Source organism: Halichoeres trimaculatus, unplaced genomic scaffold (genome assembly GCF_033239565.1).
Source record: "Halichoeres trimaculatus isolate MK-OKI-2021-1 unplaced genomic scaffold, fHalTri1.1 fHalTri1_scaffold_34, whole genome shotgun sequence".
Lineage (NCBI taxonomy): Eukaryota > Metazoa > Chordata > Actinopteri > Labriformes > Labridae > Halichoeres > Halichoeres trimaculatus.
This window is the reverse complement of record NW_027437212.1, coordinates 447,734-519,822: the sequence shown is the minus strand read 5'-3', so window position 1 is coordinate 519,822 and position 72,089 is coordinate 447,734. Positions and strand designations below refer to the sequence as shown.

Genomic DNA, 72,089 nt, shown 5'->3' with positions numbered 1-72,089 from the left:
GTGAAATGCCGTTGTGATCATTCTGCTGTTCCCGTGCATTTTAAGGCAGGTGAGAAAGTTTTGTTCCTGTTACCTGTTCCTGGTTCTGCCTTCTTGGCCAAATTAGTCAGATGTATGATATTTGTGAGCATCTCAGCGACACTGGTTATGTGACTCGCACATAAAAGAGGAGACACAAGACCTGTGTGTGTCATGTGATAACGATCAAAAAGTATCACTCGCGAGCTTGCTGATGGGACCGAAGCTGAGTCTGCCTTAGTACCCAGCGCGTGTGTCCTGATCATGACAGACTCTCGGTGTCCTCTCCAGGACTTAGTTATGCTCCATTTGGTTTATCAGAGCGCTCATTTGCCCAGCTCCCTTCAGTATTGAGTTACCTTTCTCCTGATCAGCAGCGTGACGTCAGCGGACTGGTAAGTAGTTACCTCTGCCTGTTTTATGATTTGCCCACTCAAGCAGACGTGCTTGAGCATGACGTCAGTGTTAAAGATCCACGTCCCATTAAACAGCATTCTTAGTACGTAAATCAGGTAAAGCGTGAAATGATGAAAAAAGAGACTGAGTATCTCCTCAAGACTGGCTTAGCCACGTCCAGTTCCAGTTCCTTGTGCTCCCCCTGCCTGTTGAAAGAGAAATCAGATGGCTCTCTACAGTTCATCATAGATTTCAAAGAGGTTAATGCTGTTAACATGCAGTCAATATTGGGTTAAGGTCAGTATTCATATTTCTGGAACATTCAGAACAACCTGTTTGCATATGTGAGCAAACAGAGTTCTTCCTGTTTACATGGTATCCCGATCAAAACAGCAACGCACAGGCAGCATCTTGATGCATGGACGTCATGATGCAATGCGTGTCATCTCTGCTTCAACTTGCTGTACCCATAGCAACAACAACAACAGCAGCACGTCGGACTTCCCACACCCAGAAGACCAAGATTCCTTGCAGACAGAACATACTCAAAACACAAATGAATGTTCCTTTCAATGGTGATATCCCAATAGGTGTATACATGACCAAATGTTCGGGTTAGAAAAGGAGTACCCTAGGGGTGATTTTGGGGTTTTTAAAAACCGGAATATGAGCACATTGTTTTTTTTCAAAAGGGTTATTGGTGTTAACATTGCCTTTACCTGGTCATTGCTAGTATTCCAAATATAAAAGAGTTACTGACTGCATGTAAACATACTGACTGTTCCTGACTCTTACCTTGTATGGAAGACTGTGAAGATAACTAAAGAACAGCAAAGTTTGTAATCAAGTTAGATTTGGTCAAAGGTTACTGGCATGTGCCTTTAACCAAGCCTGCACCTGAAATCTCTTTGTGACTCCTGATCAGTTTTTGCAGTACACTGTTACGGTGTTTGGCATTTTTCAATTGTAATGCCTATTTAGATGACCTCATTGTTTACATCACCACCAGGGAGGAACATATGCAGAAAAGTGTTCTGAACTGCTGACGCATCACTTACTCTGAATCAGGCCAAATGTGACCAAATCAGGCCACTGTAACATATTTAGGCTGACAGGTGGGCCAGGGCCAGGTTCGTCCCCTAAAGGTTGAGATTACTCTTGTAGAGTTTCCTGTTCCCTCCACTTGGAGATCACTAAGACGTTTCCTAAGTATGGCTGGTTATTACAGAAATTTCAGTAGAAAAGTTTTGTCTGTTGTGAAGCCTCTGACAAACCTGAAACCAAACCAAAAAACAGGGAAATAGAAAAAAGCCAGAAGTTTTCCCTCATGATTGTGCAGGAAGTGCAACCACTTAACTAGTTCAAGTCAGCCAAAAAGACATCATGTAGTGCATGAAGCATTCACTGAAGGTTGGGTGCTTTAAAGAGGGTGCAGCAGGGAAGATAGCATCATATGTGTGCCTGTGTGTGCATACATTGAAAAGAGCCATTATCCATCCATTTCCTATAAAAGACCTCTTCCTGTGCTAATGAGAATCAGAGCAAAAAGACTCTCATTCACAAACACTTAAACACACACACACACACACACACACACACACACACACACACACACACACACACACAAACAAACACTTAAACACACACACACACACACACACACACACACACACACACACAAACACACACACACACACACACACACACAAACACACACACACACACTAACACACACACACACACACACACATACAAAGGTACTTTTACATGCACTTATACACTGATAGCATTATTTCTACTGCACTGATTGAACCATATACTCTTACTTAAGCTTACTTTGCTTGCTCTACTATTCTTAAAATTTGGTATAAAAAACTAATAGGGGAGACTGGGGACAATTGCAACACTTTTGACATTACTCTTAGTTACTCGGAGAATATTTGGACTAGTCTTACCAAATCTTTACATATTAAACCTACATCTGTCTGCTAAATGCCTATGTCATTTAAAGATGGCTACTTATAACATATTAATCACAATATTCATTTGAATAGAGGAATTCAGACGTTGCAACTGACCCCAAACCTGGGGACAGTTGCAACACAGATCAGGGACGGTTGCAACATGTATATATAAAAAAAAACATTAATTTTTCACTAATTATCCTCAGTGTTTTGTCGAAATAGGACAAATACTAATGGTATGACCCAGAGTGGGCTCAAATTCAATTTTCTTTTCTGTACAACTTTAAGGTATTTAATTTGTTTTGTTTTGTTTAAAACATGGGCCTACCTTGAGTCAATGTGCAGATGTTGCTGAAGCTATAAAAACCCAATGTTGCATTTTGGGACAAAAAGAATGGAATCATTTCTTTTTTTACAATTTCTTAGATGATTCATTCACTATATGACAAGTGTATATGACACATACAACATACAATAATAACTTATTGCTAATTTTTGCTTAACAAGTTATTTGGGAAATTATTCTGTTTATCATTAGCGTTAGTTTCTCCATATGATTGCCTGTTCTGGTCATCATGAGCAATAAAATATATTATTTTTTCCTATTCTGAACTGAAAACCTTAAAAAATATAGTTGTGTGGTCTCTTCTAATGTGACTAACCTAATAGCATGGGGACAGTTGCAACAGTTGTAACTGTCCCCATGGTACCAGTCATGACAAAACGCTGTGTGCTAGCTAGCCACATTGACATTGACACATGGGGCTCTAATTTCGTGGCGCAGCGCAGGGGGCGCAAGCCTGGCGCAGCCTGCGCAGTGCTAATTTCGTGTGGCGCACCACCGTGCGCTGCTAATTTGACAATTTGGTAGACCGTCTGCGCAGAGATGGGTGTGACGGCGCGACTGGGGGAGTTGACGGCGCACCAGGGGGAGGTGTCAGCAGATTCATGTTGGGGCAGTGACAATTTCGTGCCAAAAAAGTGCGCTGAAAGCTCGCCAGCTCCAACCTGGTCTATCCTCGGCGCAAGGCGGAGCGCACCCCACGCAGCTGTGATTTGGTGACAGGCGCACATGTGCCCACATGTCATCAAAGCCTCAGAGGCAGGTTTCCAGAGTGTCACACACATTTTGATGCAGTAAACAATCACAGCAATCACTGTTTAATGTAACTGTCTGAACCAGCATATACAGTTATATCTATATTAACTTTCCCGTCACATCTGATGTCAGATTAAAGCCGTTTGTCATAATGGAAAGTCAACCTGACGGCAGCTGGAAGTTTGATGCACATCTTACAGTTAAACAATAAACAGCCTTAACATCTGATACTGAGTATATAGCTGGTTCTCTCATTTCATTTCATTCAAAGAAAATAGGGAGAGAAAAGACGAAGAAAAAAACAGACAAAATAAATGTATGTCACTCAGGATTTACCCGTGATTTCCCATATTTCTCTGTTTTAGTCTTTATTTTTAACGTGATCTAAAAAGATGGAGTACATTATTGTAAGGAGGATGAGGTGGAGACACTGGGAGAGTATACAGTGTATCACCAAAGGCACTGCTTGGCGATGACAAACCAGGAGTGCAGGTGGATTAAAAGTATTCTGAATGGATAAGCCAGCTGTGTAACTGCTTCTTAATTTTTTACTCCGAATAAAGACAAAGGAACAGATTAAATCTGTCCCGGGAGCTGGCCCACAAGGTGACGCGTTGTGTCCTCCGATGCGCCCCGCTGTCCATTCTCCTGCTGCAGGCACAGCGGCTCTGACCGTCTCCGCTACAAACACTCTCTCCGTGGTGCTGGAGATCGATTAGACCAATCAGACGCTGCGCCTCAGTCGCAGGGCATTTAAAGGCAAGGAGAGGCGCTCATTTGATTGGTGAAAACAGCGCTCGGCTGTGTTAAACCCACTCACGGCTTTTCTCCTCCCTCTCTGCCATTTGCGCGGAGGGAGGCGTGGACGCGCAGCTCCGCGCTCATGTGCGCCTGTACTGCGCCTCTCTTGGCAATGCAGGAAACTTGCAAAGTGCGCCCGTCACACCCTGTGCGCACGGCGAAGGCCGGCGCAGGGCAGGTGCGCCTGCGCCTGCGCCTGGTCTACGAAATTAGAGCCCATGCTCACCATGTCATTTAATAGACAACAAAAAGTGATTCAAACTAGATAGGTTTGGATTCATTCATACATAAAGTTCAGGACAGTATGACTAAAAAACAGCTCATGAAAAAAGCTACTTTCATACCTTCTAAACAACTTTACTTGATAGAAGCAGGACCAGATGCTCAATATGGCCTCTCTCTTCTTGGTGGGTAGTGGGTCTAACTGAACATGTGCAGTGTGAGTGTCATCACTCAAGCATGTTTCTGATTGGAGAAATAAGGCTTGTTGCAACCGTCCCTTGATGCAACTGTCCCCAGTCTCCCCTACTATTGAAACTACTTTTTCTTCTTTCTTTGCTACTTTAATCATTATTTCTACCACAGTTATAATTTCTTCTGCTTTTTCTTTTTTCCATTTCACATTTTCAGCTTTGTTCAGTACTAATAGCAATTTCATTTCACATTTTCTTTCCTCAGCTTCAGCATTTCAACGCATTAGCTGCAAGGGACATGCAATTTCTCTAATTCAGGCTGTTGTCTCCTTGTTTAGGCTCTAAGCTGTCCCATGATTCTTTGCAGACATGGACAAATCCATTCCTTGTGTGCATGTCTTTGACCAGTCCCCTGCTGAGACGCTTCCTGAGCTGCTGCCAGAGGTGAAAGAGGTCAGCATGAAGTTGTATTTCCGTCAAACTGCTGTGATCCTTCTCTGCTCCATGTTTTCTTTATCCCATAGATCCAGAGCCCCTAGAACAAACTCTGACTGAGCTTTAGACAACAGCAAGAGAGCAGATGTAGAGGCCTTTGAAAGCAGTTCTTGATTTGTTGTTGCTAACTGATGGAAGTCTGTACATTTTGCTCATTACCCTCAATTCCAATCAGGGTTGAATCATTGTTGTAAATGCAGCAATGCATTTGCAGCATATGTTCTTCTGTAATGGAGGAAGGTTTAAAGGACTGTATTTGCGGTTCGTGGGATGGGCATTCACTGTGGTACATCGGTCAGAATGTAGGAGGCAGGACCCTTGATGCATTTACTTGTCTTTATTTTCCTTTCTGAAGGTGCAACATCTCAAAGGACTCTTGTATCTGAGTTATTTGTAGTTATGTGGTTCTGTAAACAAATACAAAACATAAATAAGTATGGATACATCCTCAAACAAATAGGTTATTAACTGAATAAATCCTAAAATGCAATTAACAGCCACAGTATACAATAAAGGGTCTTATTCACTGATAGATGAAAGTCCTATAATCCTTTCTCACACTGATCTCTATTAATAAGCCAAGACTGCCATCTAGTGGCGGAAAATTAACGAGCAGCGGCGCCAGCAATCCTAGCATGCGGCACACATCAAAGGCAGCTTCAACGACACACAGTTACGGCAAACTCTTCACCGGACTTACAAATAACCATGTAATTCACACTGTACAACTCTAACCAAAGAACAACTGAATGATAAATGAGTTCTAACACTTATAGCTCACTATTATAGGTAAGGAAGGATTTTAACACTGAAAGTAAATCTCCATATCACACGAGGCTCGGTAAGCAGAGGGAACGATATACAAGCACATGCATGATAAATCTTGACAAACTTCAACCAAGGTAGTCTTCAGCATAAAGGCAGCTTTGTACTCACAGTTGCATGGACGCACATAAACCCAAAAGAGTCCACACTGACTTATACACAGGAACAGGCACAAGTCCACACAGCGATGCTCACTGCAGCTACGAAGCAACTCCAACACTGCTCGTCGGCCGTGACATCACAGTCTGTCATGGGGTGTGGCTTATGATCCAGGGCCTTTTCTACATCTTCCGTTCCCAAAAAATGTACACTGCTCAAAAAAAAAATAAAGGGAACACTTAAACAACACAGTGTAACTCCAAGTCAATCACACTTCTGTGAAATCAAACTGTACACTTAGGAAGCAACACTACACGGAGTCTACAACCCACACAAGTGGCTCAGGTAGTGCAGCTCATCCAGGATGTCACATCAATGTGAGCTGTGGCAAGAAGGTTTGCTGTGTCTGTCAGCGTAGTGTCCAGAGCATGGAGGCACTACCAGGACACAGGCCAGTACATCAGGGGACATGGAGGAGGCCGCTGGAGGGCAACAACCCAGCAGCAGGACCAAGGAACAGAAGGTGCACTGCCAGATCCCTACAAAATGACCTCCAGTAGGCCACAAATGTGCATGTGTCTGCTCAAAGGGTCAGAAACAGACCCCGTGAGGGTGGTATGAGGGCCCGACGTCCACATTTGGAGGTTGTGCTTACAGCCCAGCACCGTGCAGAATGTATGGCATTTGCCAAAGAACACCAAGATTGGCAAATTCGCCACTGGGGTCCTGTGCTCTTCACAGATTAAAGCAGGTTCATACTGAGCACATGTGACAGACGTGACAGAGTCTGGAGACGCCATGGAGAACATTCTGCTGCCTGCAACATCCCCCAGCATGAATGGTTTGGCACTTTGTTTCTGCTGTTTTTTTTGGTTTGGTTTGGTTTGGTGTGTGTGTGTGAATTCCTGTGCTTCCACAGCCAGCCTCAAGCAGACACTCGAGAAACAGCAGATATAAGCACCTCAGTGTTGTCGTGTGCTTTCAGACCGGATGTTGCCACTTGGATCAGAGTCCTATTTAAACTTCTTGAACCCATGATTTTCACAGATTTTACTTTTATTTCATCCATCCATTCATTCATTCAATCATTTATTCATGTTTTAAACATTCAGCCATTTAAACTTCTAAATTAATTTATTAATCCCATTGATTCATCCATTCATTGTCTTTTCATCCAGTAGCTCACGACAGGTTTCTGCAGCATTCCGCATTCAGCAGTTTAGCACAAGCTTTTCAAAAGTTCATTCAACCATTTTCAGTCTTCAGTCATTCATCTTCAACATTCTGCATTAGCATTTCAGCGTAAGCTGCTTCAGCTTTCCGCATTTACAGCACAATTTCTTCAGAAATGGTTTTTCTAGTGTGTAGTGTAACTGTCTGTGTCATCTTAAAGCCTTCCTCTAACTGCTCTAATATGCCGTGGTATGTTTTTTCAGGGCAGCAGCAGCCAGCTGACCCAGGAGATCCAGGACTTTCAGAGTCTGAACAACGAGCTGAGGGAGGTTTTGAAGACAGTGGCTCTGCTTCTCAGCAGCAGGAAAGAAGAAAAAGAGCACGGCTACTGGACCACAAAGACCAAAAAACTGAACCAGACAGTTGAAAGTTGAAGACTATCATCATCATATTACTGTAAACAGCTGATTGCAGAGGTTAACCCTGAAGTTACCTGGCTAAAAGAAAATCCAGCTTGGTAGTACAGGACTCTGGTGACTTGCTGGGTACTGGCTCTGTGACACCCTCACAAACAAACTTCAACATGGACCCTGTTAGGACAAGAAATCCATCAAACAAGCAGATTATTAAGGTTTGATTTGGTCTGACTGTTAAATAACACAATGAGATTAATGTAAATACTAACCTCACAAAGATTAAAATGCAATTAATGAAAACACGACTACAACTAATACTAATCTTCATTATGATTTGATTTGATGATTTCTATTTTAAGTATTTTCATGTGATTATTTTGTTCTTGTTTCTCCATTGTGGCTCAATTAAAGGATTATCTTGATTTATCTTGTCTAATCTGATATGAGTGTTATGAATAAAATTCACCAAAAGATGGCACGTTTCATCTCCATAAAAAAGCCTAAAACTTCTGTACATCAACAGTGTTTAAAAACAGAAAACTAACTAGGAAGTTATTTATTTATTTATTTATTTATTTATTTATTTATTTATTTATTTATTTATTTATTTATTTATTTATTTATTTATTTATTTGTTAGTTTGTTTGTTTGTTTATTGTTTTATATAATTTGTCAATAATCTGGCCTCTGAACCTCTTTCCAAATGTATTAAAAGGCAGAGAAGCAGCAGCAGCAGAATAACCAGAAGTACAGTGAATGGAAACTTTATCAATAAAAAACGTACATCAACTTTTAGACAGTCAGCTTTCTCTGTTAAAGGGGGAAACTTTGAAATTCATTACCAACTGAAATCAAACTGAACACAGATTTAAAATCTTTCACTGTTAAGGTCAAGTGCTGGCTGACCTCTTGTGCTAGAGAAAGCAACTGCCAGAGTCAAATTCCTTGTATGTGTTGCATACTTGGCAATAAAACCCGATTCTGATTCTGATTCTGGCTGAAAGCAAAACAGAGCTGTAACCATTTTTAGGCTGCCATGTTTTTAATTTTCTGTTTGAGCAGGGACATTGTTGTTTTGTTAGGTTGATGTGTGGTTTTTTTTTGTTTTGTTTTTTTTACCGTTATCCTGTAATTTTTTCTTGCCCTTTGCTGGTAAATGCACATTTTATGATCTAGTTTTTTTTTTTAAAGCTCTACTAGGGAGTCGGGACAAGAGTTGGAAATTAGCACTCGCTATAAACTCTCTGTGCAGCACATCAGATTAATGCTTCGTTGTTAAACTGCTTTGTTCCTATGAAATAAATGAATTATTGATTTTGCTGGTCCACACAGTTAAAGCATCTAAAAAATATAGAAAGACAAATTCCTGAGAGATTTGAATTTATCCTGAAAATAGGGCAAAAGAATTCACACAAAATACATTTTTGACACATTTATTTATTAAAAAGAGAAGAAGGACCAGGCTGACTGTTTGTATTATTGTGGTTAAGGGTTGAGGTGTCCTTAAAAATGTTGTTATGATCTATTGTTCACACAACAGGCCTCTCTCCGCCTTCTGCTCTTTACTCCTGAGTGTTTACTGCCATCTAGTGGTCATTTTGTAGAAGTGTGTCTCAGAGAGGTAAAGCAGGGGTTATGACAGAAAATGAGACTCAGAGTGAGGAGGTGATTTTGCTGATTCATATCACAATTAACTAAATAAATAAATAAATAAATAAATAAATAAATAAATAAATAAATAAATAGAAAAATAAATACATTCTTAACCTTGTCTATGATTAGTAATTTCCAAGTGTCCTCTCTTCATGAAACAGAAGCCTGTCTGTCTGTGTGGTGTAGTAGTATTGAGAATAGACTTGTGTTTGGGAGGTTGTTGGTTTGATTAAGGCCTTGTACACATGTCGCCGGGTTTTTCTCAAGAAGGAACACCCCCCACCCCCAATTGGTTTTTAAAAATACTTTGGTCCACACCAGCACGCTCAGATGGAAACTTTGAAACTCTTTTATCAGGACAGGCAAAACTGTGCATTTCTCTCAGCAGGAAGAAAGAGGTGGAGAAGAGGACAGGAAAGGAATTGAGTGAGCTCTTCCTTCTCTTAGTGAGAGCCAGAGTCTGGGTGGACTTTCATTTCTTTAAAGGAACGGCAGATCTTAGAGGTTTTATGGAAACGTGGTCCATTGTGTGATCATCAGGCTCTTTAGGCTGTGGAAAATGAGCTTCTTCATTGTTCCACATTACTGTAAACAAAGTTGTTGAGTAAAATCAAAAACATCCCTCTCTCTAAGCCAACACTGTCTCTGCAGATGTCTCTCTAACATGAGTCTGGTTCTGCTCCAGGTCTCTGCAGAGTACAGTCTAGAGCTGTTTTTGCAAAGCATCTTGGGATGATGTGGATCACTGCTAGGTGGTTTCAGATGTGATGTCCTTCACTTCGTGTAAAGTCATCCTGCATGGAGTGATGAGGCTCAGAGCCAAGATGCCAAAGACAAAGTTGTGCTGCTCAAAATAAGTTGGACTAGGTTCAGACGGAGTGGACTGACTGAACTGGACTTTCACTACACACGCTCTCCTGACAGGACACCTTTCTGAAAGTCTGCCAGAGTCCCAGTACAAAATGATGACAAATGTCAGAGTTTCATGGGAGTTTGTCCTGATGTCATGGAGACCAACAACAGCTGAACAAAGTCCACGCTCTTCTATCCACTGTAATGCCAGGGGTGTTGCTAGCAGCTCTGTGCTGTATGCTGATAGATGGTCTGAGCCTGTTCTTCAAACCCGGGTCACTCACAGAGATATGTGATCTGGATCTTTAGATCCATCTGGAAAAACAAACACTGGATCTGACAAATGTTGGTCACAAGAACTCTGAACTCTGCCCCCTACAGGAAGTGGTTCTGACTTTTCCTTTAAGTCTTCATGTGTACAAAGGTCTACATTTGGCAAAGGGTGTAAGCAGGGAGAACTGAAAGACTCTCGGACGGTGGGGCTGTGCTGTAATTCCCTGGTGTTCTGCTTCAGAAAGTAGTTTCATCGTGAAGTTTTGATTTATTGTTGAAACATGCTGTAAAAGCTTTATTCAAAATATCAAGTTGGTTTTGTCAAGAAACCAGAGCTGGTTTGTGAGAGAGACGTCCTTGAATGAGGCAGGCTACAGTGGAGTGGGGCTATTTTTTCACCAGCTGTGATTATTTATCTTGACAGAATATTTTTTCCCTTGACCCTAAAATTTGTGAAGATTAGGTTGCCCCTTGCACTGTAGTAAAACATCCCACTCTCTCAGAGCAACCACCCAATAATGAGAAAACTCTTGAAGGAAAATGTCATCGAGGAGGAGGAGGAGGAGGAGGAGGAGGAGGAGGAGGAGGGGGAGCCATTCCTGGTTTCCACCAGTTTCAGGAGAAATACCTAGGATCAGTCTACCTCAAAGAAAAAGAAGCTCTCAGGAGACTCCAGATGTTGAGGGAGGATGTGAACATCTTCATTGCCTCCTGGAGAAGGATGAATCTGGGAGGATCCTGGCCCACCTTGCTGACACTGTTTTCCTACAGGAGAACAAACGTTCTACTGTGTCTATGGCTGTGGTCCAGTGTCTTCAAGAATACGGCACAGCCAATGATGAAGTCATGGTGCTCCACACAGACAAAGGGTTCCTGACTGAATTAACATGAACAGATCTTTTTTCTTTTCTTTCTTTTTTTGGGTCACTCTTATAGGAAGGTCCTGTAGACATCATAAATGGACATCCAGTAGATGTCAGACTAAGACCATGTCTGGAGGAACAGTCTGGAGACCAAAGTTAGACGTTTAAAAATGACTCTGAAAGGACGTCCTTTGACTGCCTCTTTACTCAGTGGGTTCCTGTTATTTTACAAGGCATGCACTGTAATTTATTTTTTCGAGTATTATACTGTATATGGGAACATAGTGTAAGAATGTAAAAAAAAAAAAGTAAAACACTGGTAACACTGCAGACAGTATGTTACTGTTATTTTACAGCAAAGTCACTTTTGTTGTGACAGTGTTTTATAACCATGAGTGAGTGAGGAGGGGACACAGTGGATGTGAGACCCTGCTGTACACTGAGATGTTACATTACGGCTTGAAGGTTGAATTGTCCATGAGACCTGGCCCCAAAGCCAAGCACACATCCATCGTTTCAACCACAGAGTGCACTGTAGTACTGCTTTTGACCAGTAGGTATGACTGAAACTTTAATATAGTTGTCATCAGCAGGAAAGTTGACGGATCATTAAAGAATAAAGATTTCTTCAGAATTTCAGGTTTTGTATGGGAGTACACACCACAGGAAGACACTAACTATCCAGGGTCAGCTGTCAGTCCTCTACATGAGCTTCTGTCGTCTTGTTTTTCAGGCAGCTCCCAGCGTTTAACTATTCATCTGGATGACTAATGTCTGTTGGATCCTGCATAAATTTTACTGTCTCCTGTGTTTGAAAGGAGAGTCAATCCCGTGTTTATCTGATGATTTTTTTGTTGTTGTTTGTTTGTTTGTTTTTTCGGTGCAGAAGTTAAGTAATGAAAAAAAACTCCATAATGTTTTGTACATCATACACATGAAGTTGAATTAAAGACTCTGCGTGCTCCTGCAACAGGGAAAAGTTATCGTATTTCAACATGTGGTGTTCATTTTGGAACAGACTGAGAATCGAGCAAAGGCTGGACACATACCAGACAACTTTTAACCAGATTTCACCCCCATAGAAACAGATAACAGAAACAGTAATTCACTGTATAAATGATCTAAAAACCTTTTAATCTGAACTCAAATTATAATTAACATAACTGTTTTATAAGTCTCTTTTAGATCCTGTGTTGGTGTAATCAACACAGCCGTCACAATAAAAGGCAAACTAAGCCACAGAGCCAGCTGCTTCTTTGAGGATATTTGAGTGGACTACCCTTTATTTCTTGTTCAATAGGGCTGGGTTTGTTTTCGCTCTGGGATCATCGCAGGTTTTTCCTCCTGATTCATGATGTGAAGGCCAACATTCAGAAAAATACAACATCCTGACATCCAAGTTAGACTGTGCCACTGCCTGAGCTGTCATCACGCTGTAAACACCATCTGGATACGGTTCAGACTCTAAAAAGATGGGCCACATGTTTTACCTTGGTGAGCCTTCTTTAACATTTCTAGGACTCATCAGAGGAACTAGAGCACAGAGAGGATTAAGGAGACTGAGGATGGGTCATGAAGACAAGGGAAATGAGGAGCTGGTGAATTTACATGTTTTTACCTAAAGTGGGATCTTCATAACCCCTGGGTTTCTTTGTGGTCCTGCACAGTCCACAGAGCAGCGCCATGATGGAGAGGATCTTTCTGTGTCTGTTGTGTCTTTCAGGTCAGAAAACTTTCCTTTGTTGATATTTAAAGTGTGTATTGTGATTTAATTTGATGAATAACAGAGGAATTTAACAGGTAGTATCTATAAATGTATTTGCTGATTTGAAAAAAGGAGCCCATGACCAAAGTCAGGCTCCACTGTGTGAATTCCCACCAAGATATGAGTAAGATATGATATTATCAAGATCTGAGTGTTAAGAAGAAACCTGACACACTGTGTGTTAAACTGAAAATAGATAAAATACGCTCTCACATATTAGTTCACGTATAGGGGTTAGCGATGGGATGGTTGATTAGGGCCTGAGCCTAAAAACAGGGCGAAGGCCCTCTTGAAACCATAAGGATTATTATTTCTTCAGACTCTTTAATCCCAGATTATGTGCCTTCATTGTGCTCTAAACTCTCAAAACTTTGCACAAAATTCATCCCTGTGTGAAATTTTATAACTGCATTGTACTTGTGCTTTTTTTGTCTCCTCTCTCTCACCCAGGTTTTGTTGTTTTAGTTTGGGCTGGAGATCTCAGGTAGTCCAGTTATCGGGTTTTCTTTGAAGTAGGATTTTTTCTGTTGTTTTTAGGTTAGGGGAAGGTGTTAGGTACGACGGTCCAATGCATGATTGGCCCGGCAGCTTCCCATCTTTTGATTATTTCGGCCGGGGTCTCCAGTCCTTTTTGGTTTATTGTTTCATTTTGGTTGAACATTGATTTGTCTGAAATAAAATTAAATTCTTGTTTTTCTTCAAAACTTGCTTGTGGTGTCCCTTTTATGTTGTGGTCTGGAGCCAGTTTATATTATGTTTGGGAGACGGTAACAGGAATGTGGGATCTATCTCCGGTAGTATGGACGAGCTAGCTGTGCTAGCCCAGCGGCAGAGGGGCTGCTGGAGGGCAGAGTGGCATCATGCTGTTCACAGACGTGGCTGACGGAGCAAACATCGGACGTCGATGCCACATTGAAGGAGCTTCACCTGCTGTGAGCAGACAGGATCCAGGAGACAGAGACTGAACAGACTGCTGGGGAGGCTCAGTCCTGGACCCTGTGGAGGTGGAGACTGGTTGGGCTGGAGAGTGGTGGACGGGCTGTCATTGTCTATTTTTTTGTGGACCTTTTTGCACTTTCTATACACTTTCTAACTTTTGTTTTCTTAAATGCTGCTGTGACTCCTGAATTTCCCCTCGGAGATAAATAAAGTATTTTCTATACTATTCTATTCTGACAGCCATACACAGAGAGGGTCTTTCTGTTGCCATGGCGACCAGTATTCTGTGTCCCAGTGAAGTGAAGAGGGCCACCCATTCCTGCCAGTCATATTTGTTCCCTCCCCCTTCAATAAGAGCGCCCTCCACAGCCAGGAGTGTGACTTCATTTGGAGTTACACTCAGAAGTGAAGGGGTAGTGTGTAGGGGGTGGTTTGGGATTGAGCTCTTATCAAAGAGGCTCACCTGGTTTCAGCCTTTGAGATCTTTATACAGCTGGCAGTGCAGAGATGCATTTTGGTTTGGGGACTGCTGCTTTGCTGCTTCCCCTTGGATTTTGTTGCATTGGTCAGTCTGACCCCTGAAGTGGTCTACAAAGTCTTTATTAAGGGAGTCTGAGGGAGTGATTTGATCTCTGTTCAAAACAGACTGGATTCAAAGATCAACAGCACTGAAGAGGAATGACACATGGCTGTGTGGAAGCTGCTGGGTGAAGCTCTTCCATTAAAAAGCTTTTTCTTGGTAAACTTTGGAGCCACCACAGAGGATGTGCTGAGGAGTAAACTGCTTTGTTTGGAGGAGAAAATGGATTTACCCACAGTGTGCTAATGGTTGAGCTTGATGCCATTTAGAGGAAGGAAGCAAGCTTTTGTTGTAGGTGTGGCCTGCCCTCTTCCACAACAAGGCAGTGATGTGTACAGTCAGAATCTTGCAGAGAGTCTGAGGGACAGGGATCCTTAGTGACAGGAGACGTTCCACGGTCAGGATGTTTGCAGGGTTCCTCTTTCTGCTCCTCCTCACGGGTAAGCTGGCTCTCTTCTCTTTGAAGCATGCTGCTGTGGAGCTCTACATTTTGATTCCAACTATTCACAAACATTCATGCAGAGTTGATTTCATTGAAGCAAAGTGTTGATGGTGTGTCAGTGAGCTGTGAGCTCTGTGAGCAGGAAAAGCATTGATTGTTGAAAAGAGGGGATGCATATGCAAAGATAGAATGCTTCAATCAGAAGCTGATCATGCTTTCTGTGTCAGGTGGAAGCAGCTCCAACCACACACAGCCTCCTGATGCTGAAGGCCTCTACAACCAGAGCCACTTGGACGGTATGTAGAAAGGGATTTTGTTTCTCAGTGGGATAAAGAATAATGACAGAAAAAAACCTGTGAACTCTTTCTGTGTCAGGTGAAAGCAGCTCCAATCACACTCAGTCTCCTGATGATGAGTACGACTCTGAGGAAGGTACGGACCTTTGTGTGTTTGTTTGTCTGTTAAAGTGAATGATAAATGGAGGTTATTGTTGACAGATTGGTGCAGACTATATTATAGGTTTATGTCATCTTGTTTGTTTCATAGCTGCTTAGTTTGCTCTTATATCAAACTGCCTGTTTGACCAAATGTGGTTTCTGATTGGCTGGTAGCAGCTGGATAGTGTCACTGACACCACACACATAATGCAACAATAAATCACTCATTCATCTGAACCAGATCAAAAGAAAAGAGCCACAGGAGTGGAAATAACTTTCAATGGCAAAAGGATGGAAATACAACCTGAGGCATAGCATGTTTCCCTGTAGACAGACGGACGGACGGACAGACAGATTTTTTTTTTTTTGAACCACTTTATTTGCTGCTCTTACTCAATTTACCCAAGTAATTCAGTTCAACTCAAAATTATTATTTCAACAAACTTTCTGTTGAAATATTGAATAAATAAATAAATAAATAAATAAATAAAAACATCATAGTTTTAGCACATTCCCAAACTTCAGGTCACCGTCTGCCACATCACTCAAAATGCCCTTAAAGCACCACATGGTCCTGGAAGAGTCCAGGTCTCCTGGCTGTCTATAAAAGCTGAGGTCAAGGTTGATCCTGGACCTGATGAGACCCTCACACAGTGACTGCAGAGATGTTCTCCACCCCCTCCTGCTGAACCTGTCACAGACTGAGGAGGGAGAGGAGCTCTCACCGGCTCTGCGTTAGTTTCAGGCAGAAGTGGTGGAGGGACAGACTAACCTGCACTGTGTGTCAGATACAGATAAAACATTTTCAATTCTGCAAACTAGTGCACCTAAAAACTGATCCCATTAACTTTATTCGTGGTTGATTTGGTGCCTGGACAAGAAGTGTGTCAATGAGTTTTATGATTACTTGTACCACAAGACGAGCGGGTTGTTTGTGATCCCATGTAAATGAACACAATTTAATATGAAACGGTCACTTTTTCACACACAATTCACGTTTACATGATAAGATTATGAGGAGTGAAATAATCATCTTCACAGTATATTTTGTAATCAATACGGCTTCCTTAAAAAATCCTGGCTCAAAGTTTGATTTAGCATCCTCTGAATGTTCTCTGCGGAGACTTTATCATGGACATGGGGGTGTATTAAAAACTGATAACAGCCTTGTTACGACCCTGGCTCAGGGGAGGCAACATAGGAGACATTAAGTGAAGTTTCAACAATCATTTATTACAAAAAACTGAAAGAAAAGACCAGAAAGGATTCAGAGGAGCTGCTGCCTTGCTGCTGATCCTGGCTGCAGTGTGGGAGAGAGTGTGGGAGGAGCCAAGCAGTGGCTTTTGAAGCCAGCTCAGAGGTGCCAGGGATCAGGAGCGAAGCAGGTATGGAGGTCCAAGGTGGCCTCAAGATAAAACAGAAACAAAACATTAGTGGCACATAACAGCCTCTCTATTTTTTATTTTTAAAACCCATAGAGTAATCTTTTTTTATTTATTTTATGGAGAAATCAGCTGACAGCTCTCTGCTCTTTTATAAGTGATGTATGTGAAAGCTTGACAGAAGAGGAGTGAAATGTTAGAACCACTATTGTTTCATATCTAATTTAACTATTAATATTTAAATATTTCTCTGTAAACCTCTGTTTTTCTGTCTGAAAATGATTTACGCTCATATGATCTAATAATGACATGAAACTTGCAAACACAAACTCAGACCTGGTGTGGGATTTGAGCGTACCCTACACCCACGTTCAGATTGATAAATGAGGGCCGCTGTGTGTCATGGACTAGAGAAACCAGTTGTCCTCTGCCTGCTGAAGGGACAGCTCTCACTGAAAGATGGATGAGGTTTTTTTTTTTCTTAGTTTATTTATTTTAACTTTTTTTTTTTTAATTTATGTTGCAACAAAATAAAAGTACAATATAAAAACAACACAAATCTCAAACAAATGAAAAGGAGCAAAAAAGAGAAAAAAGTCTTATTGTATCTGCCCCTTCATTCATTCAATGTTAAACACATGATTAGATAAAAACAAAAATACTGTCTGCCAGCATGCCTTTCAGCTTTGCCTTCATTCTTTTTTGCAGAAAGAAGACAGGCAAAGCAATTTACAACCTAAATGCAAATTTACATCAAACAAAAAGAAAACCCAACAAAAAAAATTAAAAAAAATCGTATCATGGTTGTCAGTAATATTTTGGTGGTTTTATTCTTATTTATTGACTTATTTATTTATTTATTTTAAGTTGAAAGTTTAAGAATATCTTTCATCCCTGTATTTGTTTATGCATGTATTGTGAAGATACTGAATGATTTGGTTTCCTTAGAGTCCCTGTCCTGGTTGTTCCATAAAGAGAAACCTTTAACTGTAATACTGTGCTCCTTTAGCGTGGTTCTGGATCTTGATTTTTTAAATATTTCTAATCCTTTTAACTTGTAATGCTTTCTCCCTTTTTAAATTTGTACTGAATGTTTGATGGTCAGAGCTTTTTATTAGCTTTTTACATAAATTGTAGCATGTTGAAATCTATGATTAAGCTTCAGCAACTGTAACTTAATGAATACTGGGGTTTAAGGGAGCTCTGTATGGACTTCTGTTAATATTCCTTATTGCTCTTTTTTGTAAAATGAAGTTTGGCAGGATGGAAGTTTAACTTGCAGTTCCTCATACTTCAAAACAGTAGGTCAAGTAAGGAACAACCAACCAGTTATATAAAAGTTGCAAAGCTCTGTTATCAAAATGTGGCGAGTGGAGGAGGTGAAAGAAACCAGCCTAAACACGCACACACACACTCTCTCTAGAGTGGACGGGGTCTGAGTTTCCCTTAATTTACTTTTGATAATAGAGCCAGGCAACGCCACCCTTGGACTTGCACCCAGGGAAATGGTTCACTGGTAACTGATGATAGGCACACAGGTCAGTCCACAAAGAGGAACCAGAGACGTGGTTCACATTAGAAAGTACACAGAAACTTTATTTTTCAAACAAGAACAGATTAAAAGGTTTAATTCATAAAAAGCACCCACACACTCCAAAAGACAAGAAAACAAGGGAAAAAGGGGACCTGGCAGGACTGGGCTCACCAGTGGGCTGGATTGGGATGTGACGGGGAAGGGAACACCCAGTAACTTGTGAAAAACACACACTGAACTGTGCAAAAACTCAAGAAGAACCACACCACACACGAGGAGGGGGAACACCACCACCAGGAACCCAGGACCACCACCACCAGACTCCAGTCCTATAAGGAGAGGGAGAGAAAATTAATTCAATTAACACAAACCAAAAACCCAACTAACCCACAAATAAATCAAAAATACATTTAAGGCCACCAAAGGTAACTGCTAAAGTAGCCTGAACACAACTACTACACTGGATAATAAAGAAATAACAGAAAACAGATAACTGAACCGAACTGAACCAAAATTACTTTACCACAAATAAACAGTCAATACCACATTACCCTTGGGGTACCCAAACCAACCCTCAGAAATAACTGTTATTCACAAAAGAAACAAACCAAAAGAAATAACTGTGTCCAAAGTTCTAATATGACAACAAAAGAATTAAGGCACAAGGAAATAAGCGAATAAACCAAAAGGGGAAAAAGGAAATATCAAACCAGGAAGAAAAGGAGACAGAAACAAAATGACTCAAATCAGTGCTGAACCAAAATCCAAAAGAAGAAATCCAAATCAAATTAATTAACTCACTTTCACACACTTAAAACAAATAGTCCCAGTTGTTCTAAGCCAAGTTAAGTTCGGCTGAGAGAGCACAAGTAAGGCTCAGACTCAGCAGGCTCAACGACAATTAGGTTTGGTTCTGGGCAGGATACACATATGACTCAGGCAGCCAAACCCAGGTGTACCATGGCCCAGCCGAGTCAAGGCAAAACATATAAAGCAAAGCAAAGTCCAGTAATACCAGGCGGCGTAAGGCGAAGCCACGTTAGGCAAAACAGCAGTGCTTCTTGGTGATCACTATAATGATCTGATCAGCTGATAATCACATGAAGTGAAGCTCACAAAGTGAGCTCCTGCTCAGCCCAAAGCAGAGTTGAGAGAGAGAGCAGGGAAACCCCACAAACTGCCTCAAGAGTGTCTAGCTCAGTGGTTCCCAACCTTTTTTGGGCTGTGACCCCATTTTTACATCAAAAGTTTCGGGCGACCCCAGACACCTAAAACAAATGATTGTTTTTGTTCATGTAATAGATTTCGATATATATATATATATATATATATATATATATATATATATATATATATATATATATATATATATATAGAATAGAATAGAAAATACTTTATTTATCCCCGAGGGGAAATTCAGGAGTCACCGCAGCATTTAAGAAAACAAAAGTAAGAAAGAGTATAGAAAGTACAAAAATGTCCATAAGAAATTAGATGACGACATCCCGTCCACCACTCGTCCACCACTTTCCAGCCCAGCCAGTCTCCACCTCTACAGGGTCCAGGACTGAGCCTCCCCAGCAGTCTGTTCAGTCTCTGTCTCCTGGATCCTGTCTGCTCACAGCAGGCGAAGCTCCTCCGATGTGTCGCGGCGTCCGATGTCTGCTCCATCAGCCACGTCCGTGAACAGCATGATGCCGCTGGGTTAGCACAGCTAGCTCATCCATCCCCCGGAGCGAGATCCCACGTTCCCAACTACGATGGATGGAAGGACAGGTCCATGTCGTCACCTCCCAGCTCACATCCGAGAACCAGCACGTCGTCCTCACCGCCTCCTCCTCAGCTCGAGGGAAATCATCAAGCCCTACACTAGTTAGCATTGACATGCTACAGGCTGCTAACAGCTAATTTCGCATGTAAACAATGCAGCCATGGTTACATGTAGGATCTCCAGACAAACACAGGAGAAAAGTAGTAAAAAATACCGCCGAAGACACAAAAAGTTTAGTGTCCGTGACCGACAATGAACCATACAAAGTGATGATCCACTCCAAATACAAAGATGACGAAAAAGAGACGAAAAAATTACAAGAAACGGACAAAGACGAGAGAGCTGCTGCAACAGGCAGCTACTTGGGTAGCGCCAAGTATATATATATAAGTATATATATATATATATATATATATATATATATATATATATATATATATATATATATATATATACAAAAACACCGTTTAATAAGGCTCTAGTTCTCATTGTGTCTCTCCGTCCTGGCAGACTACCTGTGTTTGTTTATATCTGTCAAGCTGTGCGTGCGGACTGATATACCAAGGGGCGAGCGCCTCGTAGCCAGGTAGCCAGCTGCGGTAGCACTGTTTTACGACACAATGAGAACTAGAGCCTTGTTAAGCGGTGTTTTGTGTGAAAGTAACGCACTGAAAATTCTCTAAATAAAGCGTGAATGCAGACCAATATCAGATTTTTTCAGTGGGAGTCTGTTTATTTGTGTTTTTTTGTTTTCAAAGTAATGTGGTGTGGTGGGGAGAGCGCATCTCATCTCTGACGTAACATCCAGTAGAGAGGGTTAAACTTGTTTTATTATTATTATTAGTAGTTACATAATAGTTATTATTATAAACGAAAATGTTTGGTGTTTTAATTTAAATGAAATATATGGGCCTATTCAATCATTAATAATATATATATATATATATATTTTTTTTTTTTAATTTTTATTATTTCTTTTTTTTAATGAATCAACTGCTGGAAATTCCAGGCGACCCCATTTGAATTCCAGGCAAGCCCACATGGGGTCGCCTGGAATTCAAATGGGGTTGAAAAAGACTGGTCTAGCTGCAGACCTCCACTCTCAGCCGACTTGTCTTGGATACTCTACACCTCCATCGTCAGAAGGAAGTGATGTCATGTACTCCTCCACTGTCAGAAGGAAATGACGTAATACTAAGGAAATGAAAAGAAAACGCTCCAGATTATTGTCTTAAAAGTTAATTTGGGCAGACATGCGTATTTTTCTGCGTGTGTTGCATTAAAATAAGAGTTACAAAATGCAGGTTATGAGCAAAGCAACATAAGTGCGTGAGCTCCTCCGTTTTATGCAATGATCCTGAGCGTTTTCATTTGAGATGCACAATTGTTTTATTTGCCTGAGAGTCCTATCACAACCTTTCTTTTACATAACTGCTGTTGTAACTGTACAACGGAGATAGCAGCATCAATACAAGGTTTAAAGATATTAATTTATCATATTCAACACATAAAAGTAAAATAAGTTCAAGTCTGTTTCATTATTCATATTTGTTTATGTGATACGATTAGAGTAATTTCAACAATCCAATGGCCCTCATTTATCAAACGTGCGTATGCCTGAAAAATGAGTGTACGCTCCTTTCCACGCACAGATCGGCATTTATCAATCTGAACGTGGGCGTCGTTCATGCCAGTGGAGAGCCGGGTTGTGCCGAGGGAAATCCATCTGTGAAGGAGAATTATTAGATCATATGAACAAAAACATTTTCAGAATTAAAAACTCATGTTCTTAGATTATTTAGATTTAGATCCTTGAATTAGATATGACATCAAGAATGCTTTTAACTGCTCACTGTTATTCCGCCAATCTATAAAATACTTCGCTATGAAAGAACAGCAGGAGCTGTCAGCTGATTTCTACGTTTACAAAAAATGTTTCCTCGATCGGTTTACCGAAAAATGTGTAAATAGAGAGGCTGTTATAAGTTTTTAATGCACTCCCATGTCCATGATAAAGTCTCCGCAGAGAACATTCAGACGACGCTGGATCAAACTTTTAAAACAGGTTTTTATTTTAAGGAAGCGGTATTGATTACAGGATTTACCGTGAAGATGATGTAAATGATAATATTGTAAGGATCAATATATTGATCCTTACGAAGGACGTTCATTTACATGAGATCACAACCTATGTGCTCGTCTCATGGTACGAATAAATCTCCGGACTACCTGTGTGTAACTGCGCACGAATGACACACTTCAGCTCCACTCCCTCCTCAGTCTGTGACAGGTTCAGGTTCAGGCTGGAGTCTGCAGCTTCTTTAAGAGCTCAAACACATCTTTGAAAGACAACTTTCCACGTTTCTGGTCCTGAATGGAAACAATAACCAATATTGTGGCTTCTAACAGTCAGACAACAAGGATTACTTAACCAAGGTGTAAACAAACGATGTGTAAATTAAATGTTTCAAACTCAGATGTATTCTAGTTTGTCACATCCACGCTGCTGAATTACTGCAGTGATTTCCTTGCAGATGATTTTTTTTCTGATTCGCTCTATTTTCCGACTGCCGAACAACGCAGCAACGTGTCATTTCCTCTCTACCTCTGCTGCTATAGCGTTGCCGATTACAGGCATGGAGAAGTTCCTTTTTCCCCGTAATGCATCCTTCCATGGGTGCTTCTCAAAGCTCCAAAGTTCCATCCACGCCTCCTCCACTCGCCTCCTCCACTTGCGTCTTAGTCCCGCCCACCAGAGATGCATGCCGGAGACGCGAGGAAACGAAGAGAGGAGAGAGGAGACGAGGAGGTTCATTTTATGAGCATTGAGATGTCCTCTCCTTCGGAGCGTCACATGAAGCGACGTATTTTAGTGATGACAGCATCACAGCTGGATAAACCGGTCTGAACGCACGAGACAAACTAAACTAAGGAAAATAATGTAAACAACAGGGCGCTCGACCACGGAAAATTCATATTCACTTTTAAATCAGTTTAACATGAATATGTTCATGAATGAAAAAGAAAAATGTCACGTTTTCCCAGGCCCAGAGTGATAGTTTTTAATTCTTATGTTGGGGCCACTTTGTGTTCATAAATAATGTGTTTATTCTGCTATAAACACTGCTTAGCTCACTGGTGGGACAGGAGGAGAGAGAAGCAGAGCTGTCTGCAGCGGTGCCTTTCATCCATTACGCGCACGCAGAGGGACAGAGGTGAAACTGTTGCTGTATCAGCCAATAATGGCATGATCTCACACCCATCACTGAGAAAACAACAGTTTGCTACTGTATGAAAATGGCGTGGTTATGTGTTATTTTTAAAGGCATTATTGAACTGGCTGGAGTGAGCCAGTGGAGCGCGCAGTCAGCTGACCCGGAGCCTTTCAGTTTCATTTTAAGCCTTGTTGTCTGTTGTCCGGTCTCTGGGGCTCTTTCTAATTGTTTGTTGTCATCCTCAGTGAGAATGAATGTTGTAATCATCCAGATAAATATCAAACATGTTTGAAAATTATCGGGGCAGCTCCGACGAGTCTGTGAGACGATCGTGGGGCTAAAGATTCATCTGTCAACCGCTCACACTAGAAGATAATCTTTGCCGAACGTCGGGGCTGATTTAAGTCTCCGACCAGATTTTTTCCCTGATTGTGGGGAGGACCGAATCTGGGTTAAATCGGGGCGAGAATCCTGAAGTGCGAGCCAGGCTTTACACTTAAACAGCGTATCTTGCTCCATGGTGCTCACGTTTCACACATGTGGACAGCTGACGCTTTGTGGCCGGCTCTGATACGTCACAAGGGGGCGTGTCTGTCAGTGAAAAGACTTCCGCGAAGCCTGCGCTTGTGTTTCCTCGATTATGCCTCCTCCAGCTCAGTCTCCTCTCTCCTCTCTCCTCTCTCCTCCGAGCACATTTGGCACTTTGGAATGTCCTCCAATATGGCTGCTCACAAAGTACTTCCGGTGTCGCGGAGGAGAGAGGAGATAGGAGACTGCATTTTTTTGGCACATTGGGAAGCACCCCATGTCGTAAATTCCGTGGGTGCGGCCAGGGCCGGTCCGTCCTACAGGCGAAGCAGTTTCTTGCCTGGGGCGCCAGGTGTGCTTGGGGCGCCTCACAAAAAAATAAAAAATAAAAATAAGAATATTTGGGCGCCCAGGTGCCCCCCTCCTTTTCTACACAATGAACAAATAAGCAAGAATAAATACACTTTTTATTTACAATATTTCATCTGGCCTGGCTGATGCACTTGAACAGAGACACGATGCTGCTGCTGCTTGCTTTAGTGGGGGGGGATATGTCTCTGCACAACTGGCAACCGCAGCCCAATCAAGACGTGCGCGTAAACACAACTACATGGGGTACGTCTCAAAGCTCCAAAGTTCCATCCTTCCTTCCTCCACTTGCGTCGTTCTCTTGCGTCTTAGTCCCTCCAACCAGAGATGCATGGGAGAGACGCGAGGAAATAAAGAGAGGAGAGAGGAACGGAGGAGATTCGTTTTTAGAGCAATGGGACATCCTCTCCTTCGGAGCGTCACATGAAGCGACCAGTTTCAGTGATGATGGCATCAGCTGATCACCTCTGGATCATCTGTCAGTCAGCTCTAACAGCTGTTTGTGCGTCTGGGCACGTGCGCTGTAATAACTCTGATCAAACAGAAACAGTAACAGAGATTTGTCTGTTCCTTTAACCAGTTAAACACACACGTAACCATAAAGAAAACCTGCTCTCTGTATATTCTGTGTGCTGTTTAGAAGCTCACGGATCACTTTTCCGGTAAAATGCGTAATTGTGAGATTATTTATGAATTATTTATCCTTTATCTTGAGCCAATCTGATCGTGAACTCTGAAGCTTCAGAGTTCACGATCAGATAAAGTGGGTTATATTACTATCAATATGACCCACCTTATTGTGTCTCAGGAAGATATTATTGATCAGTCAGTTTTCTGTATTAATCCTCTGATTATATTGATTTGATGATGGTTGTGTTCAGTGTTTTGTGCTCTAAACTCACAGCGAACCCTTTAATACCAGATTTATGATCAGTTTCTAAATGATCCTCCGTGCCCGTCCTCAGCTCGTCTTTTCTCTCATTAAACTCCGTTGTGTTTGTGAAGTTTCATGTGAAGTCTGAGCTGCTGCAGCGTCCAATCAGAGAGTGATATTCCATATGGGGGCGTGTCGGTCAGTGAAAAGACTTCCGCAAAGCCGGCTCTCGTGTCTCGTCGATCATAGCTCCTCCGATCAGTCTCCTCTCTCCTCTCTCCTCTCTCCTCTGAGCGCAATTATCGCTTTGGGACAGTCTTCAAAATGGTGACTGGGAAAGTACTTCCGGTGTCGTGGAGGAGATAGGACGGAGGAAGCACGAAGTTAACGCATTGAGACGCACCCTATGTTGGTGCCGCTGCCGCCGCGCATATCATATCAGGCAGACAGGTAGCGTTCTTTAAAAATGAAAAGGCACAAACCCTCAGGTGCGCAGGGCAGAAAACGGAGAAAAGAGAAGGAGGAAAGGAAAGCCCAATTAAGAGGTAAGCTATGTCAACAAAGCGCTGTTTTGCGTTTCTGTGTTATTTTAGGCTGACAGGCGCTAACGCTAGTGTTAGCTAAGTAATAAAGTAATAATAAAAGTAGTAAAGCTAAAGGTAAAGCTAGCTAGATAATGCAATGTTATGATGGGCTATTGATAGATTCATACAGATTGAGATGAATGCTCATTCCTCACGTTTGGGCTTAGTAGTTTTATTACTAAAAACTAGGTTATGTTGGAAATGAGGTGAGTTGTATGACATACATCTAAGTGTCACTCCTACCCTGCTTTCCCAAACTGCCTTGCAGGGTACCTCTAACTGGGTGCTCAGTATCTTCCCACGCTGCTATCCTGACAGAGCTACTTTTTCTACGCTGCCTTACAGGGTACCTTTAACCGTGCACTAAGTCATGTTCCCACACTGTTATCCTGACAGGGTACATTTTCACACTGCCTTACAGGGTACTTTTTACTGTTCACCTCAGTTAGTTTCCCATACTGCGATCCTGACAGGGTACCTCACAGATAGTTTGTCACTCTCAAATGATGTCTCTGTTCTAAATTCCTAAAATACCTAAACTACTTCTTATTGGAAATGTGATGCTATCAATCTGACCAAAATACACTAAAATTATTAATCTGACTCCAATCTCATCTCACCTCTTTCCGCGTAGTTCGTTGATGGGGAAGGATCAGGAGACGTCCTGGTTCTCAGTTGAACACAAATTTATTAACAATATGTCAAGAATATGCATTTACAGAGATCTCTGGTGCAGCCTCATTTCCCTGTTCCCTACATGTTGCAGAGACAGTTCATGAGACTGACCCTGACTCTCTCTCTCAGCACCAATATATAGTCACTAACAGAGTTTTTCTAAAGAATGTAGGTTGAGTCATCTTCTTATTGGCTCTCCAGGTGTTGTCCCCCTCTGATTGGCTGCTGGCCGTCTTCTGTCTCTGTCTGTGACTGGCATTCATCAAGTGGGTGATCAGCCCCCCTTCACTTATCTGTGGAGAAACTGTTAGACACACAAATCTCGCTTCATCCTTCCTTTAATTGTTTACCTTCCTCACTTCGACTGAAACACCTCAACTCTAATAAAGTAATTGCTGACTTGCGTTATTCGTGTTACACAGTTACTTCTTTTTATTATTGGGTATAAACATTAACTTCACTTGTGGTCACTCTCTACTCTGGGTGCTCCATAAAATCCCAGGAGTCCCCAGCCCCCCTCAAGTGTCCTGCAATGCATACCAACAACAATGAGCACATGTGTACAACCAAGTTAGTAAAAGCACATCTGTATAGTATTGTTAATAAAAACATGTCTACATGGGCTATAAATTCTTTCAATTCCCCCTTTTGACCTCATTTACATGAGGTCACCTAAAAGAAGTTACTTTATTCAGTGTTAACAGCAGATCTTATTTTTCTGCAGTTGCCCTGCCCTCTAGCAGGGAGGGGGTAATTTATTTTCTAAGAGATACTGGATCAAAGGATACGAAGAAATACAGGAACCCCCACTCAGGACCAGGACCACCACTCCTAAGAACAGAGACAAAACACCTCTCCATTTGTTAGACCATTTATACATTACCAATGGATGGGAGAGTCTCTGAACACCATCCTGATGTTGATGAGGTGTTGCTGTCATCCTGCATGGAGTGAGGTGGGCCATTTCGTTGAGTTTCACTGCACCCGTCCACAGTGGCTCAGTCCTCTTTCTATATATGACATTTAGCAACCCATGCTTGGAGAGTCTTGCACTCTTACCCGAGCTCCTCTGCGTCTGTTGCTGGCAGGACTCCTCAACCTGCATAGATATAAAAACTACCAGTGCAATTAAAATGATGTAACAGGATTCATGATCCAGCTAAGTCTAGGGGCGTCCCCCTTTAGACCTATTGTTGCTGGGTCCACTGTCCTGTGCACAGCTCTAAAAAGGAAAAACCAGTACTATTGTTAGTTGAGGTCCTTATAGACATGTGAGCTACTGGGAGGACCTCCACCCATGTTAGCTGTGAGTCAGCACAAATTATTGAAAATTCTGTCTTCAGGGTTCTGTTCCTGCACCATACCTGTATTTTTGTCTGAGGGTGATGAACAGCATCATCACACTTGTGTTTGATCCCTTAGGCCTCTTCTACTGTTTGACAGTCTGAATTTTTTAACTGTGTATCAATGTTAGACCTGACCGGTATTGAGAAACTTAACCTCCTGATATATCAGGTACTAGACTATTTAAAAAAATGTACACATGTCTCCTTTCTTTGTTGGAATTACCTCTATCCACTTGGTGGGAAATTTTTCAATAACCAGAATGTATTTTTACCCCTTATGACACAAAAAATAGCATATCCCTGACCATTTCAGGGCAATTATGGCAGAGGATGGACATGAGGTGAGAAGATGACAGAGATGACAAGTTGCAAGAGATAATGAACCCTAAAAAGTTAACTTGTAGCCTTGTATTGTAATTTGGATTTACTGACTTTAATCTGCAATGTTGCAGCCATACTAAAGATTGACAGAGTGGTATTGAGACATGCAAGTTGTAATGCAGCAGCCAAGAGGATATCATCTACATACTGGATCAAGACTGGTCTCTCGTTGACAAAATGTATCTCCCTACACCTTTGGCACAAAGTCTTTTCTTTGTGTCTCTTCAGAAAACGTGTCTATGTGTGTGATTTACGATGACTGGTACTTAGAGGAGCACAGAAAGGAGGAGGGAGTAGGAGGGGGGTTAGGGTGAGGGGTCAAGCTGTTCTTATCTCAATTGGTAGAATGACCTGGCCTCTGCATAGGGGTAAATACTATTCTCTAACTTGTGAAACACACTAAATGTGAATTCAGTTATATTACACAATAACCTATAATATGTGGACCTAATAAGATATCTCCTAAAAATATAATAATACTCCTCCGCCTAGTTAATGTGACAGCAGCAACTCCACCCTTTTCACCCACAGAAGGCGCAGAGAGTCAATTTATTAATTTGTGCCTTCAATCTGGTCATTAAAACACTCCTCATACACAAGATTAGGAGTTTTGATGTGATTTAGAGTGATGTGGTAAGATCTTTAAGAGAGGCAAACAGCTTGATGGACAGAATCCACGGACACCATTGAGTGAACGGAGAAAGACTGCTTTCTTTCATCAAAGTCTTTGGCATTGACAGTCCCCAGAAAACATCTGCTGAAGTAGGAGGAGGTTCTGAGAGATAGGGCAGACTTGCCACATCTCATAGAGAGTCCATCAGGTATTTTACTGTGGTTCCTTCAGGGAGGCAGGTGACTTCAGCACTTGTTTGACAGTCTGTGTCCCCACTTCTGTTGTTTGGGGGTGAATGAGCGGCACTTTGAGCTGAGAGGTGTTGCAGCAGGAGGTGGCACAGGTTGCAGTGGTTGAGCTGCTGGAGGTGGCAGCTGTTGCGATGGCGTTTGTGGTTGCTGTTCATCTCATCAAGCTCTGGACCAGCAGTGAAGACCTCTGCATCTGAAGCAGCCTTGGGTCCTAGGAACATCACCATCTCGCCCTTTACCCCTCCCTCTGAAATCACCATGTCTGTTATCTGTGGACCATAACCTGGTCTCTGGTTGGGATCCTTTGGGGGAGGAGGTTGCTGCTGTGGCCTTTGTCTGTTGTTAATGGGTAATGTTGACGCAGTGCATTGTTGAACTGATTTTAAGTGGGCCATATAGTTCGCAATCAAGAATCCAGTTAGTTCCTGCAGTTCTCTTAACACTCATTAACTCTCCTGCACTCGAGGCTGCAACCACTAAAGCATGCATGTCTGCTATACCCAGATTTACGCCCCCCCTCAATGTCTCAGGAACTCTAATCCATGGTGTTGGTCCCAATCTCAGAGGAAGGAGCTTTCAGGCCATAAATGCATGTCTGACTTCCTCCAAAGTTTAAACACATCTAGTCCTTCTTCAAAGTGTGGATTCCATGAGGCCATAAAATGTGCCCAGAAAGGGTCGTGTTTGTGTGTCTGGTGTTGGTGTCCCCTTTCTCACCCCTCCACTGCTCAGTACTGTCTGCTTCATTGAGCCTGTGATCCAAACCCTACTTTTCACTACCTTTTTATCCTACTGTCCTCATCATCTGAGCTGAGGCCTATCAAGTCAAACATAGCTTCACCTTTTGTTCCATACTCGTCTTTTTTCTCTTCTTCTTTTTTCTGACATACATCCCACTGTCTGTGTTTGTTTTCTCTTAGCCTGTGTTCTTCTTTGCACGCACCTGGAATGAACAACCTCTTTACCAGACACTATACTGGCTGAAACTATACTAACGCTTTGGTAACTGATCACTTGTGGCTCAACGAGATGTGCTCCTTTCCTTATCCAAAAGCTCAACTGTTTCAGGCTCATTGTCATTCAAAATCCTCTCTGCTTCATCAACAATTCAACTTTACTGATCCTTCTCCATAAGATCTTCACCATGCACTATCACCTCTGTCTGTCTTCCTCTTCCCCCTCAGGGGTCAATGATTCAACTTCTCCTACTCCTGACACAAAGAGGGGGAGACTGGGCTCAAGAAGGTTTGAGTACAGCTTTGGCTATGGGCGGGGGATCACTTTTTCCAGGTCTATTTTTTTCTGTTGTGGTGTTTTAACTTTCTCTTTAACTTCCAATTTAATTTAATGTGTCAGTGCTGCTCTATGTGCTACTTTTTTTTTTTTTTTGTACATTTTAAGTCTTCGTTTGACCAGGTTTCTTGTATTTCTGTAAGTATTAACTGTTTTTACGGCATCCTCATGATACTTTCTACACAGAGAAATGATGTTTGCTTCTCCTGGTGCTATTCTTCAAGCTCTTTCTTCAATTTAACTCCTGCCAGCAGGATGTTGTTATTTTAGACTATAGTTGACCAAAGTTTACAAAAACAGGTGTTACTATTTTTATGAAACTATGATCACATACAATCAGTTACCACACGTGCTGAGTCTGAGATTGTATGGACACAATGCCCCGAGACCACACTTGACCCGGAAGCTTCTACAGTACTCAGAGGGATTACTGCGCCGGGTCACTGGGGGTTCTATCCCAGTGTGATGCACGGTTTTAATACAATCTCGACAGAGTCACCAAAATTACAACACAAACCACCCACAATTTCCCCACACACACTTCTCAGAGCAGAATGCAATTCTTTTAATCACTCAATGAGAAGAGACCCAGCCCACACAGTCAACCCCTGCTGGGCCTGGTTACCCCGATTAGAACCAAGGCCCTACATTTTCCTTTTTAGAGGGACATCCAGAGGGAACCCTTAATCTTTATACCATTGTTCCTTGTTTCCTTTACCATTTATTTCCTTTATTTCCCAAATTTCCTTTTTACCTTTTAACCAAAATTCCTTTTCGGTGGGACTTTAACCCCCGATATTAAGGTGGGTCCCCGACCCCCTTTTTTCCTTCCCTTTGAATAATAAGAATATATACGAGTAGGCCTTTATAATATTCTTGACATATTGTTTTCCCCTAAACTATGACATCTGATTGTTCAATGACAACATCTTTTAGAAATCAGCCAATTTGCACAATTCTATTAAAAAGGTTTGTGCTCACCTTATTCCTGAACAGAGGGCCCTTGTTGTTGTTGTCACCGGCCGTAAGGATGTCAATATTTTCAGCCTGAAATCAGCTGTTACCTAATTTCCAGGAAAAAAGACAATCATGTTAATTTTCATATCAAAATATCAGAATAATTATTTTTACTTACGTCCTCCTGGTCCATCCCCCTCAACGTCGGGGTCACCACTTGTTGGAAATGAGGTGAGTTGTATGACATACATCTAAGTGTCACTCCTACCCTGCTTTCCCAAACTGCCTTGCAGGGTACCTCTAACTGGGTGCTCAGTATCTTCCCACGCTGCTATCCTGACAGAGCTACTTTTTCTACGCTGCCTTACAGGGTACCTTTAACCGTGCACTAAGTCATGTTCCCACACTGTTATCCTGACAGGGTACATTTTCACACTGCCTTACAGGGTACTTTTTACTGTTCACCTCAGTTAGTTTCCCATACTGCGATCCTGACAGGGTACCTCACAGATAGTTTGTCACTCTCAAATGATGTCTCTGTTCTAAATTCCTAAAATACCTAAACTACTTCTTATTGGAAATGTGATGCTATCAATCTGACCAAAATACACTAAAATTATTAATCTGACTCCAATCTCATCTCACCTCTTTCCGCGTAGTTCGTTGATGGGGAAGGATCAGGAGACGTCCTGGTTCTCAGTTGAACACAAATTTATTAACAATATGTCAAGAATATGCATTTACAGAGATCTCTGGTGCAGCCTCATTTCCCTGTTCCCTACATGTTGCAGAGACAGTTCATGAGACTGACCCTGACTCTCTCTCTCAGCACCAATATATAGTCACTAACAGAGTTTTTCTAAAGAATGTAGGTTGAGTCATCTTCTTATTGGCTCTCCAGGTGTTGTCCCCCTCTGATTGGCTGCTGGCCGTCTTCTGTCTCTGTCTGTGACTGGCATTCATCAAGTGGGTGATCAGCCCCCCTTCACTTATCTGTGGAGAAACTGTTAGACACACAAATCTCGCTTCATCCTTCCTTTAATTGTTTACCTTCCTCACTTCGACTGAAACACCTCAACTCTAATAAAGTAATTGCTGACTTGCGTTATTCGTGTTACACAGTTACTTCTTTTTATTATTGGGTATAAACATTAACTTCACTTGTGGTCACTCTCTACTCTGGGTGCTCCATAAAATCCCAGGAGTCCCCAGCCCCCCTCAAGTGTCCTGCAATGCATACCAACAACAATGAGCACATGTGTACAACCAAGTTAGTAAAAGCACATCTGTATAGTATTGTTAATAAAAACATGTCTACATGGGCTATAAATTCTTTCAATTACTACTTTACACCTGCATTGCAGAGGTACAAACCCAAACCCTTGTCATCATGCTTGCCTTGAGTCTCAAAATTAGTAGCAGGCTGCCCCATTATATCAGTGATAATGTGACTACAATTATCAATTACAAAAATGATTTAAATTGTTTGTACTGTGCAGCTATACATGCTTTTGCTAGGCTAATAACTGTACCTGTGTTCGTACAGACACACTCAGCAAATTCTTGAAGCCCCCAACTCCTGGAGGAGAAGGGACTTCTACACCACTCTCTGAAGCATGTAAGTAACTCCAGCCAATTATTTGTGGTCTCGTGTAATTGATAAGTTGGTGTAGTTTACAGTTACACCTTGCTATTACATGTAGGATTTAGTCAAATTTAATAAATTGTATTTGTTTTGTTTATGTGCAGTAACATTACTGTACACAAAAGACAATGCAGTGGTGTAAGAGCATGAATGTGCTTTGTTTACAGCTGCACCTTCAGCTCCAACATCCCCAACATCCAGCACCTCCTCCACTGACACACACTGTGCAGCTCCTCTAGCCCAAACATCTGGTGATCTCCCATCTACACCACTCTCTGAAACATGTTGTTCAACCAAATGTTTGTTTTATTATTTTAACATTATACATTTTATTTTATCATCCGTGTTTAAAGGAGTAAAACTGACTTTGATGTGATACAAAGAGTATTGAATAGCACCTTTTCTATGCATACAAAAATGTTTACTGCCACTAGGACTGGCTGACTTTGTTAGTAATTTTGTTAAAACTTCACTATATGACCTCTATAAATGTGAATGAGACATCCAATGCACAATTATCTTGTTTGAAGACTGTTTTAGCATTTTATTTGTATTTTTTTCTCTTACCTCCTTAAAGGAGTAAAACTGACTTTGTTATATGAGCCAGAAAATAAAAAAAACATGTTTGTGTTCTTTAATTCGTGGTGATGTCTGAGTAATGTTTGTTGGGGGGGGGCACCCAGGGGGGGCACGCAAATGCCAATCTCGCTGGGGCACCAAAATGTGTAGGACCGGCCCTGGGTTCGGCCAGCTTTACCTTGAATAATTAGGGGCGTGTTATGTAACCGGTTGTTTTCAGACGCCGCATTTATCAACAGCTGATCAGGCGTACGCCGTGATTGGTCCTGGTATGCACGTTTCATAAATCACACGTGAACATTGGTAAACTGATTTTTACACCCAGATCTGCGCAAATTCTCACCAAGATTGATAAACGAGGGCCAATAGGATTGTCTTACGTCAGAGGAGCTGGAGGTGGAATAGCCAATCAGACATGTAATACTGAAAAAAGGGAACAGTTTTACGTCGCATCCGTCTCACATTGGAGCTGGCTTCCGATTCGTTGGAGCAGCCGTTAATCGGCTGAGAGTGGAGGTCTGCAGCTGGACCCTCTCATTTATTTTGGATTTCATTTTAAATTTTTATTGTTTGTGTTTAAATCTTTACATGGATCAGCACCTCAGTACCTGACCTTTTAAATATTTACACTCCACCGCGGTCCCTGAGGTCTGCTGATCACCTTCACCTTGTGGTTCCAAAAGCCTGCTTGAATACATAAACATGAAAATAACGACAACATGAAAACCTGTGAACTCTTTCTGTGTCAGGTGGAAGCAGCTCCAATCACACTCAGCCTCCTGATGATCAGTACGACTCTGAGGAAGGTATGATCCTTTATTTGTTAAAGTGATTCATAAATGAAGGTTATTATTCAAATTTTATTGTATTACATACAGACTGTTTTATGTAATCTTGTTCACAGTTATCAAGTTTTTGATTAATTCCCATGACATTTAGCTCGTTTGACCAAACACTGGAGCTGAATGAAAAACTTAATGTTCAGTCATTTTCTTTGAATTAAAGCCACAAGCTGCTCTTCTGTTCAATCTTCCTCTTGACTCTGGGTACAGCTATGTTCACACACTCTGCCATGCTGAGTTGGAAAAGAAGTCACTGTATGCTTTGTGACTCTTCTCAGTCATTAGTTACTGCAGTTCACAGAACTGTTTTATTCAAACCAGGAACAGGAACATGAAGTGACTACTCTCCAGTTTACAGTCAGACTTAATGACTGCTTCTTTTACAGGGAAATTACTGTTTTAATGAAAATGTCTTGTCTTCTCTGTAGGTGATTGGCCAGATCATTGTAATTATACCAACATCGTAAATTACTTTCATTTATCGGACAAAGTCAAGTTTTACTGGACCCGCCCAACCAAACATATCAGGAGCCCCACAAATGTAATGCTGTTTATAAACCTCTACAGCATTTTAGACGTGGTAAGTGTTTTTAACCTTCAATTAATTTTTTTTTTGTCTTCTGCCGAAGCCATATTACTGCTTTATGGATTAATGTCTGTGGGAGTAGATCTCAAACTCACTCTGTGTTTAGTTGGACCATGGACCAATGGATGAAGTCCAGTTTCTAGACCTCAAGTTATCCACTAATTTCAACACAGCAGTCATTCTTTCTCATCAGTCAGTTTGTCTTTCCTTTCTTTTGTCTCTAACATAAATTACTTGTGAATTATTTTAGAAAGACTCCCTAACCCTAACTTTCTTCAGTTCCCAAAAGTTTTCAAGGATCTCCATTACAGAGTAAAGTCTGTTTTATTGATACAGTGATTTCCTCTGCAGAGTTATGTCTGTTTTCATGAATGCAGTGATCTCCTCAACAGAGTCATGTCTGTTTTTAATGCAGAGCTGCCTGAGGTCCATCTGGTCATAGTTTTGGTTCTTGTCCCTGTTGTTCAGAGGTTTCTCCAGATTCTCTCATCCTCTCATGATATCATGTTGTGCAGATGATGAAATCCTCTCTGGAAGCTCATTTTTTAGACTCACTCATGTGACTAACCTGTTGATAATGACTCATAGTTTCTCCTGCTTCTTCTTTGACATGACTCAGCTTTTTCAGAATTTTGTTGTTGCTAATGTTTTTTTTAAAGCTGTTGCTGGCATTTATGATAATTAAATGTAGGTTTATCTGACCTTTGAGGCTTGATCAGGACTTTCTTGTTTCTCCTCGTAGAAAGAAAAGGAACAGGAATTAGTTTCTTACTTTTGGATGATGATGGTGAGTTCACTCTAAAGACTTTTTGTTTGACTTTTTGGTCTTTTTTGTTAAAAGACCATATGACTCAACTAACTGAACTTTACATCTTGTTCTTTTAAGTGGTGGGAAAATAAATTTATCAACTGGAAACCGAGGGATTTCTGTGAGACCTACGAGATCACTGCTCCTACTGAGCTGTTGTGGAAACCAGATTTAACCATTGAAGAGGTGTAAGTTTGTCTTTCTGTCCTCCACAGCAGAAAAAGCTCTGTGCACAAGGCTTTCTGACCAAACTCTTTCAGTTTTCGTTACAAACCTTTGTTTTCCTTTAAAACATTCACTGTGTTGGTATGTATGTATGTATCATCAGACAGTTCCTCATGCTCCTCACTAACCCCAATACCCTGACCCCTCTGAGCCTATTCAGGCCAGAGAGTAGTTCTGACTGTCCCCCTAGAGTTCAGGTGCCTCTGGAACATCACTTTCTGAGGGTGCTTTTCAACCAAAAGGACCAAAAACATAAATTCCCCCTTGTTGTCTGCATTTCCTCAGCAGCTTTAGTCTCATGAAGATTAAACAAACCAAAGCAGTGCTGAGAAGCGATAAAAGGGACTGCACTGCACCCCCAAACCAGCAGAGGGCAGTAAGAAAAAGACAAAGGCCATACAACAAAGATGACACAATTGGTGCGTCTCTGGGTGCGTCTCAAAGCTCCAAAGTTCCATCCTTCCTTCCTCCACTTGCGTCATTCACTTGCGTCTTAGTCCCTCCCACCAGAGATGCATGGGAGAGACGCGAGGAAATGAAGAGAGGAGAGAGGATGGAGGAGATTCGTTTTTAGAGCAATGGGACATCCTCTCCTTCAGAGCGTCACATGAAGCGACGTGTTTCAGTGATGACGGCATCAGCTGATCACCTCTGGATCATCTGTCAGTCAGCTCTAACAGCTGTTTGCGCGTCTGCACATGTGCGCTGTAATAACTCTGATCAAACAGAAACAGTGACAGAGATTTATCCGTGTTTTTAACCTGTTAAACACACACGTTACCATGAAGAAAACCTGCTCTCTGTTTATTCTGTGTGCTGTTTAAAAGCTCATGGATCACTTTTCCGGTAAAATGCGTAATTGTAAGATTATTTATGAATTATTTAGCCTTTATAGAGCCCATCTGACTGTGAACTCTGAAGCTTATTAATGTAACCCACCTTATTGTGTCTCAGGAAGATTTTATTTATCAGTCAGTTTTTTGTATTAATCCTCTGTCAAATTGATTTGATGATGGTTGTGTTCAGTGTTTTGTGCTTTAAACTCACAGCGAACACTGTATTACCAGATTTATGATCCGTTTCTAAATGATCCTCTGTGCCTGTTTTCAGCTCGACTTTTCTCTCATTAAACTCTGTTGCGTTTGTGAAGTGTCATGTAAAGTCTGACCCGCTGCAGTGTCCAATCAGAGAGTGATATTCTATATGGGGGCGTGTCTGTCAGTGAAAAGACTTCCCCAAAGCCGGCTCTCGTGTTCCTCGATTATAACTCCTCCGATCAGTCCCCTCCAGCCTCTCTCCTCTCTCCTCTGTCGCTTTGGGACAGTCTTCAAAATGGTGACTGGGAAAGTACTTCCGGTGTCGTGGAGGAGATAGGACGGAGGAAGCACCAAGTTAACGCATTGAGACGCACCCTCTATGGGCCCCCTACACACTCCCCCTCCATGACGGAGTGCACGCCGTCACAGAGTCACACTCGCAGCTGAATGGATGTCTTTAGCTTTATGCCCTTCTACAGTTTGTGAGATATCACTGTTCAAGCAACATGATGATTAAAGCGTTCTCACAAGAGATAAGCACATGATGTGGCAACTCAGAGTGCGCTGCAGTCACAGATTCCACCTTTTTTTTTTTTTTTTTTTGTAAAAATGTCTACAACGTCTTCATACCTCAATCTTCAGACATGATTTACCGCCTTCCTCCTTCATTTGGAATCCTTTCTTAACTCTTCTGAGAGACAGTTTTTGCTCAGAGAGCTTCAGTCTGACAGGAGTGTAGGAAATCTTCCCATCTGCTACAAGGTGAATTGTCTGCCCTCCAGGACATGATTGTTCTATCTGTACCCCGTTTTTAACTCGCTCATTTTTAACAGTACAGGCTTAAAATGCATATATGTGTATCAAAGCCTTGTGCTATTCACTGCATTGCCATAAAGGTTTTTGCTCTATAACTGCAGTTTAAAATCTTGCAAAATCTGCCTCTCATACGGTCAGGACCTCACCTAGCTGCAAAAACAAGTATAATTTACACACACACACACACACACACACACACACACACTCACACACACACACTCACACGCACACACACACACACACACACACACACACACACACACACACACACACACACACACACACACACACACAAAAGAATGATCAAATTTCACTGCACAAGTGCAGCTGAGACTTGGAGTAGGGATGGGGCTTAGCAGCCAATCAGAAGCACTCTCTCTCTATCACAGCACATTTTAGGCGTACATGAAATTGATAAGTGGCCATTAATCCAAGTGTATCTGTCTGCGGCTTGCAAGACAGAGGCCTGTCGTGTAGTGGGCGCGTCGTGTAGTGGGCGTGTTGTGTAGCGATGTAAAGACTACACGACACGCCCACTAGATAAGACGGAAATCACGGAAAACCACGCGAGACACTGTTAAAGGTTAAAAAAAGGAAGAAGACAAAAAATAAGAATGAGCCAAGGTTTATCAAGATTATCATTATTATTATGTAAAGAATTGAAAAGACATATTTCTGTGTGTGCTGCAACATTTAATAACTTTAATCTTCTTTTTGGACAGTGAATTGAAAATGATAGAAAAAACCCTGGTGGTATAATGTAGTGGGAGTGTCACGTAGTGATGTCAATACATGACACGCCCACTATACTGTTCTTAAAGATATATGAGCCCGGGTAGCATTTAAACTTTGAATGTTCTGCTCTGCTTTTACACTCAATACCGTTTTGCTTGTTGCCTTATAATGAATTGATTTTAAAGCGTTGAAATGTTAATATTCTTTGACTCTGCCACAAAATAATGATAATAATTAAAGAAACAACTCGGGACAAGAATTAATTAGCTAAAATACAAACATATATGTATATATATATTTATGTATGATAAATGTATACATATATATATTTGAGATTATGAGTTCATTATTGTGTGGAACCGTGGGAGGAAGCTGGAAGAGAGCGCATGCGTCCAGGCAATTTCTGGACGCAGGGATGCGGCTCTCAATGTTTTCAGTGAAGCTTGTAATATTTGTTCCCATTTATTAGTGCGATGGCTCTGTGAAATGTAAAACTTGCATGTTGCTATGCAAATAATAAAAATGCAACATGTTTCAAAGCTTCCCAATCTATATTTTATATCATAAATGGCTGAGAAAAGCCTCAGAAGAGAGGGCTCTTTCCATTTTCAGCTGGAAACTTTTTAATTTGAGTGCTGCCTCCCCTGACAGGTGCTGCACCAGGGTTTTTTTTTCATCATTTTTCAATTCACTGTCCAAAAAGAAGATTAAAGTTATTAAATGTTGCAGCACACACAGAAATATGTCTATTCAATTCTTGACATAATAATAGTGATAATCTTTCCATGGCTCATTCTTATTTTTTGTCTTCTTCCTTTTTATAAACTTTCAACAGTGTCTCGCGTGTTTTTCTGTGATTTCCGTCTTATCTAGTGGGCGTGTCGTGTAGTCATTACGTCACTACACGAACGCCCAGTACACAACATTTCTCCATTATTCCAGTGCTGCATTTGTTGGAATTTCCAAGTTCCGAGTGGGAACACCCAACTGAATGCCCCCCACCAAGGTCAGAATTTCCAACTTGGAAGCTGGAGCACTCACACTATCCCTGAGTTCTAAGTTGGATATTCTGAGGTTCCAGGGTAAATAGTAACTAAGCTCCTGTTAGATTCTCTTAATTTTAGAATTTCTGACTAATGTTTGTTGCAATAAGTCAGCCATGTATATAGTATTATTTAATGTTGATATACAGAAATACTACTGTTATGGCAAGCAACTGGAATGCTAAACTCGGCGGTGACGCCATTCCCACTCCAGACTTTCCAGTTCTGAATACAAATGCAGCATAAGTAGAGTACGTGGAGCAGAGACTGGGGGGTGGGGCTGAGCTGCCAATTTGAAGCACTCACTCCCATTTCACAGCCCATGTGACGCATGCATGAGAACTGGGAGTTGATGCTGGCTAATTAAATATTCAAGAGGAAGACACGTAGTTGGAGCTAGTAAGCGCTTAAAGAGTTTTGTACAGAAATATGTGGCTCCACTCTTGCTCTTGTGAGACGTGATTCAGGACCAGTGTTTGTGTTTTTGACTGTTTTGCTGTTAAATGCTGGTTGTGGTAGGAGTAGGTTGTGAAGCTTGGTCAGCCACAACAGCCTTGAATAAACTCTGGACCTAACTTCACATTTATTTAAATCAGTGGTTTTCAAACTGTGAGGCCCGCCTCCCCTGGGGGCTGCTAAAGGGTCCAGGGGAGGCCCAAGTAGAGAAACTACATGTCTGAATTAGCACTGAGCACAAAAATTATGGAAACAAATGCACTGTAGTTTCATCATTATTTTCCCTGATGCTGTCTGCATGCTCGTCTCTGTGTGTGCGTACACACATGTTTGTTTATCCTTTGTGTGCATCGGGGTGGAACATTGCCATGCGCTTTGTAGAGAGCGGAGGAGAGTTGTGAACGCGCAACCATGCAGGCAGCTACAGGACAACTGCTCTGCTCTGCAACCAAACAGGACACTCACGTATCCCTCAGGGGCATGTGTCCACAAACACACACTAATGTGAACATATGAACTCAGCTAAACGATGTATGGCGAAATGTACTTCTTAAGAGACCTCTGGAAATGTTGCCGTTGAGCCTTTTAGCAGGTCTCATATATCAATTTTGGGGTCTCAGACCCCTACGTATTTTGCACAATGGTAACGACGGATATTTGAAGTTGGGTTTTTCTTTCACCAGATTCTCCAAGGCCACAGTGTGTACCTTGTTTACTGTGAATTTGTAATCTTTTGGCGTTTGAAAAGCTGTACTAAACAGTCTTCTTAAACAAGAGTTTTGCAGATGCTAAAAGCAGCTCTGTGTATGATTGATCTGTAATTGAATGATTTTTTAATTCCTGAATTTTGATTGATCTTTTATTCTCTTTTGCAGTAGTGGACATGCTTTCTTTCTTGGCTCAAGAGCTTTCATCTAATTTTATTTTAATGTTTGATGTTCATGAAGTCATCATGATAAATGAACATATAGGCATTGAACGAAATTCATCTAATTCCTACCCATTTCAGCTAAAATTTGGGGGACTGGTTTAGAACAGAATTTATAAAATAAACATTCATATGTTTTGTGGTTCCAACCAGAGTGGAGTGTTTATTTATTATAAGTAGTTTTTGTTTTATTTAAATAGGGGAGGCCCCTACGACCTCATGTTCTCTGAAGAGAGGTTCACTGTCTTACACTTTGAAAACCCCTGATTTACATGATAGATAGATAGATAGATAGATAGATAGATAGATAGATAGATAGATAGATAGATAGATAGATAGATAGATAGATAGATAGATAGATAGAATATTTTATTCATCCCCAAAGGGAAATTCATGTTGTTTGGGCTCATCTTCCAAAGATTAAAGAATTAAAAACTCTGATGGCTGCAGGGAGGAACGATCTTGATGTATTTTTCTTTAGATATTTCAGACCAGTAAAATCCTTAAACTGTATATTTATAACTGATGTGGTAGCCCTACAGCACTATTGAGATTCTGAAAGGTTGTTTTTGTTAGGACAGTTTCTGCTGCTGTCACAGCTAGCAGGTGGTAGTGGAGGCTGCTATTTCACTGATTCTTCTTTTTTCATGAGGAAAGGCAAATTTCAATCTACCCTTAAAAGGAGAAGAGCTCTAAAGACAAAGAGGATTGAACAGGTCTGAAAGGATCCACTAAAAGCAAGAATGTGGATTATCAAGCCAGAGCAGAGATCTACTGGTGTTTCAGTTCCAAAGGTCCCCCTTTGAACTTGTAGGGAGATCTTATCTAGGTGACAGACTGGTGACACTTTAAGCCACATCCAGAGTTTACCAGGACACAGGTCTGTAACAAGACCCTCTGCACCTGTCCTCTCTCCATGTGTCCATGCTGCTGTCTGAGGTGTTAGGGCTCAGTCTGTGCCGTCAAAGTGTTTTTATCGTTTTGTCACTGAGATGAGCTCAGAGCTTCATTTGACTCAAATGATGAACTTTTTGCCTTCATTTCAAGCAGAAACACAAAGAGAATTTTTCAACACTTTGAATCTACAGCATGCTTTTAGAGTCACTTGTTTTTTGTCTCTTTCAGAACAAACAAAGATAAGCTCTTTAACACTCAGTATCTCACCATGAGGTTTAATGGATGGATAAATCAAAAGAGTGGCATGGTGCTGGTCAGCACCTGTAAGATGGATTTCTACAGATTTCCCTTTGACACTCAGATCTGCAACTTAACATTCAAGTCAATCCAACATGAGCGTGAGTATAACTCTGAATGTTTGTGTTTTTAACATTAAATCTCTGATTCTTGGGATCAGGGACCAAACATGCTCCACATTTGACTTTTTGATTCTCATGTCTATTATTTATTACAACGAGCTGTTTGTTTGAGCCTAATTACGACTGTGTGGGACCTTTAGACATGTAGAAAACACATTTCTTTCATCCATTTTACAGTTAGAGATATTTCCATCTTTTCATCTTCATTATCATTTGACTTAAAGTCACTTATTGTTTGTTATTTCTTTAAGGGTAGAGTAGGATTAAGTTTTATTTTCTGGCTGTTTTTGATTCAGAGACATTAGAACACTTTTTAACCCTATCAGCATCCAGCTGGCCTCCATCACACTAAAGATGACAGGGACTATATTTTAGCTGTGAGCTGAGCGCTGCAGATATTTATCTTTTTGTTAGCTGGTGTCATGATCCTGGCTGTTGTGGAAGCTGCTCTCTCTCTCCTTTCCCCTCCCCTCTCTGTGGAGCTGCTTAGAGGTTTCCTGCGGCTGCACTCTGCACACCTGTCTCGAGTTGGGTGATTAGGAGCGCCGGCACTTAAGCTCTGCTGGAGGAATGGGCCGGCCAGTTGATTCCTGCTCTCACCGTGGTAATCAGATCGATATAGTATCTCTTGTGTTTTTGTGCATGTGTGTTTTTTGGATCTCTTGGGGACTAACCCTTGTATGTCTCTCTTTCCAGTGCCTCTAAGGATCACCCCTACAGCTGCTCACCGACAGCCACACTCTCCATCTCACCATCTAAACCTAATCTCTCAATAAAAACCCTCAAACCTGTTTTTGCCTCAGTCCCCCTTCGGGTCCCAGAAAACCCTGCTGGTTTACAAACCATCACAGCTGGCTTATAACTGAAACTAAAATCTCAGATTTGATTTGATCCTAAAAATGTAATGATGACGTTGACATATCAAAGCTGTGACAGATGGCTGAACATTGATCAGAGCAGTTGACTCTCTGTTGAATTAGCCATGAACAAGAAGTGTTAAGAGAGCCTTCATGGTTAGAGATAAGTGTGGCAGTTTGATAACTCAAAGGTTTCTAAAAGATCCAAAGAATCTGATGGAGTTTACAGAGAGTGAGGACATCACTTTGATAGTATTGATAGAGAATAATCTCTAAAGTTCTCTCTACGTTCTGTTCAATCTGTGACTGACCCTCTTCTTTCAACTGCTCAACTTTCTCATTCACTGACAGACAATTTCAACACTTTTTACAGGGACGCTCTAAGTAGCTCTGAGCTACCCTGGGTCACATGCTACTTGGCTCCGATTGGTTAAAGGTCTGTCCAGTTGCTTCCATCACTTCCTCCTGCAGCCATTTCTGATCCCCTCTGGGAAAAAAAGGACAAAAATGAACACATCAGGAACAGTTCACCAAGGTCAAAGGGTCTGGAGTCCCTGGGCTAGTACAGGACTTCATGACACCAAGACCAGATACCTTGTCTTTGTTAGAACTGGAAGAAAATACTCACACTTGTCTCTCTTTCTCTATCATCAGTGGGACAAATACAGCTTCGTTCAGGTATCCCCAATGGATACATGTTAAAGGATACTCGTGCTTACATGAAGACTGAGTCGGAGTGGCTTCTCATGAACGTAACCGTGGAAACTACAATGGTCTTTAAATTTAACATTCCCTCAAGCATGCTGGTTTACACAGTGAGTACCAGCAGCAGGAGTCTGTACGCGCAAGCGCACACACACACACACACACACAAACACACACACACACTAACACACACTAACACATTTTCATAGAGCCCATTGGTCCATCTCTTCCAAACAGGCCAGACTCTATTCACATGTTGATTCTATTGATTGAACAACATGGACTGCTGCAGAGCATTAGCTTGTTTGGATCAACACACACCTGTTCAGCTCCCCTCATCCTGAACAGCTCCAGTTTTTCTTCTTTCCACTAGTTTGGTTCCAAACACTGATGTTGCTTTGAAATGGCCAAACTGTCCCCACTGCTTACTGATTTGAGTGTAGTTCAGTCTATAAAGAGAGAAACAGTGAGCATTAAACAAAGACTTTGACTCTATGATAACCTGTATGATGCTAACTGTCTGAGTCATCTGAAAGCCTCAGAAAGGCTGATTTGACACTTTCTTCCTTTATTCAACACCTCCCCCCATCAGCAGCTTCTCAGACAGAATATTAGGTCCACTGTTGACTTTCAGTTCAATGACTCCTCTTTTCCATCTTCTTCTTCCTCTAACCGCTCTAATACACCATGGTATGTTTTTGTTTTTTCAGGGCAGCAGCAGCCAGCTGACCCAGGAGATCCAGGACTTACAGAATTTGAGCGACGAGCTGAGGGAGGTTTTGAAGACAGTGGTTCTGCTTCTCAGCAGCAGGAAGGAAGAAGAGGACCCTGGCTACTGGACCAGAAAGACCAAAACACTGAACCGGATTTACTTCATTGTTTATCTCCTAGCTGCCAGTGTGTTCCTGGGATCTGTGTTTTCAGTTTGGCTCCATGAAGACCACCAGAACATCTAAAGAGTGAAACCAACAGTACAGAGAGTCATAGAGTCCAGATGTTCAACAGGTCAGAGTTAAAGGCTTGATTTGGAGGATCAGTCCTGCTTCCTTAAAGACCCTGTGAGGACTCTAGACCTGATCCTCAAACAGTCTTGCTCTTTTCTATTTGCCTGTTGGTTATTCAGGAGTTCAAAACTGGTCATTTCTAAATTTCTAATGATATTTCTCGGTATCTGTGGCTGCTTCAGATTTTCCCCAGAGAACACAAATTCACGGACCACACAAAGACCAAATGTCCCTTTGATGACTAATAGGGATGGGTACCTTTCACATTTAAAATGAGACTGTACTGATGCCAGTACCTGGCAATATTTTTCATCAGTATATAACCTTCCAATTTTGTGTTTATGTCTTGTATGGAAAATCACCTACTCTTTCACTCTTCACAGTCACATGGATGCATTTAAGTACCTAAACATGGTCCTTTTGGGTTTGTGTGAGTCGGTATCCGGTACTTTTGACAGAATTCGGTCAGTACCTATAAAAGTACCTGAATGGCGGGCTTGGCAGGCTGTGAAAACAATTTCCCAATTGGAACACTAAAGTTATCTATCTGTCTATCTTATCTATCTAATATGGTACCCATCCCTAAGGACCACTAAATGCACACACTAACAAGAGCCACGTCTTTACCACAATGGCTGAGGATGCTTGTGGGACAGAGTCTTTATTTTAAAACTATAAAAGGATAAATGCATTGATGAATTGAAAGTGAAACTTATTGTAATAAACTGGATAAATGGAATAAAAGAACATACCAACCCACATAAATTGACTAACCCACCCAAGATCTCTGGGGCATTGACCACAATATAGGGGAGACTGGGGACAGTTGCAGCAAGGACGGTTGCAACAAGCCTTATTTCTCCAATCAGAAACATGCTAGAGTGATGACACTCACACTGCACATGCTCAGTTAGACCCTCTACCCACCAAGGAGAGAGAGGCCATATTGGGCATCTGGTCCTGCTTCTATCAAGTAAAGTTGTTTTGGAGGTATGAAAGTAGCTTTTTTCATGAGCTGTTTTTTAGTCATACTGTCCTGACCTTATGTATGAATGAATCCAAACCTTTCTAGTTTGAATCACTTTTTGTTGACTATCAAATGACATGGTGAGCATGTGTCAATGTCAATGTGGCTAGCTAGCACACAGCGTTTTGTCATGACTGGTACCATGGGGACAGTTGCAACTGTTGCAACTGTCCCCATGCTGTTAGGTTAGTCATACTAGAAAAGACCACACAATCATATTTTTTAACATTTTTAGTTCAAAATAGGCAACATTAATATATCTTATTGCTCATGATGAACAGAACAGGCAATCACATGGAGAAACTAACGCTAATGATAAAGAAAATAATTTCCCAAATAACTTGTTAAGCAAAATTTAGCAATTAGTTATTGTTGTATGTTGTATGTGTCATATAAACTTGTCATAGAGTGAATGAATCATCTAAATAGAGAAATTGTATTCTGTTTATTTTCAGTATGCAAAGAGTGAGGAAGAGAGTCACTAACAGAGGGGTTCCCCTCCGTATTTTGGAACAAGCCTCAGATATTATTATAGTTGAGGGCAAATCAGTGAGGGCAGTGGCCTTTGACATATGCCACACCACACTGTTCAGGTTTCACATTAAAAAAAAAAGAATCTTGCAAGCACGGCATCAAAAAATAATTGCAAGTTATTCTATTCTTTTTGTCCCAAAATGTAATATTGAGTTTTTATAGCTTCAGTAACATCTGCACATTGACTCAAGGTTTAAAACAAAACAAAACTAATTAAATACCTTAAAGCTGTACAGAAAAAAAAATTGAATTTGAGCCCACTCTGGGTCATACCATTAGTATTTGTCCTATTTAGACAAAACACTGAGAATAATTAGTGAAAAATTAATGTTTTTTTTATATGTTGCAACCCTGATGTGTGTTGCAACTGTCCCCAGGTTTGGGGTCAGTTGCAACATCTGAATTCCTCTATTCAAATGAATATGTTATATGTAGCCATCTTTAAATGGCATGGGCATTTAGCATACGGATGTAGGTTTAATATGTAAAGATTTGGTGAGACTAGTCCAAATATTCTCTGAGTAACTGAGAGTAATGTAAAAAGTGTTGCAACTGTCCCCAGTCTCCCCTACCAAGAAATGCAAGATTGTCTTACACAAGTCCTGAGGCCGATGACGAGAGCGGAGGGGGCGACTGAGATGGCTGGGTCCTGCTGCAGATGTCTGCGGATGTCCGTTGAGGGATGATGGAGAGGCTGGAGGCCTACTGCAGGTCATCTGAGCGTCACGGAGGTGATGTCCGATTAGTTGAGTCCGTAGAATCGATTCTCACAGCGGCAGTAGCGGCTGAAACAGCGGCGATGATGCCGAGCGTCGGGTTGAAACTTTGGCGGAGTTCCAAAGTTGAATCACCGCAGGGAAAGCAGTGAGCAGCGCTCGTCTCCTGACGTCAGCGTATGAGGGGGAATCCCCGTCGATCAGCTGGGAGTCTCAGGGAGAGACCCAGGCACCGATAGATGACTGGATGCAGTCGGGCTGAGGTGACTTGCGTCTCAGCCAGTCTGGAGCCGGTCTGGAGCTGGAATGTGCGTTGCCAGTTGAGGACGTGTGAAGATTCAGGAGCAGAAGGAGAAGAGGAACCTTCTGGAAGAAGTAAGAGGAAAGAGCTTGGATGAGGGGTAGAGGAAAGAGCCAATGTTCTTGTCCTGGAGTGGAGTTTTACTCAGCTTTTTCCCGCCGAGTCAGTGAGGTCACTTTAGGCTGACGCCCCTCCACCTCTCATCTTTCTGCACGTGGATCAGATTGTCCCAGAGATCACTTACTAACTATAACTTTAAACTGTAAAGAGATTCCCACGTGTAATAGTCAAAATAACATTTCTTATGATTTAAGCTTCACATCAAGACTAAACATGATAGGTTTTTCTCTTTATGAACCCAATAAAATCAAAATCAAGATGTTTCAATGGGAAGACAGCAGTTTTCACACACACATTATCAATGATTCTCATTACACAGTACATGTTTGCAAAGGTGAAGATGTACATGTAAGTCTTAGTGTAAAAACATCATTTTTGTGCTGTTCTCAACTGTGTGAATCAAAGAGTCTTTGTCTTTGAGGAGAAGGTGGGGAGCAAATCTTCCCCCTGGCATTCCTTCTTTCTTGTTCCCAGAGAGAAAGGTCGAGGGTCACAAGATACAAGGTGGAGGCTGGGAGGTCTCTCCAGCCTCTCCCTGAGAGAAGGATGTCTGTACAGTTTCACATGTCCGCCAGGTGTCAACAAAAAGTCTTCGAATTTACAGCGGTGTCTTAATGTTTTACAGTCTTGCAAACATCAGAGAAGGGATGAGGCAGACTTCGGGAGAAAACCACTTGAGCGCAGAGGTCTGTTTTTCCAAAACTTGCTTTATTACCTCTCCTTCCTTGGGGGGGTTAAAGTTGGAGACCAGGTTAGAGCTGCGAAACCAGGTCCCAGCCTGACTTACGTTACACAGGCTTCAGCACACACTTTAATCTTCTGGACTGGAACCATGTTAAACCCTTTTCCTCTAATTGAAGGAACTAAATAATGAAGCAGAAGGAAGTAGAAGAACAGGGTCACTTTCCAACAAGTGTTGTCACTGACAGGTTTATTTGTGAGGAAGAATATTTTCAGAGACATCTGAAATGTGATTTAAAGATTGAAGGATGTGGAGGAAAAGATGAGAAATAAAGGTAGAAAACAAACCAACATCTTTATTTTAGAAATAATCAGAAGAAGAAAGTGATTCACAGAATGAACAAGCCTGGATTGAAGCCTGGATTGGATTGGTGAGACATTTCACAGTCTCTCATTGTACAGCATGCACAGCAAGCTGCCATCTGTGGCCTACAGGCCATAGAAGCTGTCAAAGAGGATGAAGGGAGCATGAAAATGTTGCTTTGAGAAAGAAAATCAAAGCCAAGCATGAACAGTTAGTCATCAACTACTGAGAACAACACCTTATAACTACTGTTATACATGTATTTATATCTATATCTTCATGACAACCTATCTGTCTCTGTCTCTCTGTTTCTCTCTCTCTCTCTCTGATATATATATATATATATATATATATATATATATATATATATATATATATATATATATATATATATATATATGTATATATATATATATATAAATATACATATAGACGCCGCTGCAGCCTCACAGCAAGAAGGTCACCGTTTCAAATCCCCACCTCGGCCGGTGGGTCTTTCTGTGTGGAGTTTGCATGTTCTCCCCGTGCATGCGTGGGTTCTCTCCGGGTTCTCCGGCTTCCTCCCACAGTCCAAAAACATGCTTACCAGGTTAATTGGTCACACCAAATTGTCCCTAGGTGTGAGTGTGTGCGTGCATGGTTGTCTGTCTATGTGTCAGCCCTGCGATTGACTGGCGACCAGTCCAGGGTGTACCCTGCCTCTCGCCCAATGATTGCTGGGATAGGCTCCAGCCACCCGCGACCCTAAACAGGATAAGCGGTATAGAAAATGGATGGATATATAGACGCTCACCAAACTTAACACACAAACAATTATAACAATTCCAGTATAATCAGAGAAACATTATGGAAAAAATAAGAACACACACACACACACACACACACACACACACACACACACACACACACACACAAATACCAGAATGTTGTCAAGGAAAATCAGGTTCACTATTAATTGCAGTAAAGTCATAAGAAAGACTGACTAAATGTTTTCATTAATATATTTTACTTATTTATACTAAAATGTGAAACAAGACACACAAAAAGCTAACACATCAATAAGAATAAATTGTGTTTCCATATATGTATAACATCATCAGTTTTTGTCTCCTCTATTTTACATTTTTGCATGTATTGATATGAAACGATATATGGCTACAAAATATTACTAAATATTGAATAAAGAGTTTATGTATATGGTTATATAAATGTGTCAGTGTAATCCCACTGTAGTTTCATCTTTCTTGCATTAAGATACAGTCATCAGTACATATTTTGGTGATAACAAGCAAATATATGGCTTTCATATAGGGTTTTTATAATTTTATAACTTTATTTCTTTTTTTCTTATGTTAGTTCTTGATTGTCAAATTTCTTTTTCTTCAGTTTTTTCTTTTCTTTTTCCCCCCATTCTATTACCATACCATCCCTGTGTTTTATGATTTATTTTAAAACAGCTAAGATCCTTCAAGACAGGTTTAGGAGTTTGCTGCTGTTTTCTTCTCACAGGGAACAAGACTCAGACAGATTACTGCAGCTTTCTACTTTTTCATGTTGGCCTCATTGTTTCATAGGTTGCATCTCAAAGCTCCAAAGTTTCATCTTTCCTTCCTCCACTGGAGTCGTTCACTTGTGTCTTAGTCCCTCCTACCAGAGATGTATGGAAGACACGCAAAGAAATAAAGAGAGGAGAGAGGAAATGAGGAAATGAACAGAGGAGAAAGGAATAGAGGAGATTTGTTTTTAGAGCAATGAAACGTCCTCTCCTCTGCAGTGTCACATGAAGCCACGTGTTCAGTGATGACAGCTGATCACCTCTGGATCATCTGTCAGTCAGCTCTAACAGCTGTTTGTGTGTCTGTACATGTGTGCTGTAATAACTCTGAGCAAACAAAAACAGTAACAGAGCTTTGTCTGTGTTTTTAACCTGTTTAACACGTTAACATGAAAAAAAACCTGCTCTCTGTTCACTCTGTGTGCACACAGATCACTTCACCAGTAAAATGCCTCATTATCAGATTATTTATGAATTATTTAGCCTGATGTTGGAGTGTTCAGTTGTCTTCTTGGGTCTGGACGATAAGCAAACTTACTCGATCTTTGATCTTTAGCCTTTGGTGTATTTTTTTAGTGCCACTACAAGAGGTTAACCTGACACAAAACTTGAGTGCAGGTGTCTTGCCTGCCTGCTCTCATACTTCATGAACACAACACAACAAAGTGTATACAGAAGAGTTGTTTCAGAAGAGTACAAAAAAATTGAGCAAGGGCACCATCTAGTGACCACATTTAACAAAACTAAAACTTATTAATATAACCTAGTTTATCATGTCTCAGGAAGATATTGTTTATCAGATTTCAGTTTTCAGTATTGATCTTCTGTTTCATTGATTTGATGACAGCCGTGTTCAGTATTTTGTTCTTCAAACTCACATCAAACCGTTTTTTGATCATGATCTTCATGATCCTTCATGACCTGTTTCTGAACCATCCTCAGTGCCTGTTTTCTCTCTCATTGCTGTGAATGCAGTAATGCATTCACAGCATATGTTCTTTTGTGTCAAAAAAATTTCTTCTTCTTCTTCTTCTTCCGCCCGCTTTTTTGGACCGCTAAAACTTCTACAAACTTCAACCGATTTTCACCGTTCAAACTTCAAAACGTGTGTTTCAGTGGGGACAAGGGGGGTATGACTCTTCAGAAACTTTTCACAAATACTTTCCGAGATATTCAACAATTTACGAAATTTCGGTCCCATAGAGATGAATGCGGAATTTTCAAAATTTCCTCCCTTCAGGACATTTTTTCAGCCTGCTTCAAACCCTCCTCATTAATTCATACATTCAGCTACAAACTCCATTCAAACTTCACAATATTCAGCTATCTTTTGGCTTCATTCAGTGGGTTTCAAATGTTTCCTAGCATTCATAGTTACTTCACAATGACCCTTCAATGGTCATGATGATTTTCAGCTCTTCAAGCCATTTAACATTGGTGTGTATTGGACGGAATGTTTCGGCTTAGACTGGGAGATTCAAATGACAGACTGGGGAGAGGGGGAAACAAGACCTGGGAAACTTCTGGGTAAACTGCTCTCTTGGCCACATTTTTTGAGCTGTCAACACAAATAAGCCCTCAAAATGTAGGGAGGCTTGTCCTGCTTCTGACAAAGTGGTTTTTAAAGCAAAAGATTTGAGCCCTTTTTCACAAAATGGCCAACTGTCGGGCAAAGTCAGCTCTGGCACCCATGTACCCCAATGTTAATTCCTGAGGGGTTTTCTCAGGGATCAGTCAAATTTCCCTCATCTATCTATTGCTGTCATGGGCGTATTTCTGCATCTTCAGACATGAATTTTACGTGGAGAGCTTCCTCAGGGTCTCAGGAATCCTACGGTGTGATCATTTTTCTGATCGGCCCTTTGGTTTTGTCACAGTCGTAGGCAGTTTGACACCCTGATTTCAGTGGAAATGTGTTGGGAATCAACAGACTCCACCAGCTCTCTGATGGCAGTTGGTAAACAATGATTACCATGGCAACATCTGGCTTCAGATGAGCCTCAGCTAAAAGGCTTACATGATTAAAAACTCACTCACAGGACACACAGGATTTCAAGAGATAAGACTTGCAATATTCCTCAGCCAGGTCATTGTTTCCATAAATATTCTTTAAAATTTAATTCATTGCTTCGAATTTTGAAAAGATGCAGCCATTTGAACTTTAAATTCATTTATCCATTCCATTGATTCATCCATTAATTTCCTTTCATCCAAGAGTTAATGGGGGGCTTATTCAGCACTCTGCATTAGCAGTTGAGTGCAAGCTTTTCAGGAATTATTTCAACCATTTTCAGACATAAATTCAGTCATTCATGTTCAGTATTCTGCTTTAGCATTTCAGTGCAAGCCTTTCATTACTTCTTTCTTCTATTTTCAGACATATCTTCAGTCATTCATGTTCAGTATCAGCATTAGCAGTTCAGCGCAAGCTTTGTAAGACTTCATTCAGCCATTTTCAGACATAACTTCAGTCATTCATGTTCAGCGTTCTGCGTTAGCAGTTGAGCGAAAGCTTTTCAGGACTATTTCAACCATTTCAGACATATCTTGAGTTTTTCATGTTCAGCTTCCTGCATTAGCAGTTCAGCGCAAGCTGCTTCAGCATTCTGCATTCACAGCGCAATTTCTTCAGAAATTGCTTTTCTAGTTAAACTCTGCTGATGTGAAGTTTCAGAGAAGTCTGAGACTCTGTAGTGTCCAATCAGAGAGTGATATTCCATATGGGGGCGTGTCTGTCAGTCAAAAGACTTTCGCAAAGCCAGCTCTTGTGTTTCCTCGATCACAGCTGCTCCGATCAGTCTCCTCCCTTCTCCCTCCCCTCTCCCTCCTCTGAGCACAATTATCACTTTGGAACGTCCTTCAATATGGCTACTCAGAAAGTGCTGCGAAGGAGAGAGGAGAGAGGAAACTGCAGTTTATGGCTTTGAGACGTGCCTTTTGTATACCACTTCTGGCTATATGGAATACACCACTTCCTACTGGAATATTCCAGTTTTTAAACTGACATATATCTTCCATAAGTGCAAAACCACTTAACCACTTGACTGGTATTTTCCATTTTCTGAGTCTCATAGTTCGTTTTTGTTGACGATATGATCTCAGCAGTTAATGAAAATGATTATATTTATGTTATCTTTTGGTAATGTTTACATGTATTTGTCAGGGGCAACAGCAAACAGTCTTAAGGCCAAAATTTGCCTCACTTGTCTTTTCTTGCAGAGTGCATCTCCGTTTCCTGAAAGTTGAAGCCTATCATCATCATATTACTGTAAACAGCTGATTGCAGAGGTTAACCCTGAAGTTACCTGGCTAAAAGAAAATCCAGCTTGGTAGTACAGGACTCTGGTGACTTGCTGGGTGCTGGCTCTGTGACACCCTCACGAACAAACTTCAACATGGACCCTGTTAGGACAAGAAATCCATCAAACAAGCAGATTATTAAGGTTTGATTTGGTCTGACTGTTAAATAACACAATGAGATTAATGTAAATACTAACCTCACAAAGATTAAAATGCAATTAATGAAAACACGACTACAACTAATACTAATCTTCATTATGATTTGATTTGATGATTTCTATTTTAAGTATTTTCATGTGATTATTTTGTTCTTGTTTCTCCATTGTGGCTCAATTAAAGGATTATCTTGATTTATCTTGTCTAATCTGATATGAGTGTTATGAATAAAATTCACCAAAAGATGGCGACATTTCATCTCCATAAAAATAGCCTGAAACTTCTGTACATCAACAGTGTTTATAAACAGGAAACTAACTAGGAAGTTATTTATTTATTTATTTATTTATTTATTTATTTATTTATTTATTTATTTATTTATTTATTTATTTGTATGTTTATTGTTTTATATAATTTGTCAATAATCTGGCCTCTGAACCTCTTTCCAAATGTATTAAAAGGCAGAGAAGCAGCAGCAGCAGCAGAATAACCAGAAGTACAGTGAATGGAAACTTTATCAATAAAAAACGTACATCAACTTTTAGACAGTCAGCTTTCTCTGTTAAAGGGGGAAACTTTGAAATTCATTACCAACTGAAATCAAACTGAACACAGATTTAAAATCTTTCACTGTTAAGGTCAAGTGCTGGCTGACCTCTTGTGCTGGAGAAAGCAACTGCCAGAGTCAAATTCCTTGTATGTGTTGCATACTTGGCAATAAAACCCGATTCTGATTCTGATTCTGATTCTGGCTGAAAGCAAAACAGAGCTGTAACCATTTTTAGGCTGCCATGTTTTTAATTTTCTGTTTGAGCTGGGACATTGTTGTTTTGTTAGGTTGATGTGTGGTTTTTTTTTTTTGTTTTGTTTTTTTACCGTTATCCTGTAATTTTTTCTTGCCCTTTGCTGGTAAATGCACATTTTATGATCTAGTTTTTTTTTCATCAGATTAATGCTTGGTTGTTAAACTGCTTTGTTACTATCAAATAAATGAATCATTGATTTTGCTGGTCCACACAGTTGAAGCATCTAAAAAATATAGAAAGACAAATTCCTGAGAGATTTGTCCTGAAAAAAAGGGCAAAAGAATTCACACAAAATACATTTTTGACACATTTATTGATTAAAAAGAGAAAAAGGACCAGGCTGACTGTTTGTATTATTGTGGTTAAGGGTTAAGGTGTCCTAAAAAATGTTATGATCTATTGTTCACACAACAGGCCTCTCTCCGCCTTCTGCTCTTTACTCCTGAGTGTTTACTGCCATCTAGTGGTCACTTTGTAGAAGTGTGTCTCAGAGAGGTAAAGCAGGGGTTATGACAGAATATGAGACTCAGGGTGAGGAGGTGATTTTGCTGGTTAATTTGTTCATATCACAATTAACTAACTAACTAACTAACTAACTAAATAAATAAATAAATAAATAAATACATTCTTAACCTTGTCTATGATTAGTAATTTCCAAGTGTCCTCTCTTCATGAAACAGAAGCCTGTCTGTCTGTGTGGTGTAGTAGTATTGAGAATAGACTTGTGTTTGGGAGGTTGTTGGTTTGATTAAGGCCTTGTACACACGTCGCCGGGTATTTCTCAAGAAGGAATATCCCCCCCAATTGGTTTTTAAAAATACTTTGGTCCACACCAGCACGCTCAGACGGAAACTTTGAAACTCTTTTATCAGGACAGGCAAAATTGTGCGTTTCTCTCAGCAGGAAGAAAGAGGTGGAGAAGAGGACAGGAAAGGAATTGAGTGAGCTCTTCCTTCTCTTAGTGAGAGCCAGAGTCTGGGTGGACTTTCATTTCTTTAAAGGAACGGCAGATCTTAGAGGTTTTATGGAAACATGGTCCATTGTGTGATCATCAGGCTCTTTAGGCTGTGAAAAATGAGCTTCTTCATTGTTGCACATTACTGTAAACAAAGTTGTTGAGTAAAATCAAAAACATCCCTTTCTCTCTAAGCCAACACTGTCTCTGCAGATGTCTCTCTAACATGAGTCTGGTTCTACTCCAGGTCTCTGCAGAGTACAGTCTAGAGCTGTTTTTGCAAAGCATCTTGGGATGATGTGGATCACTGACTTCATGTAAAGTCATCCTGCATGAAGTGATGAGGCTCAGAGCCAAGATGCCAAAGACAAAGTTGTGCTGCTCAAAATAAGTTGGACTGGGTTCAGCAGGAGTGGACTGACTGAACTGGACTTTCACTACACAAGCTCTCTCCTGACAGGACACCTTTCTGAAAGTCTGCCAGAGTCCCAGTACAAAATGATGACATATGTCAGGGTTTCATGGGAGTTTGTCCTGATGTCATGGAGACCAACAACAGCTGAACAAAGTCCACGCTCTTCTATCCACTGTAATGCCAGGAGTGTTGCTAACAGCTCTGTGCTGTATGCTGATAGATGCCCCTACAGGAAGTGGTTCTGACTTTTCCTTTAAGTCTTCATGTGTACAAAGGTCTACATTTGGCAAAGGGTGTAAGCAGGGAGAACTGAAAGACTCTCGGACTGTGGGGCTGTGCTGTAATTCCCTGGTGTTCTGCTTCAGAAAGTAGTTTCATCGTGAAGTTTTGATTTATTGTTGAAACATGCTGTAAAAGCTTTATTCAAAATATCAAGTTGGTTTTGTCATGAAACCAGAGCTGGTTTGTGAGATAGACGTCCTTGAATGAGGCAGGCTACAGTGGAGTGGGGCTATTTTTTCACCAGCTGTGATTATTTATCTTGACAGAATATTTTTTCCCTTGACCCTAAAATTTGTGAAGATTAGGTTGCCCCTTGCACTGTAGTAAAACATCCCACTCTCTCAGAGCAATCACCCAATAATGAGAAAACTCATGAAGGAAAATGTCATCGAGGAGGAGGAGGAGGAGGAGGAGGAGGTGGAGGAGCCATTCCTGGTTTCCACCAGCCTTAGGAGAAATACCTAGGATCAGTCTACCTCAAAGAAAAAGAAGCTCGTAGGAGACTCCAGATGGAGGATGTGAACATCTTCATTGCCTCCTGGAGAAGGATGAATCTGGGAGGATCCTGCCCCACCTTGCTGACACTGTTTTCCTACAGGAGAACAACCGTTCTACTGTGTCTATGGCTGTGGTCCAGTGTCTTCAAGAATACGGCACAGCCAATGAGGAAGTCATGGTGCTCCACACAGACAAAGGGTTCCTGACTAAATTAACATGAACAGATCTTTTTTCTTTTCTTTCTTATTTTGGATCACTCATATAGGAAGGTCCTGTAGACGTCATAAATGGACATCCAGTAGATGTCAGACTAAGACCATGTCTGGAGGAACAGTCTGGAGACCAAAGTTAGACGTTCAAAAATGACTCTGAAAGGACGTCCTTTGACTGCCTCTTCACTCAGTGGGTTCCTGTTATTTTACAAGGCATGCACTGTTATTTATTTTTTTCGAGTATTATACTGTATATGGTAACATAGTGTATAAATGTATTTAAAAAAATAAAACACTGGTAACACTGCAGACAGTATGTTACTGTTATTTTACAGCAAAGTCACTTTTGTTGTGACAGTGTTTTATAACCATGAGTGAGTGAGGAGGGGACACAGTGGATGTGAGACCCCTCTGTACACTGAGATGTTACATTACGGCTTGAAGGTTGAATTGTCCATGAGACCTGGCCCCAAAGTCAAGCACACATCCATTGTTTCAACCACACACTGTAAAAAATGACTGTGAAATACACAGTAATTTACAGTCTTTCTGTAAGGTTAGTTATTGTGAATATTTTTAAAGTAAAATGCTGTATGATTAGCAGTAATTGGCAAAATACTGTATAAGTCACGGTAATAAACACAATACTGTATAAATTCACAGCAGACCAAGTTTTACTGTGGTTATTCACAGTAATGTCGTCAATGCTGTAAAAAAAAAACAAAGCAAGAGTTACAGTACTGTGAAATTTCACAATAATTCATTGAAATTTGCAGTAATATATTGTGTCTGGTAGGGTAGCTAGTATGGTACTGTAGAAATTCACAGTTATACATTGGAATTTAAGGTAACAAATAATTTACTGTGGGAAAAGGCAGTAACCTGTAGAGTACTGTGAAAGATCACAGTATTTATTGCAGAACTGTAGAATTTCACGGTTACATATTGTGTACTGTTATGTAGAAACCTCAACTGTGGATGTACTGTGGAAGATTACAGCAACCAATAAAAAATTCAGTGTAATATCACGTACTCTGGGAAATCCAGCAACCTGTCTGGTGTTGTAGAAATCCAAAGTAATATATCAAAATTTACAATAACATTTACTTTTAACAAATGACAACAACCAGTCGACATTGTAAAAATTCACAGTAACATATTATGAGTCTTAAAGGAGACAGGTTTAAGCTGGAGAGTTAAATTTTAAGTTTGTTTGTGGGGGGCTAGGGCCATCCCATGTGCCATGTTTGGGGTCAGTGGGGTCAAAGGTTGCAGCACGGCAGCTAAAAAGGCACTTTTTGAAATTTGAAATTACAAAATACAGGGAAAATCAATAACTCCCAAACGCTTTGACATAAGGGGCTGAAATGTTACTGTGTTCATCGTGGGGGTCAAGCCATGCACTGTGTACAAATTCAGAGCCGCAGCACCTCGGGAAGAGCCAAAGGTCACAGGGGTCAACCATCAGAGTAAATGTGGCCTTTACGCATGCTTCCATCTAAAGACTTATACACACTTTGAGCTGTGAACATGAAATCTGAGTATGTTGCTTATCAGAGGGTCCTCTACCAGAATATTTTGTTCCTGTTGCAATAGGACCCCCAGGAAGCCCCTTGGGGGTCCTATCGTCCTACTGGGGCTCTTGGCCTGCCAAAGGTCCTGCAGAGTTGGGTCACTCTGCAGGAGCTTAGGAGCGAGCACAGGAGAGTGATTGTTGCATCTACATGGAGAAAGCACTGGGAGATGTTTCTTGTGGTGGTTTTCCAGCTCTCTGTCCGTTATATGAAATGAGCTTGTCTGCGGGTGTAAATGGGTGCACGTGTTTGTGTCTCGGTGAGCGGAGCTTCACTGGGGCTAAAGATCACATGCTCTTTCACACACAGTGAAGTTCCTTAAGGAGAAAATGTAAAAAATATCAAAACTTTAAGTGACATATTCAGGGAATTAAAACAGCTTTTGGCTGCTTTGCAGCTACCATTCCCAATCAAAGCAATACACATTTCAGGAAACAGCATCAAGGAAAATAAAATGTATTAATTCCTATCAAATACATTTAATTCAAATTTATCGAATGTATAATCTATAAAAATAAAATAATTCAAAAGAGTTTTTATATTGTACTTTGAGCTTTTTATACAGCTTTTCTATTTGGATTTCTATCTTTGTTTTATTTCCCCTCTGAGCTTCTTCAGCCCTACTCACCCTCTCGGTCCCTCAGGTCAGCCGACCAGCTGCTCCTGCAGGTACCAAGGTCCAGGAAGAAGCTCAGAGGGGACAGGGCCTTCTCTAATGTTGCTCCCCGATTGTGGAACTGTCTTCCCCTGCACATTAGAGAGGCCCCTTCACTGTCCACTTTTAAAACACGTCTTAAAACCCATTTTTATTCTTTGGCTTTTAACTCCAGCGAGACTTAGTTTCTTTGCCTGGTCTTATTCTCTTTTATTTTCTTTTATTCCCTTTTACTTCCCTTTCCCTTTACAATAACTTCCCTTTTTATTTGCTTTTTATTGTTTTTAAAATGTTTTTCTTTTATTTTTCTGTTTTTAATTATCTGTTTTTATCATTTCATTTGATCTACCTGTACAGCACTTTGTCTACAGCTGTGGTTGTTTTTAAAAGTGCTCAATAAATAAAGCTGGTATGGTATGGTATGGTATTTCATTTAATTTGTTCTATGATTAGTGTTTATATGGAGTAAAAAAAAAAAAAAAAAGAGGCTGCATTTTTCAGTATCAAACCTGGGGATGGACAAAAGAAAAGCCTGCTGTCATTTACGGTAATCATCTTACTAGAGGAACTACGGTGATCAGAGAGCAGATGCTGGTTGGTGCAGCTGCTCATGCCCGGGAAGCCACCTGGGTCATGTGATCACCATGCGCGATTCACATGGCTGCAGCTAACAAGTAAGCGGCAAGCTCAACGAATAGAGACTGACTGGCGCGAACGGATTACTGAGTGCTGGTGTTGTTTTAAGACGCATTATTGGTTTTGGCTTCTGTTCTGTACCAAACCAAAACGGATTGTAAGAGGAGTTTGCAACCATCTCTAGTCTGCTGCAGGAAGAGGAGGACTGTTTTTCAGCACTTTGTGAAAACACCAGGACAACTCCAAGGTTAACAGAAGCGAGTGGAGCAGCCCACGTGCATCGTTGCATGTAAGTGACCATTCTCTTGACCGACTTTAGTCTCACAGCGTAGCTAAAATATTCCTTTTTTTTAAGCCCTTCTAAAACAGCCTGAAATTTCATTAATTTTTTATACTTTTTTTCCACTTTAGTTCTGATCATAACCACCACATTTTAAATTATAAAAGAAAACAATCATTTAGTTGTCAATCTGAACCAGTGTCCCCAGTGTACAGGCCTGGCGCGTCGGTTTAAAAAGAAAAACGAAAAATTGTACTTACTGGAATACCCCCCAGATGTGAATGGGAGCGTTTTAGTGGCCAGTATAAATCTGGTGTTATGACCACAGCACTTTAATAAAAGTTTTCTGTTAAGGAAAAACTGCTGTAAAGCTGCAGTACAGCACTGCTTTTGGCAAACTTACACAAATATAGGTTGTTTAAACGCTTCTTATTTACTATGATTGTTGCTTTTTCAGGATGTTGCTGTGGAACAGACTGGGTGATGGATCCTAAGAGGCAAGATGTCTTTGTACACTTGGAGTCTCGGAGTGCAAAAATGTTCACAGCTTGTTCTATGCAAAAATAGTGTTTTGTCTGTATGATCTCTGGATGTTTATATCCATTGTTTTATGGAGTTTTTTTCTACTTGGAATCCACAAATGTTCACAGAGTGCCCTATACAAAAAAGAGTTTTGTTGACATGTTTTTGCCACTGTTTTTATGGATATTATGGCAAGGAATATTGTAAGATGTTTCACAACATGTTCTGAAAACTTGATGGTGATCATACATTTTGCTAATGCTATGTATGGATATTTGTATCCATTGTTTTGTGTTTATGCACAAAAAAATAAATAGTTAGGAAAATGTTTATTTTGTTGTCCCAATTTAATTAGTAAAAATACAGTATATAGCATTTTTGTTTTTCTTGTTTACAGCCCAAAAAACAAACAAACAAAAAAAAACCACAACAACAGTAAAACAAAATAACACTTATTATTTGCTGTCTTTTGGCTCACAGTTACAGTTAACTCTACCGTAAAAAACATACAGTAAACACTGGATTTTGATTTTCAGTTACAATAACAGTACTGTTACATAAGATACAGTAAAGTGCAGTTACTTTATTTAATTTTACAGTTGCAACAATATTACTGTAATATAAATAACGATACATAAAATTTACTGTGTTACATTTTACAGTTACAAAAATAATGCTATAATAAAACATACAGTAAATTTGAATTACCGTGTTCAGCTATACAGCTACAACACTGTAATTTTTTTCACAATATCTTACTTGACGATTGTTGCCAGTTGATCACTGTAATTTTTTTTACAATAACTTGCCAATTGCTGCCAGTTTATTACTGTGAATTTCACAGTTGGTTCTTTACAGTGCAGAGTGCACTGTAGTACTGCTTTTGGCCAGTAGGTATGACTGAAACTTTTGAATGGTTGTCATCAGCAGGAAACTTTCTGACGGATCATTAAAGAATAAAGATTTCTTCAGAATTTCAGGCTTTTTATAGGAGTACACACCACAGGAAGATACTAACTCTCCAGGCTCAGCTGTCAGTCCTCTACATGAGCTTCTGTCGTCTTGTTTTTCAGGCAGCTCCCAGCGTTTAACTATTCATCTGGATGACTAATGTCTGTTGGTTCTTGCATAAATTTTACTGTCTCCTGTGTTTGAAAGGAGAGTCAATCCCGTGTTTATCTGATGATTTTTTTTTTGGTTGTTGTTTGGTTTTTTTTTGGTGCAGAAGTTAAGTAATGAAAAAAAACTCCATAATGTTTTGTACATCATACACATGAAGTTGAATTAAAGACTCTGCGTGCTCCTGCAACAGGGAAAAGTTATCGTATTTCAACATGTGGTGTTTATTTTGGAACAGACTGAGAATCGAGCAAAAGCTGGACACATACCAGACAACTTTTAACCAGGTTTCACCCCCATAGTAACAGATAACAGAAACAGTAATTCACTGTATAAATGATCTAAAAACCTTTTAATCTGAACTCAAATTATAATTAACATAACTGTTTTATAAGTCTCTTTGAGATCCTGTGTTGGTGTAATCAACACAGCCGTCACAATAAAAGGCAAACTAAGCCACAGAGCCAGCTGCTTCTTTGAGGATATTTGAGTGGACTACCCTTTATTTCTTGTTCAATAGGGCTGGGTTTGTTTTCGCTCTGGGATCATCGCAGGTTTTTCCTCCTGATTCATGATGTGAAGGCCAACATTCAGAAAGATACAACATCCTGACATCCAAGTTAGACTGTGCCACTGCCTGAGCTGTCATCACGCTTTTTACTTAAAGTGGGATCTTCATAACCCCTGGGTTTCTTTGTGGTCCTGCACAGTCCACAGAGCAGCACCTTGATGGAGAGGATCTTTCTGTGTCTGTTGTGTCTTTCAGGTCAGAAAACTTTCTTTTGTTGATATTTAAAGTGTGTATTGTGATTTAATTTGATGAATAACAGAGAAATTTAACAGGTAGTATCTATAAATGTATTTGCTGATTTGAAAAAAGGAGCCCATGACCAAAGTCAGGCTCCACTGTGTGAATTCCCACCAAGATATGAGTAAGATATGATATTATCAAGATCTGAGTGTTTAGAAGAAACCTGACACACTGTGTGTTAAACTAAAAATAGATAAAATACGCTCTCACATATTAGTTCACGTATAGGGGTTAGCAATGGGATGGTTGATTAGGGCCTGAGCCTAAAAACAGGGCAAAGGCCCTCTTGAAACCATAAGGATTATTATTTCTTCAGACTCTTTAATCCCAGATTATGTGCCTTCATTGTGCTCTAAACTCTCAAAACTTTGCACAAAATTCATCCCTGTGTGAAATTTTATAACTGCATTGTACTTGTGCTTCTTTTGTCTCCTCTCTCTCACCCAGGTTTTGTTGTTTTAGTTTGGGCTGGAGATCTCAGGTAGTGCAGTTATCGGGTTTTCTTTTTTTTTTTTTTTTTCCCCTTGTCCTGTTCAGCGTCACGACAACAGAATTATGGTCTGGCTGCCGTATTGTGCAGAACACATTTGCTTTTCCAAAGGGAGCCGTTAATGTATAGAGCTGCCCTTGAGTGTTAAAATGGTACTCTTTATTAGTGTTTTTTTTTTTTTTAATTATATATATATATTTTATACATAAATACACATACATATATATACATACACACACACATACGTATGTATGCACATATATATACGCATACGCATACATGTATCCATACAGTTTCCCTCCCGTATATTGCCAAGTTTGAAGATTACTGCTTAACCAGAACAAGGTGATATCAGGAAAGAAACAGTGAAAAAGGAAAAGATTGTAGAGAAGAGACTAGACAGGGGGGGAGAGAGAGACAACAAAACAACAGTAGAGAACAACCACAACAACTGAACAGATGACTACAGACAGGAGAAACAAATAACCAGCTACTGAGCCTGAAAGGAGACAGTATCCTGGGGTCTTTGACGTCATAATCACGAGAAGAACCTGGAGAGATGAACTGGAGAAATCATGAGTAGCAGTGAGCACAACAATGACAATTGCAAAGAGGTACATATACGTATATAGATCTATACACAGACGCATATACTCACCTACACATATAGGGCTACAGGTGGCAGTATAGAAAATTGGGTTTGATTTGGGTCAGGTGATCATGCCAAGGAGTGATCATGCAGATGTGGCCCCGCTGCTCCCAGAGGCCAGACATGCACTGAGATAGCCCTCATCCCCGGGCGTCCCGCAGCCACAACAGAGCACAGGGCCCAGACAGACCACCATGGAGACAGCAGCACGCCAATCCAGGAGGAGGCAAGGGGGGAGCGTCCCGGGAAGGCTAGAGGCAGGCCCCCGACACTGCGGAGGGAGGACCCCAGGGGCCAGGGACTGAGGTCTGCAGGCCCCGCTAGACGCAAGGCCCCTGATCGAGTGCAGGGGGTAAGACCAGGGGTCACCTGTGCCCAAGGGCCACTCACCCCCGAGGAGGAGGGGTTCGGTCAGGCACCCGGGAGGACGGACCCAGCCCAGGCCACCACCTATCACGAGTCGGTGCCGGCCCCCAGCGCACCCGGCCAGACACCAGAGACCACAGAAGTCCTCTCCCCAGAAACCCAGTATCCCCCGTACACAGCCTCCTGTCCCAACCCACCCCTATCCCCCTCTCATCTTTATCACAGCTCACCAGCCCTCCACCGTGGACCCTGACACCCGCACATAAACATTCTGTCCATCCATACCCATACGTTCACACAACAGCACAACAACACCACAGCACCACAAGACGACCACACAACAATATCACAACACGGCAGCACCATATCATTACGCACTCAGAACCTCCAGCCACTCAGGTGGGAAATACCCCTCCTTTTCGTCCTCACTCACCAAAAAAAAAAAAATATATATATATATATATATATATATATATATATATATATATATATATATATATATATATATATATATATATACATACATATATATATATACACATACATACATATATTCACATATACATATATATATATAAATATATATATACACATACATATATATACACACATTTACATATACATACAAATACATATATATATTCGTACATATATAAATAATTTTAAAAAGAGGATTAAATAAATAAATAAATAAGTAAATAAGTAGATATAAAGCCATGGGCATCCTCCGGGGCGCCGCGGGACCCCTACTGAGCCACTCGCCCAGAACCCAAGGCAGCGGATCCGCTTTTACCCCATGCCCCAGGGGGCATGGTAGAAACAGGGGTGTGAGAAGAGCCCCCTGCCCTACCTCCCCCGCTCTGTAGTGTGTGGATGTTTGTGATCCTAATGCAGTTAAAAAGAAAAGTTAAAATTGGGGAGTGGACAGCCTCGTAGCTCATGGGGCAGTGCCCTTCAGGTGGTTAGCTCAAAGTGCCCTGCCTACCATATACCACTTGGCCCACCCCAAGGGTCTCTGTGTGTGTTGTGTAGAGTAGTTGGCATCATGTAGGGATGTCTAAGTGTAAGTAAAACTGAGGCGCAAGTCTTATCAGGGTGTAGCAGAAGTGGTCCCTAAGGACCTCTACCACCGCACCTGACGAACGTGCACCTCAAGGTCCTAAGTGTGTGGATGCTCTAGATGAGCGGGGGAGTGAGGGCTGTGGGGCAAAGTAAGACCAGAGAGGAGAAAGCTCCCCTCTGGAGGGTGAGCCGCCCTATTGGCAGCAATAGGCACCTCTGTTCCCCGGGGCCCCCCGGGGCAGGGGGGGCCCAGGATCCGCCAGACTCAGAGCACCGGGCCGTGGCAGCCAGAGGGTCAAGGACACCCCGGACCACCCTGGCCCATTGTATATTAGAGAGATATATACTATTATATAGTAATATATAAATAATAAGAGAAATAATGATAATAGAAATAATTATGGTAATAATAATAACAATAATAATAACAATAATAATAATAATATTATTCCATTGTTTAGAAAAATTCACACACGTACATAAACACAGACCTGCACACACACACATCTGAACGTAACACACACATCTGAACGTACACACACATCTAAACGTTATCGGGTTTTCTTTGAAGTAGGATTTTTTCTGTTGTTTTTAGGTTAGGGGAAGGTGTTGGGGGAAGGTGTTGGGTAAGACGGTCCAATGCATGGGGTACGACGGTCCAATGCATGGTTGCCCGGCAGCTTCCCATCTTTTGATTATTTCGGCCGGGGTCTCCAGTCCTTTTTGGTTTATTGTTTCATTTTGGTTGAACATTGATTTGTCTGAAATAAAATTAAATTCTTGTTTTTCTTCAAAACTTGCTTGTGGTGTCCCTTTTATGTTGCGGTCTGGAGCCAGTTTATATTATGTTTGGGAGACGGTAACAGGAATGTGGGATCTATCTCCGGTAGTATGGACGAGCTAGCTGTGCTAGCCCAGCAGCAGAGGGGCTGCTGGAGGGCAGAGTGGCATCGTGCTGTTCACAGACGTGGCTGACGAAGCAAACATCGGACGTCGACGCCACATTGAAGGAGCTTCACCTGCTGTGAGCAGACGGGATCCAGGAGACAGAGACTGAACAGACTGCTGGGGAGGCTCAGTCCTGGACCCTGTGGAGGTGGAGACTGGTTGGGCTGGAGAGTGGTGGACGGGCTGTCATTGTCTATTTTTTTGTGGACCTTTTTGCACTTTCTATACACTTTCTAACTTTTGTTTTCTTAAATGCTGCTGTGACTCCTGAATTTCCCCTCAGAGATAAATTAAGTATTTTCTATACTACTCTATTCTAACAGCCATACACAGAGAGGGTCTTTCTGTTGACATGGCGACCAGTATTCTGTGTCCCAGTGAAGTGAAGAGGGCCTCCCATTCCTGCCATTCATATTTGTCCCCTCCCCCTTCAATAAGAGCGCCCTCCACAACCAGGAGTGTGACTTCACTTTGAGTTATACTCAGAAGTGAAGGGGTAGTATGTAGGGGGTGGTTCGGGATTGAGCTCTTATCAAAGAGGCTCACCTGGTTTCAGCCTTTGAGATCTTTATACAGCTGGCAGTGCAGAGATGCATTTTGGTTTGGGGACTGCTGCTTTGCTGCTTCCCCTGGGATTTTGTTGCATTGGTCAGTCTGACCCCTGAAGTGGTCTATTAAGTCTTTACTAAGGGAGTCTGAGGGAGTGATTTGATCTCTGTTAAAAACAGGCTGGATTCAAAGATCAACAGCACTAAAGAGGAATGACACATGGCTGTGTGGAAGCTGCTGGGTGAAGCTCTTCCATTAAAAAGCTTTTTCTTGGTAAACTTTGGAGCCACCACAGAGGATGTGCTGAGGAGTAAACTGCTTTGTTTGGAGGAGAAAATGGATTTACCCACAGTGTGCTAATGGTTGAGCTTGATGCCATTTAGAGGAAGGAAGCAAGCTTTTGTTGTAGGTGTGGCCTGCCCTCTTCCACAACAAGGCAGTGATGTGTAAAGTCAGAATCTTGCAGAGAGTCTGAGGGACAGGGATCCTTAGTGACAGGAGACGTTCCACGGTCAGGATGTTTGCAGGGTTCCTCTTTCTGCTCTTCCTCACAAATAAGCTGGCTCTCTTCTCTTTGAAGCATGCTGCTGTGGAGCTCTACACTTTGATTTCAAATATTCACAAACATTCATGCAGAGTTGATTTCATTGAAGCAAAGTGTTGATGGTGTGTCAGTGAGCTGTGAGCTCTGTGAGCAGGAAAAGCATTGATTGTTGAAAAGAGGGGATGCATATGCAAAGATAGAATGTTTCAATCAGAAGCTGATCATGCTTTCTGTGTCAGGTGGAAGCAGCTCCAATCACACGCAGCCTCCTGATGCTGAAGGCCTCTACAACCAGAGCCACTTGGAGGGTATGTAGAAAGGGATTTTGTTTCTCAGTGGGATAAAGAATAATGACAGAAAAAAACCTGTGAACTCTTTCTGTGTCAGGTGAAAGCAGCTCCATTCACACAGTCTGAGGAAGGTACGGACCTTTGTGTGTTTGTTTGTCTGTTAAAGTGAATGATAAATGGAGGTTATTGTTGACAGATTGGTGCAGACTATATAATAGGTTTATGTCATCTTGTTTGTTTCATAGCTGCTTAGTTTGCTCTCATATCAAACTGCCTGTTTGTCCAAATGTGGTTTCTGATTGGCTGGTAGCAGCTGGATAGTGTCACTGACACCACACACATAATGCAACAATAAATCACTCACTCATCTGAACCAGATCAAAAGAAAAGAGCCACAGGAGTGGAAATAACTTTCAATGGCAAAAGGATGGAAATACAACCTGAGGCATAGCATGTTTCCCTGTAGACAGACGGACGGACGGACGGACAGATTTTTTTTTTTTTTGAACCACTTTATTTGCTGCTCTTACTCAATTTACCCATGTAAGTCAGTTCAACTCAAAATTATTATTTCAACAAACTTTCTGTTGAAATATTGAATAAATAAATAAATAAATAAAAACATCATAGTTTTTGCACATTCCCAAACTTCAGGTCACCGTCTGCCACATCACTCAAAATGCCCTTAAAGCACCACATGGTCCTGAAAGAGTCCAGGTCTCCTGGCTGTCTATAAAAGCTGAGGTCAAGGTTGATCCTGGACCTGATGAGACCCTCACACAGTGACTGCAGAGATGTTCTCCACCCCCTCCTGCTGAACCTGTCACAGACTGAGGAGGGAGAGGAGCTCTCACCGGCTCTGCGTTAGTTTCAGGCAGAAGTGGTGGAGGGACAGACTAACCTGCACTGTGTGTCAGATACAGATAAAACATTTTCAATTCTGCAAACTAGTGCACCTAAAAACTGATCCCATTAACTTTATTCGTGGTTGATTTGGTGCCTGGACAAGAAGTGTGTCAATGAGTTTTATGATTACTTGTACCACAAGACGAGCGGGTTGTTTGTGATCCCATGTAAATGAACACAATTTAATATGAAACGGTCACTTTTTCACACACAATTCACGTTTACATGATAAAATTATGAGGGGTGAAATAATCATCTTCACAGTATATTTTGTAATCAATACGGCTTCCTTAAAAAATCCTGGCTCAAAGTTTGATTTAGCATCCTCTGAATGTTCTCTGCAGAGACTTTATCATGGACATGGGAGTGTATTAAAAACTGATAACAGCCTCTATTTTTTATTTTTAAAACCCATAGAGTAATCTTTTTTTATTTATTTTATGGATTTATTATATTTATTTATCAGCTGACAGCTCTCTGCTCTCTGCATAAGTGATGTATATGAAAGCTTGACAGAAGAGGAGTGAAATGTTAGAAACACTATTGTTTCATATCTAATTTAACTATTAATATTTAAATATTTCTCTGTAAACCTCTGTTTTTCTGTCTGAAAATGATTTACGCTCATATGATCTAATAATGACATGAAACTTGCAAACACAAACTCAGACCTGGCGTGGGATTTGAGCGTACCCTACACTCACGTTCAGATTGATAAATGAGGGCCACTGTGTGTCATGGACTAGAGAAACCAGTTGTCCTCTGCCTGCTGAAGGGACAGCTCTCACTGAAAGATGGATGAAGGTTTTTTTTTTTCTTATTTTATTTATTTTAACTTTTTTTGGGGGGGGATTTATGTTGCAATAAAATAAAAGTACAATATAAAAACAACACAAATCTCAAACAAATGAAAAGGAGCAAAAAAGAGAAAAAGTCCCCTTCATTCATTCAATGCTAAACACATGATCAGATAAAAACAAAAATACTGTCTTCCAGCATGCCTTTCAGCTTTGCCTTCATTCTTTTTTGCAGAAAGAAGACAGGCAAAGCAATTCACAACTTAAATGCAAATTTACATCAAACAAAAGGAAAACCCAACAAAAAAAATCGTATCATGGTTGTCAGTAAATATTTTGGTGGTTTTATTCCTATTTATTGACTTATTTATTTATTTATTTTAAGTTGAAGGTTTAAGAATATCTTTCATCCCTGTATTTGTTTATGCATGTATTGTGAAGATACTGAATGATTTGGTTTCCTTAGAGTCCCTGTCCTGGTTGTTCCATAAAGAGAAACCTTTAACTGTAATACTGTGCTCCTTTAGAGTGGTTCTGGATCTTGATTTTTTAAATATTTCTAATCCTTTTAACTTGTAATGCTTTCTCCCTTTATAAATGTGTACTGAATGTTTGATGGTCAGAGCTTTTTATTAGCTTTTTGCATAAATTGTAGCATGTTAAAATCTATTATTAAGCTTCAGCAACTGTAACTTAATGAATACTGGGGTTTAAGGGAGCTCTGTATGGACTTCTGTTAATATTCCTTATTGCTCTTTTTTGTAAAATGAAGTTTGGCAGGATGGAAGTTTAACTTGCACTTCCTCATATATCAACACAGTAGGTCAAGTAAGGAACAATCAACCAGTTATATAGAAGTTGCAAAGCTCTGTTATCAAAATGTGGCGAGTGGAGGAGGTGAAAGAAACCAGCCTAAACAAGCACACACACACTCTCTCTAGAGTGGACGGGGTCTGAGTTTCCCTTAATTTACTTTTGATAATAGAGCCAGGCAACGCCACCCTTGGACTTGCACCCAGGGAAAGGGTTCACTTTCACTGATGATAGGCACACAGGTCAGTCCATAAAGAGGAACCAGAGACGTGGTTCACATTAGAAAGTCCACAGATACTTTATTTTTCAAACAAGAACAGATTAAAAGGTTTAATTCATAAAAAGCACCCAAACACTCCAAAAGACAAGAAAACAATGGAAAAAGGGGACCTGGCAGGACTGGGCTCACCAGTGGGCTGGATTGGGATGTGACGGGGAAGGGAACACCCAGTAACTTGTGAAAAACACACACTGAACTGTGCAAAAACTCAAGAAGAACCACATCACACACGAGGAGGGGGAACACCACCACCAGGAACCCAGGACCACCACCACCAGACTCCAGTCCTATAAGGAGAGGGAGAGAAAATTAATTCAATTAACACAAACCAAAAACCCAACTAACCCACAAATAAATCAAAAATACATTTAAGGCCACCAAAGGTAACTGCTAAAGTAGCCTGAACACAACTACTACACTGGATAATAAAGAAATAACAGAAAACAGATAACTGAACCAAAATTACTTTACCACAAATAAACAGTCAATACCACATTACCCTTGGGGTACCCAAACCAACCCTCAGAAATAACTGTTATTCACAAAAGAAACAAACCAAAAGAAATAACTGTGTCCAAAATTCTAATATGACAACAAAAGAATTAAGGCACAAGGAAATGAGTGAATAAACCAAAAGGGGAAAAAGGAAATATCAAACCAGGAAGAAAAGGAGACCGAAACAAAATGACTCAAATCAGTGCTGAACCAAAATCCAAAAGAAGAAATCCAAATCAAATTAATTAACTCACTTTCACACACTTAAAACAAATAGGCCCAGTTATTCTGAGCCAAGTAAAGTTCGGCTGAGAGAGCACAAGTAAGGCTCAGACTCAGCAGGCTCAACGACAATTAAGTTTGGTTCTGGGCAGGATACACATATGACTCAGGCAGCCAAACCCAGGTGTACCATGGCCCAGCCGAGTCAAGGCAGAACATATAAAGCAAAGCAAAGTCCAGTAATACCAGGCGGCGTAAGGCGAAGCCACGTTAGGCAAAACAGCAGTGCTTCTTGGTGATCACTATAATGATCTGATCAGCTGATAATCACATGAAGTGAAGCTCACAAAGTGAGCTCCTGCTCAGCCCAAAGCAGAGTTGAGTGAGAGAGCAGGGCAACCCCACAAACTGCTTCAAGAGTGTCTAGCCAACACAGTCTCACTCCCAGCGTGTCAAAAACAGACGCTTGGTCAGGGCCCTTTGCCGTCAGAAGCTGACGCGAAAGTTCTCCCTCTGCGTCCTCATGAGACGCTGCGGGTCTTCAGTTTACTCCAATGTAAACCGACTGCGGCGTTTTAAGACGCTGTGAGCTTACATCCAATTGGTTAACGGGGGAACGAACATCCGGAAGAACTCTCCTGTCTGACAGTTTTCACGTTCGTCGCTATTTTACTATGTTATACGCGATATTTCTCTACAAAAAAAACACATATTTGTCATTGTTAATTGCTCAATAAGATGTGTCAATGTTTAAGTCCATCAGTTGTCTTTATGTTCCTTTCGATTTTGAGAAATAATGAATTCGATCTCACTTTTGGATGGCCGAAGATACTACACTACCCACAATCCCGTGGGTTGTTTCCATAGTGACGACGCCCAAAAGCTTTGCTTCACCAAATCTTTTTTAAACCAATCAAAAATGGAAGCATTTCAAAGATTTTGTCTGATATATTTGAAGTGAAGTGATTAAACGCGACTAATTATTGAAACGCTGTTAAAAAAATATCTGCACTTAGCTTCAGTCCGCCAAATGTTTGGTGAGTCAGTCTCAAGCTTGGTGATTGGATGCGTAAGACGCAATGCCCTTTGGGAGTCGTAGTGTTCAAGGATCCTGCCAGTTAATGCTGCGTTATTCATGTCAAGAATTGTTTATTGATCACACAAAAGCCAGGTAAGTTGTAAACTCTCCCGATCATTTTAATGTCGATAACAAAACAGACATAACAAAAAAAATAATATGTCTTGTTGGACCATTTTCTGGAAGAGAGAGAGAAATTTAAAGAGAACTTTCTCTGCAACAT

General features: G+C 41.0%; 1 protein-coding gene across 1 annotated transcript; it reads left to right on the top strand.

Moving 5' to 3' along the window:
- Positions 1-32,802: 32,802 nt before the first annotated feature.
- LOC141786484 (5-hydroxytryptamine receptor 3A-like) lies at positions 32,803-44,127 on the top strand. Its single transcript, XM_074665108.1, has 9 exons — positions 32,803-32,894; positions 33,089-33,172; positions 34,250-34,306; positions 34,771-34,922; positions 35,671-35,715; positions 35,815-35,924; positions 42,102-42,271; positions 43,804-43,964; positions 44,092-44,127. Exons 4-9 carry the CDS (start codon positions 34,887-34,889, stop codon positions 44,125-44,127), a joined length of 558 nt encoding a protein of 185 aa, XP_074521209.1. The 5' UTR covers positions 32,803-32,894; positions 33,089-33,172; positions 34,250-34,306; positions 34,771-34,886.
- Positions 44,128-72,089: the final 27,962 nt, after the last annotated feature.

Excerpts from the sequence above, each read along its gene's own strand:
- LOC141786484 (XM_074665108.1), top strand. The coding sequence starts at position 34,887 with ATGCTGTTTATAAACCTCTACAGCATTTTAGACGTG. Across the intron at positions 35,716-35,814 it reads CTTACTTTTGGATGATGATG|TGGTGGGAAAATAAATTTAT; the intron begins GTGAGTTCACTC and ends TGTTCTTTTAAG. Across the intron at positions 43,965-44,091 it reads CAAGCATGCTGGTTTACACA|GCCAGACTCTATTCACATGT; the intron begins GTGAGTACCAGC and ends TCTTCCAAACAG.